The sequence below is a fragment of the Neoarius graeffei genome, chromosome 13, assembly GCF_027579695.1.
Source record: "Neoarius graeffei isolate fNeoGra1 chromosome 13, fNeoGra1.pri, whole genome shotgun sequence".
Taxonomy (NCBI): Eukaryota; Metazoa; Chordata; class Actinopteri; order Siluriformes; family Ariidae; genus Neoarius; species Neoarius graeffei.
Genome location: NC_083581.1, coordinates 74,561,167 through 74,633,255, shown reverse-complemented (window position 1 = coordinate 74,633,255; position 72,089 = coordinate 74,561,167). Strand labels below are relative to the sequence as shown.

The window sequence follows — 72,089 nt, the reverse complement described above, 5'->3', positions numbered from 1 at the left end:
TGCGTAGGTGGTGTGGGGGTGGAGGACCCTGCCCATAAGCCGCTGAAATGTAGTGGGCGCCCCAAACAGCCCAAAAGGGAGCGTGATGAATTGGTGTAAGCCAAACGGTGTGGAAAAGACCATTTTCTCTCGGAACAGAGGAGTCAAGGGGATCTGCCAATATCCCTTCATTAAATCCAGTATTGAATAAAAACAAGCAGCGCCTAATCGATTGAGCAACTTGTCAATGCGAGGCATTGGGTACGCGTCAAATTTAGACATCGCGTTGACTTTTCTATAGTCTACACAGAACCGGACCGACCCATCGGTCTTGGTGACCAGGACCACTGCACTGCTCCAGTCACTGTGGGACTCCTTGATTATGCTCATTTTGAGCATGGCTTCAAGTTTATCCCGGACCACCTTTTTTTTGTGTTCGGGCAGGCGGTAAGGGTGGCTGTGCAATACCACCCCCGGGGGCTTCTCAATGTGGTGTTCTATGAGGTGGGTGCGGCTGGGCAGGGGCAAAAACACGTCAGAAAATTCTACCTGCAACTCGGCTACATCTGTGAGCTGGGTCGGGGAAAGGTGGTCTCCACAGGGGACTGGAGCGGTGGGCGATGTCAATTTTCTTTTTTGAACCTCCGGCCCCAGCTCCGCCTTCTCCGGAATTACTGACACCAATGCCATGGGGTCCTCCTCATTCCAACATTTTAATAGATTGAGGTGGTAAATTTGTAGTCCCCCACCCCTGTCCGTTCACCTAACCTCATAGTCGACGTCCCCGACTCGCTGTGTGACCTCGAAGGACCCTTGCCACTTGGCGACCAATTTGGAGCTCAACGTGGGCAGTAATACAAGTACTTTGTCTCCCAGTGTGAACTCCCTAAGGCATGTGCCCCTGTCGTACAGTCGGACTTGACATTCTTGCACCTGCCGCAAATTCTCCTGGGTTAAGTGCGTGAATGTGTGGAGTTTGGCACGCAAGTCGAGAACGTATTGAATTTTGTTCTTACTAGGTGAAGGTCCCTCCTCCCAATTTTCATGTAGCACGTCCAAAATGTCACACAGCTTACGCCCATATAACAATTCAAATGGTGAAAACCCTGTGGAGGCTTGTGGGACCTCTTGTACTACAAATAACAGGGGCTCAAGCCACTTATCCCAATTACGTGCATCTTCGCTTATGAACTTCCGAATTATATTTTTGAGAGTTTGATTAAACCATTCCACTAAGCCATCCGTTTGTGGGTGATAGACACTGGTGCGGATAGGCTTAATCCCCAGTAACCCATACAGTTCACGCAGTGTGCATGACATGAATATAGTGCCTTGGTCTGTCAGGATTTCTTTCGGAATCCTGACCTGGGAGATAAAGCGGAAGAGCACTTCTGTAATACTGCATGCTGAGATATTGCGAAGTGGCACTGCCTCTGGGTATTGCATTGCATAGTCCACCAGAACTAAAATAAAGCGATATCCCCATGCTGACCGATCTAATGGCCCGACGAGATCCATCCAAATTCTTTCAAAAGGTGTCTCGATTAAAGGGAGAGGGCACAAAGGCACTTTTGGAGTGGCCGCGGGATTTACTAATTGGCATTCGTGGCACACTGCACACCACCGACAGACATCCTTGCGAATCCCTGGCCAATAGAACCGGGCCATTATTCGGGATAGTGTCTTATCCTGCCCTAAGTGTCCGGCCATGAGATTAACGTGAGCCACCTGGAATATGAATTCCCGGCGGCTCTTTGGAATTAACAGCTGCATTATCTTTTCGCCAGTTTGAGTGTCCTGCGTCACTCGGTATAATCTATCCTTAATAATAGCAAAGTAGGGGAAGGCCAGAGTCGCATTTGGCTGGAGAATTTGACCATTGATTACTCTCACTTGGTCAAATGCATGTCGCAGAGTCCCATCTTGTGACTGATCTAACGGGAAATCCCCAAGGGAATCCCCGAGAGAGGGAGGAGGGGCGGGGCACTCCTCACTCCACGTATCGCCCTGATGCGGTGCTGATGTAGATGGCTCTGTGACAGCTTCTCCTGCCAATGCTACTCCAGGGCTTTCCCCAGACGGATTACTGCAGGACTCACTCTTCACTATGTGCGTCATTAACTCTTTAAAACCCGGTCAATCAGTCCCCAAAATCAGCGAGTGGGTGAGACGAGGGTTAACCACCGCCTTTACACTATGCTTTTGCCCTCTAAATAGAATGTGGATGGACACCAAAGGGTAGTCGTGAACATCCCCGTGCACACACACCACCTTCACCACTCGTGCTCTCTTCAATGCTTCAAATTGCACCAGGCTTTGGTGGATTGAGGTCTAATTACAGCCAGAATCCGCCAAAGCCTGGTACATATCCCCTTGGACACTTACTGGTATTCGATATGCTCTGGCCCGATCGAGGGCAGTTTCTGGTGCGTCGGGGACCCGAACCACCGCACCCACCTCCATCGCGGAGCACTGATGTTGAAGATGTCCTGGCTCCCTGCAGCACCAGCACACTGGCCCAGGCTCTCCCTCTGCACCAGTGTTATGGGAATCACTCACCTGGGGGGGAGGAGACACAGACAAGGAAGGGGAAAACTGGAGGACACCACGGGTGCGCTGGGCTGGCTGGGGGGGAGCCGGCCCCTGCCTCCTCGGTGGGGGAATGGGTCAAGGATGGGAAGCAGAGGGATAGAGAGAGGAGAAGAGGAGACACGCCTTCCTGCCATCAAATCTGCTGCCATGTGGTCCTCTGTCAGCTCGATAGCTTGGTCCAGCAATGCCGGACGATGACACTGGACCCACTCCGCTGTTCCTTCTGGAAGTCGCGCGATGAACTGCTCCAGTGTCACCAGGTCAATCACTCCCTCAGCATCATGGTTGTCTGCCCTCAGCCACTGCCGGAAGGCGTCCTGGAGTTGTTGCCCAAACGTGAACGGTCGGCCGACCTCCTCCAAATGCAGCTAGTGAAAGCGCTGCCATTGTTGCTCCAGGGAGCAGCCGACACACTGGAGGATGGCTCGCCGGAGGTCCGCGTACACGAGCTGGCTGTCAGCATGGAGCTGCAGCACAGCCAGTTGCGCCTCGACCGTCAGCAGGGGGAGGAGGCGCGCTGCACGCTGGTCGACTGGCCAACCCCACGCCTCCGCTGCTTGCTCAAAGAGCTCAAGGAAGGCTTCTGGGTCGTCGTGTGCCCCCATCTTCGTTAGGGTGAGGTGGGGAGGGTTCCTCTCCGCTGGCAGTCGTGGGCCCCACCGATGCAAGCAGGTGCCGGAATACCTGATGGTCTTCCTGTTGGGCCAGCACCAAGGCTTCGAACCATTGTTCTTGCTCCTTCCGGAGGGCGACCAGCGCTTGGTGCTGGTTCTGCTGGGCTGTGGCAAGGGCATGGATCAGCTCCTTGAACTGCGAGGACTCCATGGGGCTGTTCCCTTCTGCACTCTCCCAGGTTTTGGCAACACTGTAGTAGACCCTGATGTGGGTGGAGCACAGAAGCATGGCAGGCGGTTGTTATTGTCTTGGTTATTTGCTTTATTGCTGCTTTTCAGCACAAAACTCAAAAAAATATCTCACACACACACACACACACACACACACACACACACACACACACACACACACACACACACACAGGCTACAAGCAAGCCCTCGGCTCCGACCTCCCCTTCTCACTCTCCTTTTATCAGGCGTGGTCACTGGAGGAGACACACAAACGCACGTTAATTGACAACAGGTGTAGTGACATGACCACTCACCTTCCCTGACTCTGCCCTCCATTCACAGACTGACGCTCGGCCACCTCCCTGCTGCCACAGACCTACACTTGAAAAATCTGAAAGGCAGTCTACCTTTAGTCACAAAACCTTCCACAATTTCGATTTACTTATCAAATTTCAAAAAGCTACATTTAATACTTCAAGCACATTGTCTGACTCCTATTATGTTGTGTGTGTGTGTGTGTGTGTGTGTGTGTGTGTAATCAGAGAAAGTTGATAACTTGTCTCTTTCCCTTGCGAGGCCCTGAGGTGTAAAGTTCTCATCCCGCAGGTTTTGGGGAAATGTGCCATCAACCTGCATGCATCTAGCATTACGGAATAATGCCAGCATTCCTGCTCCACCATGAAAATGTCTCTGATCCCAGTGACAGCTGCACGAGAAGTCACACAACATTACAAACACAACAGACACACTGTGAGTGTGTAAGTGCAGGGCTGTGATCTGAGGTTGTTTTTGTTTTGTGGTTCTGTGTCACCGACTCATTTAGGTTGCCTGAAGAGTTGCACATCAATGAGGCTGCGTGCGGAAAGCCACTTAATCATGGTTTTGTAGCTCACTTACACACATTTATCACTCTGTTTGCAGTTATGCTCAGCTGACAGGAAGCTGCCAATCATGCACACTTTTACCGGCAGACTGAACACAAACACACAGTCCAACACTCTCCTAACTCCGATTCAGTGTTTTTATCTGTTTCTGGAATTGAACTGGTACATACTAAGGGTTCATGGGCCAGCAAGGAGGGAATGTTTCAAGACATTATACACAGCTGCCTTGGTATTTTAAGCAGACTCATCGTCATTTAGATGCGTCATTGCTTTTAGGTCCATTTAAAGCACAACCAGACTACTGTTTATTGAAAAAGAGAATAAAACATGGCATGTTGTGCTGTCATAGGAAAATATTCAACAACTGGGTGGTGTGACGCGGTCTGACATGAAGCGCATTTAATGTTTAATGAACATCGTTGAAAAACAAGCGAGTTCCCGTCATCCTGTTATCATAGCAGATTGGCATGTTCCGGAAAACTTCCTGCGTTAAAAAAAAAATTGAATTACAGCTTTATCTCTGGCTGTTACAAACAGCCAACTCCTTCCACAAATCCTTTCGAAAAAATTCCCCATATCAATGATTACATATGCTTTAAAATGTGCTTATGTGGAACATCCATGCAAGTCATTACATAAGTTGTTACTATAGAGCTGATAATGGATTAGAACTAGCGCAGTCATGTAAACCTTGCAGCCAGAACTACTTTCAGAGCAGCTGCTGGAGAAAATCCACCAATATGGATAAGCTATTATCAAATTTGGCCAAATTTAAGGCTGGGCCCCACAATACCGATAACCATAACTATAAATAAATGGGTCCCCTGCAGTTTATGTGATCGGTGCTCGCACCAGACTGATAATGATCCCTATAGCCCAGGCCTGGGTTTATCCGTATCTCTGAGATTGCTTCTGGAGCCATTTTTCCAGACCTGGACCTGATCCAATAAAACATCTGGCCAATCAGGTCATTGTTCACATGTGACGTTCTCTAAGCATGTGCTATTTTTCCTGAACATCTTTGTACATCCTTGTTGCATCATAGATTTATGGAAAATAAAAAATATAATAGGCGGCATGGTGGTGTAGTGGTTAGCGCTGTTGCCTCACAGCAAGAAGGTCTGGGTTCGAGCCCCGTGGCCGGCAAGGGCCTTTCTGTGCGGAGTTTGCATGTTCTCCCCGTGCGTGGGTTTCCTCCGGGTGCTCCGGTTTCCCCCACAGTCCAAAGACATGCAGGTTAGGTTAACTGGTGACTCTAAATTGAGCGTAGGTGTGAGTGTGAATGGTTGTCTGTGTCTATGTGTCAGCCCTGTGATGACCTGGTGACTTGTCCAGGGTGTACCCCGCCTTTCGCCCGTAGTCAGCTGGGATAGGCTCCAGCTTGCCTGCAACCCTGTAGAACAGGATAAAGCAGCAAGAGATAATGAGATGAGAAAAAATATAATACAAAGCATGGATCTTTTATTCACGGATATGTGATTATTTTCTGTGAAGTATCAACAGTAAATTAACAAAGTAAACATATAAATTCAGGTAAGATATTTTAATTATGAACTTCGACAGTCCAAACATTGAAATGACTTAAATGAAGACTTCTTAATTTTTTATCCGTGATGCATCATCCGTATGAAATCAGTAACCAATCTTCTATATAATAAGTGGCAAAGTTTGTTTGTTTGTTTGTTTGTCTTGAGCTACCATCACCATTTCTAGATGGATTTTCACCAAATTTGGAAAGTAGGTCCAGGGATGACCCGGAATTTTGCAGATATAAACAAAATTCATCTACTGGCCCCAGGGAGGTCCCTGGGGGGCACAACACCCACCCACCTCCTCCCTCAATGCCTTCCATGTTACATTTATCAACACAAACTCTCGACAGATCTTCACTAAACTTGGCACATAGCCACAATTTGCCAGAACTCAGAAATTCCATATTTGGGCCCCAGGGGGTCCCCAGTGGGCCCCTCAGGTGGTGGATGTTTGGATTTTTATTTGTCTTGGGCTAACATCACCATTTCTTGACGGATCTTCACCAAATTTGACATGGAAGTCTGGGGGCAACCCAGAATTTTGCAAAACCTGGGCAACGCCGAGTAACCTGCTAGTCTGTAATATACTGAAATGTCCACAACCAATCCCTAAATTATTAGCATCCGTGATGCATACGTATTAAAATCTGTAACCACTCTGTATTTTTAATCCTTTTTAAAAAAAATTATATTTCTGTAATCCGTGACCTATTTGTATTTTATCAACCACCGGCGTGTATACATGGGTTGTTTTGAAGTCCAAGCTGTAGTGTGACCTGGAATAATGTGCTACTACTTGAACACAACTTTCATGACTATTCCTAAGTTGCATGCGTTTATTTCCCCGAGTGTCAGGACCAAGCGATATTATAGTGGGGATTATAGTTGTGGTGTTTCTACTCCAGACTGGAATTAAATTCAGGCAGAGGGAGAGTCAGAGTTATAGTTTTCGGTGTTGTGGGACTGGGCCCTTAGGTACCTCTTTAGGAAGATACTCTTCTATTGGGATTGTCTTTCTCTTGGTAGTGAACTAATGCTGCCCATAAATACCGTATTTTTCGGACTATAAGTCGCACTTTTTTTCATGGTTCGGCTGGCCAGGCGACTTATACTCCAGTGCGAAGTATATATGTTTTTTTTTTCACCGTGGAATAACTGGAGCTGATGCCGAGTCTGACGACAGCCACGCAGAAGAGGAAACGGCGCTTCGTCTGCCGCTGGAGTTGGCAGAGTTGTTCAGAAGCGACACTGAGGATGAGGAATTCAATGGATTTGCTGATTTGGAGTGAAATCGTCAGCTTGATAAACTGGATTGACCTGTGTTTTATTATTAATGATAGGCCTATAGTTATTTAAATAAGTTACGTAATGATTTTAGGCCTATAGGCTATTGAATAACTTGATGTTACGGTACATATTCAGCCAGTTTTTCTCTGGGCTATTATAAATTATTTTGTTTTGCATTTTTAAAAATAACTCTCCTTCCAAGATGAACTTTATTCTTCGTCTCTGATGTTATGGTGTTAATGGTCTGAATAATGTTTAATGTTTTTATCTGATATGATGTTAACTGGCAGGCGCACTTTCTGCCTGTTTTTTTCTCTGAGCGGTTGTTGTTGTTGTTGTGGTTGTTTTTACTACCGTACCTGTCTTTGGAGATGATATACCTATAGCCTACTTGGCCTCTGATTTGATGAAATAAAATTCGACAAAAATGAAGAATGACACTCCTCGATGATGACTACAGCTTTAATAACAAAGATGAAAGAGTATAGGCTATTAGTAATAACGATAGTGATAGTATTAAAGATAGTAGTAGATATTTAAAATAATCGGACTAGGCTACTTACAGGGCAAAGGGCGCGTTATCACTGCTCAGCTGTTCGTTTATTAAATAAACAATGCAGTCGCGCAGTAACCACGCGCCGCTTATCAGATACAATCACAGATTCTATGGATAGAATAACCCTTCAAAAAAGTGCGACTTGTAGTCCGGTGCGACGTATATATTTTTTTTTCGTCTTCATAATGCATTTTTTGGCTGATGCGACTTAAACTCCGGAGCGACGTATAGTCCGGAAAATACGGTACTTGTGATGCAATGGAGTGAATATATCCACATTCAGAGGTGGTAAACATACTCATATGCGAAGTATAAAAGTAAAAGTACATGCTTCTTTTGCATTTAGTTTACTTCTTTGTGTAAACAACAGACGAAGTGTGAAATTTTGACAAGTCTCTAGCTTTATGGCTCACAAATCACATTTCAGTTTATTTCAGGTATAATTTTGCTGGCGCTCCTAGAAGCGAAATGGTAATACATGTGTTAAAATTATAACAACGACCGAGTGAACCAAGACAAGAGAACGTTCATTTTATAGCAAAATTCTACCAACACGAAATAAAATTCTTCCATGATCGAGAAAGCTTTTGAATCTCACCTGAGATAAAATGATCACTGCAAACACGAGCTGTTTTGGTTTTAATCTCTGTTAGATCAGCCCTGCCGATGTTGTTCAGCCACGCTCATCTCCTCTCCGTACTAAGCCTCAGAATTTCCTTGCCCTCTTTCCGAATCATGGACGGAATTCTAAAAAATCGGAACATGCCACGGTCACGAGTCCTGTTGTGACCACGACCATATACAGCACAAAGATATGGCATCGCTAAAAGAACGCTTAAAGCAGTGGAAAAACAAAGAAAGTTGCACACGCGTGACTATGTTTTGTATAGAATGTCGTTTGACCCCGCATTTGTATCTCCACCAACATGGCCGACATCCGGGTTTCTATTTTGCTTTGATGTCACTTGCAAGTCAAGGATAGGTTGTATTCAGTCACATGACTTTTGCTTGCGTGTTTACTTCTGGTGAATGAAGTGGTGGTCTGGCAAACCAATTTGGCTGCCGTTATGCAGAGAGCTAGTGAAACTGTCTCTGACTATTTTTGCAGTTTTGAGGCCAATGCACAGTCAAGAGACCTTCAGAAAGCTGCGCTTTGTGATGGGATTAGATCCTTACATGCTAGCAAGGAAGGATTTTTCCTATGAGTTGGAAAATTATCCATCCATTGTGTTCCCCAACATTTCAAACTACCTGGTGCTGCAGACATCATTCTACACGGACACACAGAAGAAAACCTGGGGGAGCATGGAGGAGGAAAACTTTTTTATATGTGGATGGGTTAAATATTTGGGGATCAGAACACTACAAGATAAATCCTGTATCATTTATACCCAGGTAAGGAGGAATTTCTGGGCTTTTTGTTCGCGTCTTTGTGATGATTGCTAGGACCCTATAAGTTTTAGTATTGGGTGTAAACAAACCACAACCGCTTGATTCTCAATCCTCCCTGCTCTTCTTTTCCAGGTAAATTATTCACAAAGGTCCACAGAAACCCCTTTAAACACCTGGGCATTGGTGAAACAGGACGGAGAAGAAGTGATCATGGCTCACTGTAACTGCACGGCCAGGGAAGCAGTTTCGTACTGTTAACTCGTGAGCTTTGCTTTTGTGTTTATGTGGATCATCTCGATTATCTTAACTATCTGGATTGCTTGGACATCCTGATAAATAAAGTGAAAATGTATGCGTTAGTTTACAATATGGTGATCATGATCAAACAGTAAACATGCTTTATCGGTAACTGCTAAGACATTGGGTGGGCTCAAATGTGTACTCCGCGGCATACCGAATTCTGCTCGATTCATATGCGCGCTTGATCTGCGTGCGCATGCCTCCGGCATTCACTCCAATCCCCCCGTTACGCCGATCTGAGTACCGACTGGGGAATCGGCGTATACCGCGGGGTACACACTTGAGTCCACCCATACAATGTCAGACACACGAAAAGCAAAAAGTCAACTATTAATTTTTGTCAACATAAACGTATCAAGTTATATATTTTTTAACTAATCATGTGTAGTAAGGGCGGGCGTGAGATTTTTATGTTGTCAGCGGGAGGTCGGGAGGATTTTCTAAATGTTCCCTAAAATGGGAGATCTCCCTTCCATGGCGGGAGAGTTGGAGCCTCTGCATGAGCAATGTGTACCTATTAACCGCTTTATTCTTAATCTCTCAAATGTAGCTAGCATGAGAACAACTCCATACAAACTAGCCAGTCCCTAACTAGCATTAGCGAAGACTTACTAACAACTTAGCAAAGACAGGCCATTTTTTTAAAAAGTAGTTGTCATAGTGTTGTGTAATGTATCAAATTACAGTGTGAAGATCTGAATTGAAAACTTGCTTAAATTTTGTAAATATGTCTGAAAAAAGTTATGAACATTTGAAAATACAGTGTTTTATAAAATTTCCATTTCTCTCCACTGCACAAACCAGCAATAATTTTTCACTGGTTTAATTTTTCATCCATTTTGAGGATCAGGGTAAGAATTACAGATAAAGGCTTCTTCTTGTTCATCACAATTCTGCACCTTGAAGGCTTAAAAGCAACACATCACTGAAATTGGTCCATCCTTTGTGTTTAAACATAAAATCCAGAATTTAGTGGTATGTTCATGTGGCAGTTTGGAGCAGGTGGGTGGAGCACAGAGGACGGCAGGACAGAGATCAAGTTCCAATTTAGTATTTATTGTCACACTTTTCAGCATAACATTCACTCAGACAGACACACACACACACACACACACACACACACAATGGGTGTCTGTTCAGGGAAGAGCTCCTCTGCTCTCTGCTCTCCCTCCCTATATAGGGCGCGGTCACTGGGAAGACACACAAACAGGTTAATTGCTCTCAGGTGTAGTGATTCTGCCACTCACCTTCCCTGACTCCGCCCTCCTGTCACAGACCGGCGCTTGACCACGCCCCCGCTGCCACATACCCCCACCGCCCGACTCAGGCCGGGCGGCCATCCGGCCTGCAGCCGACTCCCCCCCCCCCCCCTTGGCGGGAGAGGAAGTCCGCCACGACCATCTGCGCCCCCGGCCTGTGGACCACCTTGAAATTAAAGGGTTGGAGTGCCAGATACCAACGGGTGATCCGCGCGTTGGCATCTTTCATGCGGTGGAGCCACTGGAGGGGCGCGTGGTCCGAACAGAGGGTGAAAAGGCGCCCCAGCAGGTAGTACCGGAGGGCGAGGACCGCCCACTTGATGGCCAGACACTCTCTATGGTGCTGTAGCGCCCCTCACACACTGACAGCTTCCTGCTGATATACAGGACGGGGCAGTCCTCCCCCTCCACCTCCTGGGACAAAACCGCCCCCAGCCCTCTGTCCGATGCATCGGTCTGCAACATAAAGGGGAGAGAAAAGTCAGGGGAGTGTAGAAGTGGCCCCCCACACAGTGCAGCCTTTACCTCTGAAAAAGCCCGCTGGCATTGCTCCGTCCACTGGACCGGATCTGGTGCCCCTTTTTTAGTGAGATCAGTCAGCGGGCTGGTGACGTCCGAATAATTAGGTATAAACCTACGATAATAGCCAGTCAGCCCCAGGAACTGTCTCACCCCCTTTTTGGTCTTGGGCCTCGGGCAGGCCGCAATCGCTGCGGTCTTGTTAATTTGGGGACGCACCTGCCCGTTGCCCAAGTGGAAGCCCAGATACCGTACTTCCACCCACCCAATCGCACACTTCTTTGGGTTGGCTGTGAGACCTGCTCGCCTCAGCGACCTAAGGACGGCCCTTAGGTGTTCCAAGTGCCTCGGCCAGTCATTACTATATATGATGATGTCATCAAGATAGGCGGCCACATAGGTGGTGTGGGGGCGGAGGACCCGGTCCATCAGCTGCTGAAACGTAGCGGGCGCCCCAAACAGCCCAAACGGAAGTGTGACGAATTGGTGTAACCCAAACGGTGTGGAAAAGGCTGTTTTTTCTTGGGATAGTGGAGTCAAGGGGATCTGCCAATATCCCTTCGTCAAATCCAGTGTCGAATAAAAGCGAGCCGTGCCTAGTCGATCGAGCAGCTCGTCAATACGAGGCATTGGGTACGCATCAAATTTAGACACCGCGTTGACTTTCCTATAGTCCACACAGAACCGGACCGACCCGTCGGCCTTGGGTACTCGGGCTGCTCCAGTCACTGTGGGACTCCTCGACGATGCCCATTTCGAGCATGGTCTGAAGTTCTTCCCGAACCACCTTTTTTTTGTGTTCGGGTAGCCTGTAAGGGCGGCTACGCACTACCACCCCCGGGGGCGTCTCGATGTGGTGCTCTATGAGGTTAGTGCGACCGGGCAGGGGCGAGAACACATCCGAAAACTTGGTCTGCAACTGGGCGACCTCCGTGAGTTGGGTCGGGGAGAGGTGGTCTCCACAGGGGACCGGAGAGGTATGTGATGCCAATGTCCCTTTTTGAACCTCTGGCCCCAGTTCCGCCTTCTCCGGAACCACTGACACCAACGCCACGGGGACCTCCTCGTTCCAGAGTTTAAGCAGATTGAGGTGGTAAATCTGTAGCACCCCACCCCTGTCCGTTCGCCTCACCTCATAGTCGACGTCCCCGACTCGCCGTGTGACCTCAAAGGGTCCTTGCCACTTGGCGATCAATTTGGAGCTCGATGTGGGCAGCAGTACAAATACTTTATCTCCCGGAGTGAACTCTCTAAGGCGCGTACCCTTGTTGTACAGGCGGGCTTGCCGTTCCTGGGCCTGCCGCAAATTCTCCTGAGTTAGGTGGGTGAGCGTGTGGAGTTTTGTGCGCAGGTCCATAACGTACTGAATTTCGTTTTTGCTTTGTGAAGGTCCCTCCTCCCAATTTTCCCGCAGCACATCTAGGATGCCGCGCGACTTACGCCCATATAATAATTCGAACGGGGAGAACCCCGTGGAGGCTTGGGGGACCTCTCATACTGAGAACAGCAAGGGTTCGAGCCACTTATCCCAATTACGTGCATCCTCACTTACGAATTTTTTAATAATATTTTTGAGGGTGCGGTTGAACCGTTCTACTAAACCGTCTGTTTGTGGGTGATACATGCTGGTGCGGATCGGCTTAATCCCCAATAACCCATACAGTTCACGCAGTGTCCGTGACATAAACGTAGTGCCTTGATCAATCAGAATCTCTTTCGGGATTCCAACTCGGGAGATGATGCGGAAGAGCGCCTCTGCAATACTGCGTGCTGAGATATTGCGCAGAGGCACTGCTTCCGGGTATCGCGTTGCATAGTCCACCAGAACTAATATAAAGTGGTACCCTCGTGCTGACCGATCTAATGGCCCGACGAGATCCATCCCAATTCTCTCAAACGGGGTCTCGATTAATGGGAGAGGGTGCAAAGGCGCTTTTGGAATGGCCGCTGGATTTACTAACTGGCATTCGCGGCATGCCGTACACCACCTACAAACATCGCCGCGAATCCCTGGCCAATAGAATCGGGCCATTATTTGGGCTAGTGTTTTATCCTGCCCTAAGTGTCCAGCCATGGGATTAAAGTGAGCCGCCTGGAATACCAATTCCCGGCGGCTCTTCAGAATTAAAAGCTGCATGACACGCTCTTTAGTTTGAGTGTCCTGCGTCACTCTGTATAACCTATCCTTCATAATTGCGAAGTAGGGGAAGGACGGGGTGGCGTTCGGCTGGAGCGTTTGACCATCGATTACTCTCACTTGGTCAAACGCATGTCGCAGATTCTTGTCTCGTGATTGTTCTAATGGGAAATCCACGAGGGATTCCCCAATAGAGAGAGGAGGAGCCGGCGGCTCCTCACTCTGATGCGGAGATGACGTAGACGGCTCTGCGACAGCTGCTCCCACCATAGTGGCACCGGGACCTCCCCCTGTTAAATGGCAGGACCCACTCTTTATTAGGCGTGTCATTAAACCCCGAAATCCCGGCCAATCAGTCCCCAAAATTAGAGAGTGGGTAAGGTGGGGATTAACCGCCGCCTTCACTATAAATTTTTCCCCTCTGAAAATAATGTGGGCTGACACCAAAGGGTAGCTGTGAACATCCCCATGCACACACAACACCTTCACCCCTTGTGCTCCCCCCAATGCCTCGTTTTGAACCAGGCTTTGGCGAATTGAGGTCTGATTATAACCAGAATCCACCAACGCCTGATATGTATCCACTTGGATACTCACCGGTATGCGATACGCTCTGGCCCGATCGAGGGCGGCCTCTGGCACATCGGGGATCCGTACCACCGCACCCACTTCCATTGCTGTGCACTGCTGTTGAAGGTGGCCCGGCTCCCCGCAGCGCCAGCAAACCGGCCCGGGCTTTCCCTCTGCACCGGTGATCTGGGGCTCACTCACCTGAGGTGGGGGAGAGACAGACACAGAAGGGAGAAATGGGAGGGCACCGCGGGTGCGGCGGGCCGGCTGGGGTGGTGCCGGCCCCCGCCTCCATGGAGGGGGAATGGGGCGAGGACGGGACACAGGAGGAGGGAGAGAGAGACAGAGAGAGAGAAGAGGAGAGAAGAGAAGATGCCATCTGCTGTCCTGCCGCCGGGACAGCCGCCAAATGGTCCTCCGCCAGCTCGACTGCTTGATCCAGCGACGCCGGGCGGTGGCACCGGACCCACTCCGCACTTCCTGCTGGCAAGCGAGCGACGAACTGTTCCAGTGCCACCTGGTCGAGGATTCCTTCGGCGTCGCGGTTGTTGGCCCTCAGCCACCGCCAGCAGGCGTCCCGGAGCTGCTGGCCAAATGCGAACGGCCGGCCGACTTCCTCCAAGCGCAGCGCGCGGAAGCACTGGCGCTGCTGTTCTGGAGTGCGCCCCATGCGCTGGAGGACGGCCCGGTGGAGGTCCGCGTAGGCCAGCTGGCGGTCGGCAGGGAGCTGTAGCATGGCCAGCTGTGCTTCTCCCGTGAGCAGGGGGAGGAGGCGCGCCGCGCGCTGCTCCATCGGCCACCCCGAGGCTTCGGCGACTTGCTCAAAGAGCGTGATGAACGCCTCGGGGTCGTCCTGCGGGCCCATCTTGGTGACGGTGAGGGGAGACGGGCCCGCGGTAGGAGCGCTGGTGGGCCCCGCCGACGCAAGGAGGTGCCGGAACGCCTGTTGATCTTCTTGTTGGGCCAACACCAGGGTCTCGAACCGCTCTTCTTGCTCCTTTTGGAGGGTGAGTAGCGCCTGGTGCTGGCTTTGCTGGGCCGTGGCGAGGGCTTGGACCAGTTCAGCGAACGGGGAGGACTCCATGGGGCTGTGAGGCTGCTGTGCTCCAGGTCCCGGATTTCAGCACCACTGTGGCAGTTCGGAGCAGGTGGGTGGAGCACAGAGGACGGCAGGACAGAGATCAAGTTCCAATTTAGTATTTATTGTCACACTTTTCAGCATAACATTCACTCAGACAGACAGACAGACACACACACACGACGGGTGTCTGTTCAGGGAAGAGCTCCTCTGCTCTCTGCTCTCCCTCCCTATATAGGGCGCGGTCACTGGGAAGACACACAAACACAGGTTAATTGCTCTCAGGTGTAGTGATTCTGCCACTCACCTTCCCTGACTCTGCCTTCCTGTCACAGACCGGCGCTTGACCACGCCCCCGCTGCCACAGTTCACTTTAAATTGTGGACACCAAGCATGACTAATGATGGTGGTGCTCGAATGTGCTGTGCACAAGAGACTCAATCTTTGGTTAATTCTCTTCAAAATAGTATCACTGATATTTATCCACCTTCTCATTTTTTCTCCAGGAAAAAAGAAATTCTTAGAAAACTCATTGATTTTTAGTGAGGATACAAAATTTTCCTCAGTGATCCAATCTTTCGTGAGCACTAGAGAGCAAAGTGTTTGGTTGATTTTATTGGAAAATCAAGTCAACATGGGAGATTTGACCACTAGGTGGGAATCATGAGTTTTTATCAAGCTGATTGAACCAACCGTGAGTGAGCAAGCTGGAAGCAACAACAAAACACACGCACCGGTGACCAAGATCACTAAAAAACCCAAGATGGCAGTGCCCATGAATTTGGTGTATTGCATTACACAAAATTTAAAAAATAAATGCTTAAAGTAAAAGCTCAATTTGAACGCCGCACAACATGAACAATATATTTTGTCAATATGTTATTTATTCTTGAATCGACATTAGTTTTATGTCGATTAAACACTTTTAAATGTCTTTAAAGGCCAAACAAAAACATGCTGATCTCCCAGACAAATGCCGTCAAGCCTAACAACAGTTTTATTCCTAATCTCTCAAATGTTAGTTAGCAGGAGAGCAACTCTGACTACAAACTAGCAAAGGAAACAACAACTGCCTATGTTCATCAGATATTTGTACCATTTTCAGACACCTTGATGTTTTTCCAGTTTTCTTTGATTCTATCTTTGTGGATGAGTTACAGTATGTTCTTAGGAAACACACACACACACCTTTTACCTCTACCACTTAACAGCACTTAATCCAAGCCCTCGAGCTAAGGTGTGTGATATGAGTATGTAAGTATGTGTTTATTTCACTTTGTGTGGATGGTGGTGAATGAGATAAGAGCTGATAAGGATCGGATATAGGCGCCTCTCTTTCTCATGCACGTTTGTCACTCACCCTGGATCCCTGTGCTTCAAAGCTGGCATGAGGGGCGCTGACAAGTACAAGAGGGTGTTCATGTGCAAGTGTGTGTGAGTGTCTGCTCTTCACTCTCCTCGCTGATCATCACATGGTTTTGTAGTGTCTGTTTAATAGAGTCTGACCATCTGTCTGAACCTCTTGGTGCCTGTAAGATCATGAAGCCTTCCTTGTTTTAAAAGCAGCGACCTGCTGAGCAGAACTCCGACATGCTCCCACAATTCCTGTAATGTTTACACACTTAATCTGCCAGTTACAATGTGGTGGAATCGATGTCGTCGTCGTCATCATCATCATCATTTCTTCCCACTTGGCGTACTATCAGCCTTGGGGCGCTCCTGCTGGAATCTGTGGTCCAACAGTTCACTAAACTCAGATGTCTCCAGCATCATACATCTTGCTTGCATGGTATCCACACCAAGCAGTCTCTCCACCCCGTTCCATAGCTTGGCTGAAGCCCGTTGATTGAAGAGCACTTGTTTCTGAACCACACTGTTATAAAAGCGGCATGTGTGTGCTATATACCTGAGATGTTGTTGCTAGCAGAAATCACGTATCGAAAGAGCGTCCGTGATATCATGCAGTTTTTCTTTGGAGATCTTATAACTCCAGTCAGTGTCTTCATTCTGTGTCCCATTCTTGCTGATATTCTTTTACTTGGGGGCGTTCTTATGTTCAAAGCCACCTCGCACCATTTTCCTGAGGAATCCATGCAGCACTACTTCAACTTTGTTGAGTTCATGTTCTGAAAATGGCAACACGATGGTGTAGTGGTGAGCATTGTGGCCTCACGGCCCTGGGTTTGAGCCCAGTGGCCGGTGAGGGCCTTTCTGTGTGGAGTTTGCATGTTCTCCCTGTGTCTGTGTGGGTTTCCTCCGGGTGCTCCGGTTTCCCCCACAGTCCAAAGACATGCAGGTTAGGCTAATTGGTGACTCTTAAATTGACCGTAGGTGTGAATGTGAGTGTGAATGGTTGTTTGTCTCTATGTGTCAGCTCTGTGATGATCTGGTGACTTGTCCAGGGTGTACCCCACCTCTCATCCATAGTCAGCTGGGATAGACTCCAGCTTGCCTGCGACCCTGTATAGGGTAAGTGGTTATGGATAATGGATGGATGAATGAATGTTCCAAAAGTTCGCATCGCCCCTGTGGAGGGTGGCCCCATGTGGACAGTTGGGGGTCGCACCTGGAGGATGCTCTGGACTCTTGCAGAAGTGTTTTTGTGGCTGGGGACTGCAGTTGACTTGCTGACTTTAGGACTGCAGTTGACTTGCTGACTTTGGGACTGCGGTTGTCGTGAACGGTTTTGCACTTCGGTTTCCGTTGGTGGGGGTTTTTATAGCATCAATGAAGCTGACTTTGTTAGGACTGTTAATGTTATAGTCATGTTGTCTGTTGTTGCCCGGATGGGGATGGGTTCCCTTTTGAGTCTGGTTCCTCTCGAGGTTTCTTCCTCGTGTCGTCTGAGGGAGTTTTTCCTTGCCACCGTCACCACAGGCATGCTCGTTGGGGATAGATTGGGGATAAAATTAGCTCATATTTTAAGTCGTTCAAATTCTGTAAAGCTGCTTTGCGACAATGTTTATTGTTAAAAGCGCTATACAAATAAACTTGACTTGACTTGACCACTGTAGAGGAGATGTGATCTCACACATGCAGTTAGGAACTTCAGTCTTGTTTTCAATCTAATCCATTTATCGGTCAAGACGTGTTTTTCTGGAATACAGTGCCAATTCTGGTGTGGAGGGATGATGGGATGTTTTCAGAGTTTGTGATGGTGTACCCAAGGTACTTGAAACTCCTAACGTTCGTTCCTTTATTTCCTCCAAGGTTTATCAGACTTTCCTGCTCCATTAGTCCTACATCTATATTGAATACCATTGTTTTGGTCTTATCATAAGATATCTGCATTTCAAACCATTTAAAGGTGTCATCATACTGTAGATTGTGAGAACATTCTGCATTTCCTCTACTGAGTTAGCAAATACAACTTGATCATCAGAGTAGAGAAGTTTGGTTGTACGACTGTGACCAGAGGCTGATGTTTTAGTGCGAAGCTCTCTAGGAGACATCTCATTGGGGATGCAGTACTTCAATTTGAAACTACACTCAGGGAAATTTTCCAGTATCTCATTTCAGGCCACCCTTACCACAAAGTCCATGTAGAGGTTGAATATGGGCAGGTACTCCAGGGCACCTTGATGACATCCCACTGGGGTCTCAAAGAAGCTGGTAGTTCCTCAAATACAGGCCTTTGTGCCTGTATACAGAGCACGCAGTATAGAAATCAAGTGTGGGCATCTGAGATGCATGTCAAGACATCGGAACAAACCATCTCAAGGAATCCAATCATATGCAGCCTTAAGGTCGATAAAGGTTATAAAGACTGGGGTTCTTGTCTTCTTTGAGAGATCAAGAATCTGGTTTAAGATAAATATGTCATCATAATGTTGATCTGTTGGCCCAAAATCCAAACTGTGTTGGTAGGAACACTCCTCCTTTATATGATTCTCTGATGTCTGTCTCACCTTTTAACCATGAAAAGATCAGATCGAACTGAATAAAGAAGCTGTCTTACCTTACATTTACACCAACAAGCGACAAGTTGCTTGTGTTTGTCACTTGCGATCGTGCACAGTAAAAGTTCACGTTTTCTATCATTCCAACGGGAAATGGTAGTAACACAAATCAATGTGGAAACTGATTGTTTGATGGTTGTTTGATTACCAGGAACTACGGTACCTGCAGGTAACGCCAACTTGGAGAGTTTATCACTAGATTTGGCGACTTTTTAAGGTGATGATAAATGGGGCAACGTTTTGGGCAGTGTTGCTGGCAATGAGCAACCAGGTGAGACACAGGGCAACTAATTAGGGCAATAGACAACTGGCAACCACCAATCACATAAGAGCAAATCTATTACCAGGGAGACAGAAGACGCAAAGATGGACACTGAAACATCTGTCACTTTTGTCTTGGCTTCATCCTTTATTTATTTTGCTCAAGTAAGAATCACTTCTGGAACAAAACTGAATTGATACTCTGATCAAAAGATAATTTGCTGTTATTTTAACATTTATAAGTAAAAAAAAATATTCTGTTAATAATAAACACTTTTTAAAAAAAACTCTTAAAATGCTACTCGCCTCAATCACATATGCTATAACTAATAACTGACACATACACTACCGTTCAAAAGTTTGGGGTCACCCAGACAATTTTGTGTTTTCCATGAAAAGTCACACTTTTATTTACCACCATACAGTAAGTTGTAAAATGAATAGAAAATATAGTCAAGACATTTTTCTGGCCATTTTGAGCATTTAATCGACCCCACAAATGTGATGCTCCAGAAACTCAATCTGCTCAAAGGAAGGTCAGTTTTATAGCTTCTCTAAAGAGCTCAACTGTTTTCAGCTGTGCTAACATGATTGTACAAGGGTTTTCTAATCATCCATTAGCCTTCTGAGGCAATGAGCAAACACATTGTACCATTAGAACACTGGAGTGATAGTTGCTGGAAATGGGCCTCTATACACCTATGGAGATATTGCACCAAAAACCAGACATTTGCAGCTAGAATAGTCATTTACCACATTAGCAATGTATAGAGTGGATTTCTGATTAGTTTAAAGTGATCTTCATTGAAAAGAACAGTGCTTTTCTTTCAAAAATAAGGACATTTCAAAGTGACCCCAAACTTTTGAACGGTAGTGTACATCACAAAAACATCATTTAATTCTCATCTCAGCAAAAAAGACAAAAGGACATGGACCAGGAAATGCTGCTGAGGAAGAAAAAGGCGTGATGGAGCCCCTGAAAGCCTTTCTTTCTTTTTTAGATCCTGAAGTTTATACAGTTTCGCTGTCGGGTTCCACAAATAGTCGTGCTCTGGATGTGAATTAGATCAGACGATAAGTTCGACAATCTCTATTACAACTAAAAAAACAAAACAAAAAAAACCTTGAGCTGCCCATCGTTTTTAACTTGACGCAAGAGAGCTAACGTTATCCCTATATAGCTAGCGATAACTTAAAGCTGACTATGTTAGCAAAAACCTCCACTAGTTAGCAAAATCCCATTCAATCTCTATGGAGCGGTGGTTAGCTAATGGCAGTTTACACTTAGCTAAAAAAAAAATAAATCAATGTCTTAATTCCAACCTGAGCATAAAAATAGATGTCTGTTGGTTTTCTAAGCATTTGATGAATGCAACATAACTTACCGGCATAAAAAGATACAAGTTGTTTCTGTTTTTCTTCGCTCCACTGCTGGTCGAGCGAGGCACAAACAGGCTACCGTAGACTTTGCAGAATCAAAGATAAGAAACAGGAAATCTGGGATCAGGAACCCAAACGAGGAAATAAGACTCAGTAACATGTCAGCAATGCAACTCAATACTTCGCAAAGTAAGTGTGTTTTCACAGTTTTTATATCAGCGTGCTGATTGCGCCTTAAAGTGCCATTCCACCATTGGATGTATTTTTTTGGCATAAAACACAATATATTTTATGACAACATGACTAGACAGAGAAATCTTTTAGCTTCAAAATGATATATCAAACATAATTTTTTGACAACGACAAGTATATTAATTTTGCGACCAAAGTCACCTACTCTTTTAATTTCCGCGCGGTAGTGAAACGTGATGTCATCAGCAGGTTCCCCTTCTTGTGTACCACGTCACGTGTGACGTGGCACAGATTATCAGCAATGGCGGATAGAATGCGATTGTCAGCTTCGGAAAAGAAGCGAAGGAAAATAGCAAGTGATGGCCAAAGGAGACGGTCGATGGTGAATATCGGCACAGCAATCGACAAGTGGAAATCGCGTTCTATCTGCCATTGCTGATAATCTGTGCCACGTCACACGTGACGTGGTACACAAGAAGGGGAACCTGCCGATTACATCATGTTTCACTACCGCGCGGAAATTAAAAGGGTAGGTGACTTTGGTCGCAAAATTAATATACTTCTTGTTGTCAAAGAATTATGTTTGATATATCATTTTGAAGCTAAAAGATTTCTCTGTCTAGTCATCTCATCTCATCTCTAGCCGCTTTATCCTTCTACAGGGTCGCAGGCAAGCTGGAGCCTATCCCAGCTGACTATGGGCAAAAGGCGGGGTACACCCTGGACAAGTCGCCAGGTCATCACAGGGCTGACACATAGACACAGACAACCATTCACACTCACATTCACACCTACGCTCAATTTAGAGTCACCAGTTAACCTAACCTGCATGTCTTTGGACTGTGGGGGAAACCGGAGCACCCGGAGGAAACCCACGCGGACAACATGCAAACTCCACACAGAAAGGCCCTCGCTGGCCCCGGGGCTCGAACCCAGGACCTTCTTGCTGTGAGGCGACAGCGCTAACCACTACACCACCGTGCCGCCCTGTCTAGTCATGTTGTCATAAAATATATTGTATTTTATGCCAAAGAATACATCCAATGGTGGAATGGCAGTTTAATCTTGTGCAGGCACGAGTCATTTACAGTGCGCATGTGAAAGTCCGCTTGGTGCGTGCGCTGTCCGGAGTGTGCCCGAGAATCTATCTGATGCACGCGCCAAGGTGTGACACTCTTGCACAAAATTAGTACAAAAATTAATGTAGATATAAATATCTTATGCCAAATTATTACGGCATGTTATAAAAAATAAAGAAAGATTCAGAGTCTGAGTCCGAGTAATCAGTGCTCAAGTCCAAGTCGAGTCACGAGCCCTTAAAATTAGGGCACGAGTCAGACTCGGGTCCTACAAGCCTGACCGTTTCCTTTATGACTGCTCAGCTTTCACAACTGCTCACTGTCACGGTTTGTTTTTGTCTGCGTTCCTGATAGAAAGAAGAGTATTTTTTTAAGTGTGCAAGACTTTAGTTTGTGGTGCCATGACCAAAATTGAATTCTTTCTCAAAGAAATAAATTATTTAAGAAATAAATTGCTATCTGTTATTTTCTCATCTGATTAAAAACTCTATTTTGGTGACAGTATGTACAAGTACAGTACTCGTGTAATCGCCGATGAATTTTAAAAGAAACAGTTTACCTCTGACTTCCAGAAAACTGATACACATAATCTACAGTATGCAAAACACCATGACAGACATTCAAAAAAAAAAAAGTTGAACCAATCTTTCAGGGAAAACCACAGAGAGAAGGAGGTTAGAAGATACAGATACACGAAGTTATCTGTGTTGAGATACACCCAGTGAGTCGTCTAACTGCACCGGATACTCCCTACTGCCCAAGAGATAAAACACACACACACACACACACACACAGTGCATTACTGTGTACTACTCAACTCAGTCGTTTTTGGTTAACCGACCAGTATAACAGCATTCACAAATCTGTGTGTGTGTGTGTGTGTGTGTGTGTGTGTGTGTGGGCGAGACACAAACCATTTCTCATGCAAAAATTTCAGCGAGTTCAGCTGAGGTGTGAACAGCCGTCACATTAACACGCAATTCATAAATGTAAAAATAGACACACGCATGCAGAGAGACTGAAAACGCTGACTCGTACCGCTCTTTACTACCTGTTATTAAAACAGCGTTGCTAAGCAACCGACAAAATAAAGCTGAGCTGCTCAAGGTATGTCATGGTGTCTATTTCTTTCATTTGTTGGGTACTGTAACTTAAGAACATCAGTCAGTGTGTTTGTGTGTGTGTGTGTGTTTAGAATGCTTTAAAAGTGTCTCTACAACCAAATCCCAATCTTTCAGCAGTCTGTTGGAGCCTGAAGATATGTGACTGACGGTGTGACTGTGTTTTAGATGGGTAACTAACGGGCAACTTATGTTTGACATTGATCCTGTCTAATTGGCTGAACGTTGATGCCACGGTGGTGTAGTGGCTAGTGCTGTCACCTCACAGCAAGAAGGTTCTGGGGTCAAGCCCAGTGGCTGATGGGGGCCTTTCTGTGTGGAGTTTGCATGTTCTCCCTGTGTCTGCGTGGGTTTCCTCCGGTTTCCCCCACAGTCCAAAGACATGTGGTGAGGTTAACATGGGGCAGTCTTGGACTGAGGTTGGGCTGAAGTGCTCTTGAGCAAGGCACCGAACCCCCAGTGGCTCCCTGAGTGCTGTAGCATAGCTGCCCACTGCTCTGGGTATGTGTGTGTGCTCATTGCTCACTTGTGTGTGTTGACTGCTTCAGATGGGTTAAATGCAGAGGAGGAATTTCACTGTGCTTGAGTGTATGTGTGATTAAATAAAGGCTTCTTGGCTTCTCTTGTCTTGATTCTTAAATTCCAGGCTCTGCCCAAACTCTACATACACTATCAGTCACACCTACCTAAGCTTGGACACGCCTACTCATTCATAAGTTTTTCTGCATTGTAGAACAACACTGAAGACATCCCAACTATGAACTAACATCTGGAACATATATGGAATTATGTGATAAATTAAAAAAAAAAACAAGAATGTTTGATATTTTAGATTATTCAAAGCAGCCACTGTTTACCTTGAGGATGCTTTGCACACTATCTATTGCTGGGTTTCAGTCACATGACTTTTCTTAGCGGTTTTATCGGAAGTGAAATAGCTGGAGGTCTAAACAGCTGCCGTAGTGCAAACAACTAGCGATAACTTATCAGAGTACGCTTGTAATCTAGAAGCCACTGCTTGCTTTAGATATATTCAGGAGATTGCTATGTGCAATGGAATCGACCCCTACAGTCTGGGAAAGAAGGATTTGTCATACGATCTCGAAATCTACCCTTCAGTCGAGTTCCCCGACATCTCGCACTATCTGGTGTTGCAGACGTCCTTCTACACCGCAAAACAGATGAAAGCGTGGAAGAGTATGGAGGCTTACGACTTTTTTGTATGTGGCTGGGTAAAGGACCTCACTATCAAGTCACTGCCCAATGAATCCTGTATTGTTTTTGTCTGTCTGTTTTTTTAAGCTTTTCGTTTGCGTCTTTACAACGAAGCTCTGTAAGTTGAAGTGTAAACAAACAACAGTTGGCTTGATTCTCACTTGTGTTGGCTCTTATCTCTCAGCTAAATCATTCACAAAGTTCATCAGAAACCCCTTTAAAGACCTGGATCTTAGTTAAACAAGATGGAGAATTGATCACGGCGCATTGTAACTGTACGGCTGGGTAAGAATTTTGTCGCGACCTTCATGCATGTGGACTTTGTGAGGAGTAAACAAAGAAACAGCTGGGGACTTTAGCGCTTCATGACTAAGAAAAAAATACCGTAAAATAACAACACATAGCAAGAAAAGTACTGGGAAAACACTAAGGCCAGAGCTGAGAGAGAAATACAAACCTTTCACCAAGTGATCACTGCAAACTCGAGCATGCTTCGACTCGGCTCCCTTCAATTTCAGTCAGCGGTTCAAAAGCCACCTTTCTCCACGTCTTTTTGTGAAATCCTGTGATGGTTCAACCTTTTTTATTACTTCATGGGGAACCCTGAAGACACTTTTATCACTTTCACGGTTTGATCGATTCGAACAACCTAAAACAACGCAAGCATAAGGTATTTTTCATGCGAGCAATGAACCTTCTCCATACAAATGCTTTGTCAACTGAGCTTTGGTAGACCACCAGCTAAAGTTTTGAATAACTAATAAGGCAGATGTGATGTCATGTGAAACCCAGCAGTACTACTAAAGGAAGGCTGTCTGTCTGTCTGTCTGTTCACCTGTGCAAATCGACACAGCTGGACACACTTTGCATACTCCATACTTTGCACATGTATTGATGACACCCCAGAGGGGCCCAAGACAACAGTTTCGATTTTCCAAAACATGGGATTAGTGCTAATCCAACACGCTGCACTAAAGTCCCATAGGCTACATGCTCACGCTAACACACTGCGCTCAGCCTCGACAGGGAATCCCCTCCCCCACTCATCTGGGATAGTCAATTGTACGGGACCTACAGCGCTCGGGTAGACTGCCCAATTCCAAGCAGAAGTATGACCAAACCCAAGGACCAACACAGCATCATTCAGAGGAAATCAGGTTCACGGGCAATAACTACTAGTTGGCATTATCTTAACCAGCTTCATGGGGTCATCACCTGGAATGCTTTTCAATTAACAGGTGTGTCTCATCTCATCTCATCTCATCTCATTATCTGTAGCCACTTATCCTGTCCTACAGGGTCGCAGGCGAGCTGGAGCCTATCCCAGCTGACTATGGGCGAAAGGCGGGGTACACCCTGGACAAGTCGCCAGGTCATCACAGGGCTGACACATAGACACAGACAACCATTCACACTCACATTCACACCTACGCTCAATTTAGAGTCACCAGTTAACCTAACCTGCATGTCTTTGGACTGTGGGGGAAACCGGAGCACCCGGAGGAAACCCACGTGGACACGGGGAGAACATGCAAACTCCGCACAGAAAGGCCCTCGCCGGCCACGGGGCTTGAACCCGGACCTTCTTGCTGTGAGGCAACAGCGCTAACCACTACACCACCGTGCCGCCCCAGGTGTGTCTCACCAAAAGTTAATTAGTGGACGAGTTTCTTGCCTTCTTAATGCGTTTGAGATTATACAGTAAATAATAAAAATACACATAATAAAATAGCCCTATTCCCCAACTGTAGTAATCCATATTATGCAAAGAATCGCTCAACTAAGTAAAGAGAAACGACATCCATCATTACTTTAAGACATGAAGTCTCTTTTCATTTATAAAAATAAAGAAAGAATGTTGAATTAGAAGGTGTGTCCAAGCTTTTAACTGGTACTATACTATTAGATCTAGTTATGCTGCAAAACAACAGCAACAACAACAACAACAACAACAAAAGATGCCTTAGCTCATGAAAATATCTTGAACATAGTAAAATTCGTCTAGTATTTCCAATTATAAGTTGACAATAAACCAAATTCGATATTATTTTTAAAAAATAACATGATATTTTCACTTCATGCAAGCTTTACATTTTCTTATTGCAGATAATTTGTTTCTTTCAAATATAAATGCTTAAAATTACTTCAATTATTTGCCAATAGAACAAATCTATTTCAAGCTTGCAGTTTGTAAAGATGTCGAGAAATAATTATAATAATCTTATATTTGGTTTATTGTTTGTAATGTCATTATGAGACTGTCAGTGACGGCGTGGCTCACTCCGGCCCCGTCTAGTCCAGAAGGAACGATCTAAAGTGGGCCACCTTGCGCAATAAATGTTGCAAGCTATATACACTATATATAAGCTATACTGGTATATAGAAGCTCTATCCACCCTAGGAATACCGACCTATTGACCAGAAAGAATCCAAAACGGCGAGGAATTGACCTAGAAGTGATTTTTGTTGAACTGCTCACTCATTAAGGCTTAATTAGTCCATAACTTCATTAATAATTTTAATGAAGTGAATCTGGGTAGAAGTTCTATGCACCCTAGGTTCCCCTACCTTCATACCAGAAAGAATCAAAATCTGTGAAGAATTGAAGGAGAAGAGGCAATTTGTGTAGAAACTGCTCATTAGGGATTGATTGATTGATTAATTACTCTATATCTTCATTATTAATTGCAGTTATGCAAATTTGTGCAGAAGCTATATGTACCTCAGGCAAACCTACCTGCCTGCCAAAAAGAATAAAAGTCAGTGAGGAATTGAGAGAGAAGTGGTTTTCGTGAAATGTAGATGACGCTGGACAGACGACGGGCAACACAACACACGATGGTATAAACTCATCACCTGTCAGCCGGATGAGCTAACAAGAACTACACGATAGATTTGAGTACACTCAAGATATTTTCACTAATATATCTTTTTCTCAGTGCGGTATTCTTAGTGGGTGTAAGTGTAATTAAAATCACCCCATATACCCGAACATAAAACCTGTTTTATCAAGACAGTAATAGATATTTCATATAAAGTACTACTGCAGAAAAAAAGGTTCCTAATGTATTGTTAATGGATGAATAATTGATTAATTTTCTTTCACTTCCTCATGATGTCCTGTTGTTCCTTTCTTTGAGAAGGAAACTCCGCTGTGGGATTTTACACAGAACCTCAGCAGGATGAGTTAAGGGAATCTTCAGGGTTCTTGATTTGAATTCTTTTTTAATGTGTATTTTAGTGTTGACAGGGTGTGTTTGAGTATAATCACTGATATGTGATGCTTTCTGTAAGGAGATTTTGACTGAAGAAGTCGTCAGTGTAAGTTTTCCACCACTGGAAAGTCTTCAAGATCGAGGTTTATTGGATTATTAATAACGTGAAAAGATGTTTATTTTGTCTTCTTAACATTGAAAAAGAGAGAAAAAACAACTTATAGCAGTTAGTGTTGTAGTGAAGACCACCTAAACCGAGACCAAGACAAGACCAAGACTTTGAGGGTTTGAGGTAGGCTTGTAGTACTCGAGTCCGTCTCGTGCCCTAATTTTAAGGACTCGTGACTTGACTTTGATTTGAGCACTGATGACTTGGACTCGGACTTGTGCATTAACTACATTCAGACTGGTAAATTGGAGATGAGGACTCAGATTTTTTCTTTATTTTTTGTAACATGCCATAATAATTTGGCATAAGATATTTAAATCTACATTAATTTTTGTACTAATTTCATGCAAGAGTGTCACACCTGTGCACCTTGGTAGACTCTCGGATAGACTCCATCATCAGACAGACTCTCGGGCGCGCTCTGGACAGCGTGCGCCAAGCGGATTCTCGCACGCGTGCCATAAACGACTTGTACCTGCACAGGATTAAGGTGCAATCAGTGCGCCGATATGAAAACTGTGAAAACACATTTACTTTGCGAAGTATTGAGTTGCATTGCTGACACATTACCGAGCCTTATTTCCTTGTTTGGTTTCCTGATTCCTGATTTTCTGTTTCTCATCTTTGATTCTGCCGAGTCTACGATAGCCTGTTTTGTGTCTCGCTCGACCTGTTTAACGATTTTCCCTGCCATTCTGGATTGTTTACCGTCTTCACTTGTATTAATAAACACACCTTCTGCACTTACATCCGTCTCCCAACCGTCTCTGACAGAATACTAAACACTCCCTGATAAACAGAAGCACATTCACCTGTTCATACGTACGTCACGTTCAGGAACAAACTAATGTTAATGGTGCTGAAACAAACAGCCACCATCACATGGTACGGTTGGAATCTTGTTCTCGGACTCGACTCGGATCAATAGTGGACTTGACTCGTAATTTTCTTTAATGATTCGGACTTGAACACTGGGGATTCGAGACTGGACTCGGATTCGAGGTATAGTGACTTGACTACAACACTGGTAGGCTGCTATTTATAATTTCACACAAAGCAAAATGACCAAAAGTGCTACTCTACTCTACACTCCACTACACGGTTAAAACGTATTCGTAAATGTCTTTCTGTCCACTGTTGGTTGAAAATCCGTACATATGTTGAGCAGAGCAGCGAGAGCAGTTTGCTTTATGTTTAAATCCATTCAGAGAAAACTAAACAAATCCGGATCTGGAAGAATTTCCCGTTTCCTCTCCTTGTGGTCAGTGCAGTCATAACACAACTATTAGTGTGTGATGAGGCCGACAATCCGGCTCTGAAACACACACTGAGGAATTAGAGTATAATCCCTGCATTTGTTTGACCTCTTAAGGTCACCGCCACATCCGGTTCCTCAGACTAATGATGCAGTGGCTGCCTCTCTCTCTCTCTCTCTCTCTCTCTCTCTCTCTCTCTCTCTCTCTCATAACACAGAAAAAAACCAATGTATTAATGATAAGGAGAGGCCTTTGTGGTGGATTCACCTTAAGAACATTTACCTGTTACTGAGCCTGATGGGACCAACATGGATTGATCGTCATTATTGATCATCCTGTACAGTGGAGTGAATCTGTACTGTACACACACACACACACACACGGACACACGCTGTACTGTCCTGAGTGGGTGTGTTGGAGGAGGATTGTCCTATGGGAGTCCTCTTATCCGCTCTCATGTCTTCTTTGGCTCCTTAGTGTGTGCTTTTAGAACAAACTCTTGGATTACAGCTGATTTATATGCAAACTGCTCTTTCTCTTCGCCCTCCTGTTTCACACACACACCAGCTGTTATGGTGCAAAAAACCAAACCAAACCAAACCAAACCCTGAAGTTAATCGTACGCTAAACTTGTAGGAAACTCGCAGCATCTTGTTGTTACCTTCGTTGACCTTCGTGATAGGATCAGGAACATTTCTGTGAAGGTTAAATAATACATTGAATTTCTTCATTTTCTTTCTTTTCCCTTCTTTCTATTTCCCCTGTGTGTGTGTGTGTGTGTGTGTGTGTGTGTGTGAGGGGTGTTTGTCATTCCAGGCACAGTGTGTGTTTCTCTGTAAATCTGTCTGTCTCAGCAGTCATCCAAGCAATAATAAACATGCGCGCACACACACACACACACACACACATACACACACAGTGACCGTAAGCCACTACGCTCTGCATTCGTTTTCTTCCCTCCACTAACACAAGTTGTGCAAAGTCATGAAACTTTTTTTTCACCATTGTGCACTATTTAGAAATATGACTCTGGTTTGGTACTTTTGTGGTATCTTCATGTCTCCGAGTTTAACACGCCGTCCCATACACAAGTTTTTATGCCTAAATTGGGTCACAAATGCTTTTTTTTTTAAACTTTCAAAAGATCTTTATAACACATACTGGATAGAAGAATTACATTCCATGTGATATATACTCAGTATATTCCTTTCATTCAACAGTTTAATAAATACAAAATTAACATCGCTTAGCTGAAATTTCGGACGCAATATGACCAAATAATTTGTTTATTTTTACTTTTTTGAAAAGAAAAGATCCTGACACTCACTGATAGCTCATCTGCTATCAGTCCATGAAGCAAGTTAGTCCCTGTTAGCACTTATGATACAGCAGCTATAAACCGTCTCAATCTGGATACTTAACAGTTATCCCACGAAATCGAGTCGTACATGAGCCAGGCTTGTAGTACTCGAGTCCAGAACTCGTGCCCTAATTTTAATGACTCATGACTTGAGCACTGATGACTCTGACTTGTGCATTCACTGCATTCAGACTCGTAAATTCAAGACGAGGACTCTGATTTTTTTCTTTATTTTTTGTAACATGCCATAATAATTTGGCATAAGATATTTATATTTATATCTACATTAATTTTTATGCTAATTTCATACAAGACAATGCACATTCACCTGTTCATACATCATTTTGAGGAACAAACTAACGTTAATGGCGCTAAAATGCCTGGAGAGAACGCCCCTAGGATTGTCCGCTTTGCTTATACAGACTTCTCGTGCAGTGGGAAAAAAAATGCACTGCTATGTGTTCCATATGTAGAAGAACTATCGAGGAGACGACGGGGACAACCTCGAACTTCAATCCTCATTTGGCAAGACTCCACCCAGAGAAAGAAGTGACACGCTGTGTTCATTGCTCTGTTGATAGTGGGGCTTGCTGAGCGATGAACTAGCTAGTGTTAACCTTCTCTCATGTGATTGGCCCTGCTGATAGTGGGCGGGGATTGTGTCAGACTCGACTCGGATCAACAGTGGACTTGACTCGGACTTGAAATTTTCTTTAATGACTTGGACTTGACCACTGGGGACTCGAGACTGGACTTGGACTCAAGGTTTAATGGCTCGACTACAACTCTGACATGAGCTGATAGCCAACGAGTCATGCAACACTGAGTTGTCTATAATCCATGTACGACGAGATTGAGTGGAATAACTGTTTTATTCTATCCACATTCACTGGATTTTGAGAAACAGAGCATTTTTATTTTTTGCAAATTTGATAAATAAAAACTTTATACAAAACGTCTGATAAAATCATTTCTGCTTAGAATGTAAACAAACCAGTGAAATGACAGGAGCAATTTGTGAAAAATGTGATGATGATGATAATAATAATAGTTATCTCATTATCTCTAGCCGCTTTATCCTGTTCTACAGGGTCGCAGGCAAGCTGGAGCCCACGCGGACACGGGGAGAACATGCAAACTCCACACAGAAAGGCCCTCGCCGGCCCCGGGGCTCGAACCCGGACCTTCTTGCTGTGAGGCGACAGCGCTAACCACTACACCACCGTGCTGCCCGAAATAATAATAATAATAATAATAATTATTATTATTGAAAATAAAAAAAGATGTTCTTACCATCAAATACTTTCATTCCATATTTTGTTGCTTTTTTTTTTGCATTTTTGGGGTTTTGTTTTCGAGTAGCATTTTTATTTCATCCTCGGTTGGTTCAGCAACACGCTCTGCCATTTTGTTTTTCTCTACTCACGGTATAAGAGCTGATATCCTAGTAGTAGAGTAGCCAATCAGAGTGCACGATTGCCCATATCCAGTGAATGTGGATAGAATAATTATAAATATATATATTTATAATAAATACTTTTTTAACCTGCCTCATTGTTGGTTTTGTGCAAGTTTTGCATGTTTTGTGATTTATGCAAATTTGCTCCTGCAATGCTGTGATTTCCCTTTGGAGATTAATAAAGTAATCTCTATCTATCTATCTATCTATCTATCTATCTATCTATCTATCTATCTATCTATCTATCTATCTATCTATCTATCTGTAGTTCTTCTTCTTCTTCTTCTTCTTCTTCTTCTTCTTCTTCTCATTACCTCTGCCAGCTTTGGAGGAGGTTATGTTTTCGTCTCCTGTTTTTTTTTTGTTTGCTTGTTTTCCTTTTATGAACATAACTCAAAATCTAGTGAATGGATTTTGATGAAATTTTGAGGAAAGGTGAGCCATGGGCCAAGGAACAATTGATTAGATTTTGATGCAAATCCAGATTTGTCTGCAGATCCAGGATTTTGTTTTTTGTCTGTTTCCAACGTAACTCAAAAAGTAGTGAACGGATTTGGATGAAATTTGGTGCACAGCTTTAGTATTATACTCAGGTCAAGTGATTTGATTTTGATGTTGATAATATGTGGCTTGGCGGAAGTATGCACTCTACCGAGTGTCATTATTATTATTATTATTATTATTATTATTATTATTATTATTATTATTATCTCATCAGGCCGACAGGCGATGAGTTTATGCCATTATGTACTGTCCATTGTCCGTCCATCATCCACATTTCAAGAAAATCGCTTTTTCTCCCTCAATTCATCACCAATTTTGATTCTTTCTGGCATGAAGGTAGGGCTACCTAGGGTGCATATACAGTAACTTCTACCCAGAGTTAATTACAATTATTAATGAAGTTATGGACTAATTAAACCTTAATGAGTGAGCAGTTCAATAAAAATCGCTTTTTCTTGGTCAATTCCTCGCCATTTTGGATTCTTTCTGGTAAATACGTTGGTATTCCTAGTGTGTATATCACTTCTATACAGTGGTGCTTGAAAGTTTGTGAACCCTTTAGAGTTTTCTATATTTCTGCATAAATATGACCTAAAACATCATCGGATTTTCACACAAGTCCTAAAAGTAGATAAAGAGAACCCAGTTAAACAAATGAGACAAAAATATTATACTTGGTCATTTATTTATTGAAGAAAATGATCCAATATTACATATCTGTGAGTGGCAAAAGTATGTGAACCTTTGCTTTCAGTATCTGGTGTGACCCCCTTGTGCAGCGATAACTGCAACTAAACGTTTCCGGTAACTCTTGATCAGTCCTGTACACTGGCTTGGAGGAATTTTAGCCCATTCCTCCATACAGAACAGCTTCAACTCTGGGATGTTGGTGGGTTTCCTCACATGAACTGCTCGCTTCAGGTCCTTCCACAACATTTCCATTGGATTAAGGTCAGGACTTTGACTTGGCCATTCCAAAACATTAACTTTATTCTTCTTTAACCATTCTTTGGCAGAATGACTTGTGTGCTTAGGGCCATTGTCTTGCTGCATGACCCACCTTCTCTTGAAATTCAGTTCATGGACAGATGTCCTGACATTTTCCTTTAGAATTCGCTGGTATAATTCAGAATTCATTGTTCCATCAATGATGGCAAGCCATCCTGGCCCAGATGCAGCAAAACAGGCCCAAACCATGATACTACCACCACCATGTTTCACAGATGGGATAAGGTTCTTATGCTGGAATGCAGTGTTTTCCTTTCTCCAAACATAACGCTTCTCATTTAAAACAAAAAGTTCGATTTTGGTCTCATCCCTCCACAAAACATTTGTCCAATAGCCTTCTGGCTTGTCCACATGATCTTTAGCAGACTGTAGACAAGCAGCAATGTTCTTTTTGGAGAGCAGTGGCTTTCTCCTTGCAGCCCTGCCATGCACACCATTTTTGTTCAGTGTTCTCCTGATGGTGGACTCATGAACATTAACATTAGCCAATGTGAGAGAGGCCTTCAGTTGCTTAGAAGTTACCCTGGGGTCCTTTGTGACCTCGCCGACTATTACACACCTTGCTCTTGGAGTGATCTTTGTTGGTCGACCACTCCTGGGGAGGGTAACAATGGTCTTGAGTTTCCTCCATTTGTACACAGTCTGTCTGTCTGTGGATTGGTGGAGTCCAAACTCTTTAGAGATGGTTTTGTAACCTTTTCCAGCCTGATGAGCATCAGTAACACTTTTTCTGAGGTCCTCAGAAATCTCCTTTGTTCATGCCATGATACACTTCCACAAACATGTGTTGTGAAGATCAGACTTTGATAGATCCTTGTTCTTTAAATAAAACAGGGTGCTCACTCACACCTGATTGTCATCCCATTGATTGAAAACACCTGACTCTAATTTCACCTTCAAATTAACTGCTCATCTTAGAGGTTCACATACTTTTGCCACTCACAGATATGTAATATTGGATCATTTTCATCAATAAATAAATGACCAAGTATAATATTTTTGTCTCATTTGTTTAACTGGGTTCTCTTTATCTACCTTTAGGACTTGTGTGAAAATCTGATGATGTTTTTGGTCATATTTATGCAGAAATATAGAAAATTCTAAAGGGTTCACAAACTTTCAAGCACCACTGTATATAGCTTGTATATAGTGTATATAGCTTGCAACATTTATTGCACAAGGTGGCCCACTTTAGATCGTTCCTTCTGGACTAGACGGGGCTGGAGTGAGCTACGCCGTCACTGACGGTCTCGTTATTATTACTATAGTGATGATCCTGTTTCAGCCTGTTTTCCAGGTCGCTTGAATTGAATGAATGGGTTTAATCCAAACCTCAATGACTCAAAAATGTGTTCATGTATAAATTCAATTCAGTACACTTTTATTTGTGTAGCACTTTTAACAATGGATATTATCACAAAGCAGCTTTACAGAAATATATAAATTCCAAACACAAATTTTACATTTATAAGTTGAAAATAATATCAAGTCAAAGTTTCCCACTGAGTTCACTGCCAAGTTTGAAAGACTGTTCGTTTTATGGACTCAAATCTTGATATCAAGCAAAATATCTCATAGCCTTACACGCCACCAAATCACACCCTGCAAATCAGTCCTGTGTGTGAAAGCATCCTGTGTCCTGATTGGCTGAGCTGTGATGATGTGAGATCTCGTCTCATTCGTGTCGGCAGCCCTGTGATTGATTGACAGCTCTGCGGGCTGCAGGGGCGATGTGGGTGGCCATGTTGATTCTGTGCTGTCAGATGTAAACACTGCTTGTTAACCAAGCAGATCACACACACACACACACACACACACACACACAGCTTCTGAGATATTTGTGTGTCACACACTATCAGTGTATATAAAAATATCAATATAACATACACACAAACTGACACCTCTAATGGAATTTTGATGGTTTGTATTAATGTGAGTGCTGTGGCATTAGTGAAAAACTTTGGCTTCTATGAGGAATGCGTGCGTGTGTGTGTGTGTGCGTGTGTGTGTGTGTGTGTGTGTGAGAGAGAGAGGCTGTGGCTCGTTGATGTAGCTGTCATGGGAGAGTGGTCTTTAGTCCTGTAACCTTCCGGATGGAACCAGGGGGTGTTGAGCTCTTCTCAAAAAGCTAAATAAACTGAGATTTCCTCACCTACCAGACAGAGAGTAAAGAATTCGGCCAGCTTTGGCACAAAACAGTCATTTGTTAAAACTATTTCTGCACTGAAATGTTATTTTACAATACAGAACATATCCTGCAAAGCATGCACACTTTTATACTGCGATGACAAATGCAAATATTAATGAAGTGGAAGAATTGGACTTTTTGTTAAGTTGAGGATAAAAGACAGTGAATAAAACAGATCCATTAGAGCTGCAGAGTTCTATTAGTTCAGCTGCTGCACTCAGTGTGTGTTAGTTTGTGTATGTATGATTGCGTGGGAGCGTGTGTGTGTGAGCATCTAAGGGGTATGAGTGACCTTGTGCAAGCTTTAATCTTACTTCCTGTGTGTGTGTCTGTGATTATATATATATGACATAGACATGAGTGTTTTACTGGTTTACTGGAAAAACACCACTCGTATTTTTCATAGGCGCTACATCCGGGACATTGAGTAACATATTTTCCAATATCTTCACTCGTGAGGAAATCGATGAATTGTTTTGATACATTTGGGGACTTTTTGTTTGTGAATGTGTCAATATAATAAAAAGAAAATCACACATTGGCTTGAAGATATGAAGTTTATCTTCTCGTGTTGAAAAAACAAAATACATCACGGATCTGAGTGACACATTTTAAATAATATTGGCTGGCATTGAGTGGTGTATCACAGTGTTTCTCAACCACTGGGCTGCGAATTTTTTTCAAGTTTGAAGCCAAATACTAAATAGTTCAGGATGTTGTAGTGTCCCAAATCTGGTAGCTGGTTTGCTGAACACTTTTCAAGTGGAATAAATATCTCATCTCATCTCATTATCTCTAGCCGCTTTATCCTTCTACAGGGTCGCAGGCAAGCTGGAGCCTATCCCAGCTGACTACGGGCGAAAGGCGGGGTACACCCTGGACAAGTCGCCAGGTCATCACAGGGCTGACACATAGACACAGACAACCATTCACACTCACATTCACACCTATGGTCAATTTAGAGTCACCAGTTAACCTAACCTGCATGTCTTTGGACTGTGGGGGAAACCGGAGCACCCGGAGAAAACCCACGCGGACATGGGGAGAACATGCAAACTCCACACAGAAAGGCCCTCGCCGGCCCCGGGGCTCGAACCCAGGACCTTCTTGCTGTGAGGCGACAGCGCTAACCACTACACCACCATGCCGCCCGGAATAAATATGTTTGTGGATAAATTAAGATGAACAAGCCTCTGTTTTGTCACATTCCTCCTCTGCATTTAACCCACGCATGCACACACACACACACGCACACACACGTGCACAGAGAGAGAGAGAGAGAGAGAGAGAGAGAACTACGTTCGTGGGTAAATTCTATGAATTTGTGATGCCTGCTGGAAGAGAAGAGCAGGGTGGATTGGGAATCAAACGGCTGTGGTTTGTTTACACCCGATACTAAAACTTGTAGCGTCCTATCAACCATTACAAAGGCACAGACAAAAAGACCAGAAACTTCTCCTTACCTGGGCAAAAATGATACAGGATTTATCTTGTAGTGTCCTGATCCCCAGATCTTTAACCAGCCACATATAAAAAGTTGTTCTCCTCCAGGCTCTTCCAGGTTTTCATCTATGTGTCCATGTAGAACGATATCTGCAGCACCAGGTAGTTTGAGATGTCGGGGAACTCAATAGATGGATAATTTTCCAACTCATAATGAATGAATGAATAACTTTATTTAAACATGATAAGTTGATCAGCAGAGCTGGTGGGGTCGTGCATGTACAAATACAAATAATTAAATACAAAAGACTAAAAATATACACAATCTAAAAAAACCCCTTAAATCTGTTGATAATCTGTTAATTGTCTTCACATTAAGTTTATTAATAGTACGCATAACTATTGTCTTTGTATTTAGTTCCAGCTATAATAGGATCAAAATTTATTCTACTAATGTCAAATTTAGTGAGTAAATTTTTCTTTCATAGGAAAAATCCTTCTTTGTTAGCGTGTAAGGATCTAATCCCACTGAGTGAGTTCTGTATCCACTTCTTTTGAGTGTACTACTTGGTTTTAATAACTTGCTTGTTTGCTGAACACAAACATGGCAGTGAGTTCTTGTGTTAATAAACCAGACTCTACTTTTGGATCATTAATCCCTTTTGACTGAGAATGACCTGCATGCATGGGTTTGGCTTCTGGCACATCCGTACAGTTTTAAATACAATACCTACAATTAAATATTTTTTAAATTGCATTTATTTAATTCCTGGGCTCCCAACTGTAACAGGGAGTGATGTCGCATCCCATTAATACACTTTACAGTCGATTATTAGATTCTAATAGAATAGATGAGCCAAAATAATTGGGATCTTTTTAAATGGGCCCCGACTCATTACAAGTATGAATAGGTGGGCCTTAAAGTAGAAAAGGTTGAGAACCCCTGACATAAGAGACACTTTTCAGACAAAAAAACTAATGAAGGCTACTGGGTTTTGGTGTAAAATGAAGAAGCGAGTGTGACAGTTAAAGTGTCCAGAAGAACTGTGGCTGGTTCTGTAAGATGCTCAGTAAAACCTACAGATCATTTCCGCATAAAACTGCACTCACTGTACCTGAGACTACTATTTTATTTTTTTTTAAAGCAGAGAGTCGTTTCACACCAAATATTGACTTTGTTTCATTTATTACTGTTTACGGTCCTTTATGGTATTTTTTAAAATAAAGTTTTATTAAAATTATAAAGTTTTATTAAAGTTTTATTTAAATAAGTTTTTTTAAAAACTTAAGAGGAATTTAATTTCATTATTTTTGAAGGCATCTTTGCTCTACAGCTTTGCATGGGCCTAAAACTTTTGCACAGCTATATATATGCATGCATAGTTTTGTTCAAAAGTACATACACACCCTTACAAAAAAAGAAGTTTATCTCATCTCATTATCTGTAGCCGCTTTATCCTGTTCTACAGGGTCGCAGGCAAGCTGGAGCCTATCCCAGCTGACTACGGGTGAAAGGCGGGGTACACCCTGGACAAGTCGCCAGGTCATCACAGGGCTGACACATAGACACAGACAACCATTCACACTCACATTCACACCTACGCTCAATTTAGAGTCACCAGTTAACCTAACCTGCATGTCTTTGGACTGTGGGGGAAACCGGAGCACCCGGAGGAAACCCACGCGGACACGGGGAGAACATGCAAACTCCGCACAGAAAGGCCCTCGCTGGCCACGGGGCTCGAACCCGGACCTTCTTGCTGTGAGGCGACAGTGCTAACCACTACACCACCGTGCCGCCCTCTTTTTATTTACTTATCAGAGATATACTTAATAAAGTTATACATAAGTATACTTGGCTTATACTGAAAAGTATACAGAAAAGTCTAACTATATTAAGCTTATACTTAAACTTTTGATCAAGATTTACTTAACAAAAGTGTAATAAAGTATTTAAAATATTTGTGCCTTATGTTTAAGTGTACTTGCCCTGTAGTTGTGCTTATCCTTTTGATAGTAAAATACTTCTTTTATTGCCATATTTTTATACTTTGGCATTTAATACAATGTTGCTTTAAATTTTGATTTTTAACGAAAATGAATATGTTCTTAATCCTGAGTATCTGTTGATATTTTGTGAATTCTTACCTTTATAACTTCATTGTAACTTAAGGTACAAAACACTTAAGTTGTCTGCTGGTAGTGTGCATGAGGTAAGGGTTAGGGCTAGAAAACTAATAGCATACGTAGAAGGGTAATTGCAGTATACTTCAAAACTAAAAAGTAGACTAGATGTATATAACCAGTAACTAATAGTATATTTCCAATATGCTGTAAAGTATACTTTTATAAACTAAAAAGTGGACTAGAAGTGTGTAACGAGTAAACCAATAGTATATTTCCAGTATACTATAAAGTATACTTTAGGAAACTAAAAAGTGGACTAGAAGTATAAAACAAGTAAACTCATAGTATATTTCCAGTATACTATGAATTTTACTTTTGTAAACTAAAAAGTGGACTACAAGTATAGAACTAGTAAACTATTAGTATATAAGTTTACTTGTGGTATAGGCTATTTGTAGTACAAAATAAAAAAAATACTAGTTTTATACTCAGAGTTTACTTCTCTTAGACTTAAAGTATACTTTTTATAAACTAAAAGTGGGCCAATTTAGTCCCAAGAAGTATTAGATTAGTTTACTTACCAGTTTACTTACTGTAAGTACATTGATATCAGTATACTTGGTACACAAAAGCATACTTAAGGAAATATACTTTAACTTCAGAACTATGTAATCTTTAGATTACTTTAGAACTATGTAAGAACTTTGTGGTTCCCAGTGCATGTTGGACTCCGGCAGGGCTGCCCTTTGTCACCGGTTCTGTTCATGATTTTTATGGACAGAATTTCTAGGCGCAGCTAGGGGCCGGAAGGAATCCTGTTTGAGAACCACAGGATTTCATCTCTGCTTTTTGCGGATGATGTTGTCCTGTTGGCTTCTTCAAACCAGGACCTTCAGCATGCACTGGGGCAGTTTGCAGTCGAGTGTGAAGCAGCTGGGATGAGAATCAGCACCTCCAAGTCCGAGGCCATGGTTCTCGACCGGAAAAGGGTGGCTTGCCCTCTCCAGGTTGGTGGAGAAGTCCTGCCTCAAGTGGAGGAGTTTAAGTATCTCGGGATCTTGTTCACGAGTGAGGGAAGGATAGAGCATGAGATCGACAGGCGGATCGGTGCAGCCTCCGCAGTGATGCAGTCGCTTTACCGGTCCGTCATGGTGAAGAAGGAGCTGAGCCAAAAGGCGAAGCTCTCGATTTACCGGTCGATCTACGTTCCGACTCTCACCTATGGTCATGAGTTTTGGGTAATGACCGAAAGAACAAGATCGCAGATACAAGCGGCTGAAATGGGTTTCCTTCGCAGGGTGGCTGGGAGCTCCCTTAGAGATAGGGTGAGAAGCACAGTCACTCGGGAGGAGCTCGGAGTAGAGCCACTGCTCCTCCACATTGAGAGGAATCAGCTGAGGTGGCTTGGGCATCTCTTTTGGATGCCTCCTGGACGCCTCCCTGGGGAGGTGTTCCAGGCATGTCCCCCCGGGAGGAGGCCCCGGGGAAGACCTAGGACACGCTGGAGGGACTGTGTTTCTTGGCTGGCCTGGGAACGCCTCGGTGTTCTTCCCGAGGAGCTGGCCGAGGTGTCTGGGGAAAGGGAAGTTTGGGCTTCCATGCTCAGACTGCTGCCTCTGCGACCCGGCCCCGGATAAGCGGATGAAGACAAGACGAGATGAGACTTTAACTTTACTTAAGTATACTTAATACAATGAACTTGAAGTATACTTCTTTTTGATAGGGGCAGACATGAATGTCATGGCAATATTGGGTTTTCACTGATTTCTTTGAACTGCAATTTTTCTGTAGCAGAATAATTGTACAATAAATATATGTTATTTACCAGCTGGGAGGTCCGTATCGTGAAATACCGTGACCGAGGTCTTGAAAGTCCTGAGCGAGGCCCTCTGGGCCGAGGTCAGTATTTAAGGCCGAGGTCACGGTATTTCACCATACGGACCGACCTTAAGCTGGTAAATATATTTATTTTTTTCTTTACCAAATTCTAACAGAAAACGAGAGCGCCCGAAAGGGAAAACCGAGCGGAGGCGAACCGCCATTTTGAATCCTCATTCACGGCTGTAATGCAAATGGCTTCCTCCTCGGTATACAAGTGCACTTCCATGGCAGGAAAAAAACTACATTTTGCCTCCTATGTCGTCCCCTATTTATACAAAATTGAGTCATTCAGGATTCAGCCATGTTTTTGCTCGGCGTTAGCAACAGTTAGAGGTTTTTAGCTTTCTCCTGAAATGTTTTCTTTTATTTCTTCTTCCTCAGGGTAGTAAAACTCGCTTTCGCTGTGAACACTGTCGTTATCGCTATCCATGCTGTAAAAGTAATGCTATTCTCCTGAGAAATGCTGGCAAAAATTTATAAGGTTTTTGAAAATCTTATAAATAAATCTTATAAAAAAAAAAGATAAATGTTGACAAAAAATGCTACGATGTTTGTTGTTGTTGTGAACGAGTGAGTCGCCAGAGGTCCATAACCAGGGTCCGTAACTGGGGTCCGTGTCGTAGGATACAGACCCGCTCGCCAGCCAATCAGAGCGCAGGATTTGATGGAAACCGGACCGCGAAAAAAATAAATACCTTTAATAGAAAAAAAAAACCCAAGAACTTTGTGCATGAGTTTTAATTTATTTAGTTTAGCTAATGTCCCTTTAAATTGAGTAAATGTCCCTTAACAAGTTTTACCGTGACACTTTTGGTAGCCATCAACAAGCTTGAGAATAATGATACTAAAATATGTGTGTGTGTGTATGTGTGTGTGTGTGTGTGTGTGTGTGTGTGCTTCTGCCAGGAAATTAAAACTGGGTTGTCACTGGATCTTCCAGAAGGACAATGATCTCCATTTGAGAGTTCGCTGTGTGCATTTTGGCTTCCGCTTCTCACCAGAGCTTTTTATTTTTCTTTTTTCCCCCTTTATTTTTCTTTTTGTGTATGTGTAGTTTGATTTTTTTTTAGTGTTTTGTCTGTCGGTTGTGGTGTAGCTCCAGACCCAGTTTGGGGTGTCAGTTTCCTTCAGGCCTTGGTCCACCGTGGGTGATGCCTGTGCTCCTCGCTGTGGACTGCAGTGAGCTCGTTGCTCTTTTTAACATTGGGGTTGTCCTCTGCTCTGTGCAGCAGTGCTTGTGCACTCACTTTGTGGATCCATGATGCGATGTTGCCCGGTGGTGTCATGGCGGCTGTGTAGGTGGTGTGAGGCATACCTTCGTGCACCTTTTGATGGGACTGTGGGAAGCTACGCCACTGGAATTACATCCTGACCCTCTTTTGGTGGCCTTTTTTTTTTTTGTAATTGTGAAACAACCTTGGGTGTGAGAAAGGTGCTATACAAGTTGAAATTATTATTATTATTATTATTATTATTATTATTTATCCCAAGCATATGTCCAAATCAACACAAAAATGGCTGTCTGACCACTGAATCAAGTTTCTGCCCTGGCCATCTCAGTCCGCTGACCTGAACTCCAGTGAAAACCTGTGGGCTGAGCTGAAGAGGAGAGAGCACAAGAGAGGGTCGAGGACGCTGGATGATTGTGTAAACAGGAATGGGCTCAGATGCCCTGCTCTGGTTCTCCAACCTTATAAAATGTTACAGGAGAGACTCAGTGCAGTTTTACTGGCAAAGAGACATAAATGCAGGGGTGCCAATAATAATGGGACATGTATTTTTGTTGAAAATAATTATTTATTCATGATGGATTTGTTTCTCTTGGAATAAATTTCTCAATTAAAGGTTGGATTTTTCTCATTTTTTCAGTGTGAGATGACGCGACTTCACCAAAAGGTGGATTTGTTCTAAACCTTTTTACTAATCTTTACAAGGGGGGACGGGGCAATAATTGTGGAGGGTACTATATATTGTTCTATATACTGTATTTTGGACCTCTCTGATAATGAGGCACTAATCTCAGAAGTGTGCTGGTTTAAAAAAAAATTGTTAAATCACTCATAGGTACTTTTGGGAGCTGGTGAGTGAAATCTGTGTTCTGAAGGCATTTCGGTTTTATTTGTGGATTGAAGAGTTATCCAGGTAAGCTGCTTGATTCTTTGACTTTGGCTGTTTGTGCTATGGTGGCTTGCAGAGAGATTTCACACGGCGCATGTGACAGCTCAATTGCGCATTACGATCTCGTGGATAATTTTAGTCGTGTTAAATCCCAGCTGGTCAAATACTCACACACCGACACATGCTCATGCTGAAATACAAACTTGTGAACTGCTGCTCTGGTAATTTGAGTCATATAGCAAATGTGAACACTTAATGGACAAACAGGTGCGTGTATACACACACACACACACACACACACACACACACACACACACACACACAATCATTTCACCTTACAACACTCCATGGCCTGAAGTTTTCTCAACTACTGACATCTGATCCAACTGCTGTTAAGCTTCATTAAAATCTCTCTCTCTCTCTCTCATCCACGAACCTCTCTCATCCACAAACTGTAAGCTCAGGCTCGAACCAGAGATCCTGGAACTGCAAAAGAGCATTGTGACCTGCTGCTGCTGCCGTGACTGTGATCTTGTGGTCCAGTTTTGAATAACTCAATATGATTTGGTTGGAATTCATGTGATTTTATCAGAAAAGAAAAGTTTCCACCAACAGGGCTCGACATTAATGGTAGTCCGACTGTCCGGGACAACCAAATGTTTGGTCGGGAGAAGTCAAATCTACATCTGCCTATCTGATGGGACAGGTTGAAGATTTGCTGAAACTCACAATTTTTATAGTAATTATGCAAGAGTTACATCAATAAAGTTCGAACAAAACTAGTTCGATCCCCTCGGCGATCCAGCCGTGTTATTGTTTACGAAATTCCAGGGAAGCCGAGTACAGCAGGTGTGTGTGTAAAAATAAACACGTTATAATATCTAATTACAGATTATTAGACTTTCATCGAAATCGGAGAAATGGCTAATCAAATACCTCAATAAAATAAATATCTGTGCTGAAGCTTAATTTCTTTCGGACATTTGTTGTATTTTTCTTTTGTATGGTCCACATTAACCACCACAAATATTGTAAAATATTTTGCAGGAATTTTACGACAGTGCTGAACTCACATTTTCATTCACAGTGTGATTCTTGTTTTCTTTTTTCAGTTTCATTTCTTTAACCTAATTTATACTTCAAGTTTTAACTTTATTTCCTCCTGAAGCTTTGAATTTGGGTGAGTCTAACTCTTAAAACTGCAGATAGGGTAATGGGTTATAACAGCACACACACCATAGTGGGGCTTTGGATAGTTTCTGTTTATTGTTACAGCTAAAGTCTGAGTTTTATTGAAAAATTATAAATCATTAAAGTGTAATGATTATCATTAACTATACCTGCTTTTTGATAAACTTTGTTAATCACTTTCATTTAAAGCGAGACGGCCTTTCGATTTCATAAAATCGGTGAAATTTAGTTCCCTCTGAAATGTGGTCATTGTGATGTTTATTTCTGTAATATCTCAAAATATCAGGCCATTCTGTGGCTGGGAAGTTATTTAATTTGAAGGGATTAAAGCAAATAATGTGCAGAGGAAGTCCGTGTATGCATGCACAGGCTTACCTTCTTCTTCTTCTTTTGGGTTGCTGGCATCCACAGTGTTGCATTACTGCCATCTACAGGTTTCCCTTTGAGCGTGCACTGACAGTTCCATCATTCTGTCGCTAAATGAACAGCTGATCACACCGAGGTGCTCGCTGACCACCGATATTTATTAGTTTGGTCCTGCGTTTCCTTTCCTTCATATATAACATAATGTATTTTCTTCTCGCTTTCCATTACTGTAGTTGGTCTTTCACGTTTCATTCACACACTCACATCCTCCATTTTTCATTCCTGTTTCAAATTTGTATCCCACAATGCCTTGCGTGAATGGGGAAAGCCCACCTCTATTGCGGCTGTGACAAACCAGATGCTTGCAGATTAAGAATAAACTTAAGGTTTTAATAGACACAGTGAGAGAAGACAATGTACAATAAGCAAGCCAGGTCAATACCGGGAAATCCAACAAAGTAATGAGGTCTAGACAAATCGAGGTCATGAAATGGGCAATAGTCCAAGAATCGGAAATCAGGAAAACACAAGCAAGATAAACATAAGAGCTAGGCAAATCGGAGTCGAGAAACAGGCGAAGATTGAGAAACCGGGAAGCGAGAGAAACGACCAGATAAACAAAAGGGCTAGGCAAAATGGGAAGAAACCGGAAGGCAAAAAGGGTCATACATGGAAACGCAATCAGAAATATAAACGCTCAGTAGGCTCACGGAAATGTGGAGGCAATACTGTGCAATGAACAAAACAAACAGAGGGCTATAAATAAAAAGGTACAGGTGATGATCATTAGAACTCAGGGGAGCCACTCCTAGGAAGTGGCTTCGCGTTGGCTGATGGAGTGCATGTGGTAGTGTCAGGTGTGTGAGTGGGATTGTAGGAAGTGGAGTCCAGAGTGTTAGGTGAGCCTGGGAGTGTGACAGTACCCCCCCCCAAGGAGTCCAAGGAGGCTGAGGAACGAGGGCGACCATGACGACCACCCCCCACGCTGCCGGGAACACTCCTGAGCAAGCCATCAGAACTGCCACAGTGCTAGACAGAGGGTCGTCACCACAGATGATGTCTGGGACCACTGCTGCACAGACTGCTGGGAGGGCTGGACCCATGGTGCCTGGGACAGCCCCTAGGCCGAGATGCGGGCTTCTCTGGATGACGCTGATGGAACTCCTCCACCAATCCCGGATCCAGGATATCTCATGTGGGAACCCAGCTATGCTCCTCGGGCCCATAGCCCTCCTAGTCCACAAGGTACTGCAGAGTACCTCCTGTCCTTCTCCAGCAACCGGTGGATAGTATACACTGGGGTACCTTCTATGTCCCCGGAGATGAGGATGTGATATCAGGTGTGGCCTCGTCCAATGGACCTGGGACAACAGGTTTCAAGAGAGATGAATGAAAAGAGTTAGAAACACGGTAATGCACAAGCAGATCCAATTTGTATGTAACTTAATTGATTCGCTGGAGAACTTTGAATGGTCCTATATATTTGGGTAATAACTTTCTACCTCCCTCAGGAAACCTGAAGTCCCAGGTCAACAGCCACACTCAGTCCCCAGGGAGGTAGGTAGGGGTGTCCTCTCTATGGCAATCCGCCATCCTCTTGTGTCGGCGAAGGGCATTCTTGATCTGCTGATGGGTCTGTTCCCAGACCTGCTCGCTCCATTGCATCCAACTGTCCACAGCCAGGTTGTCAGAGGGTGTGGCTGACCATGGCATTTAGGGGGGTTGGTAACCCAGCATGCATTGAAAGGGTGTGAGACCTGTAGCAGAGCTGATTAATGAGTTTTGGGCTATTTTGGCCCAGGGGAAATAGTCCGACCAATCGGCTGGGTTTTCCTGACAGTATAGTCTCAAAAACTTTCCCAGTTCCTGGTTAACCCTCTCACATTGACCATTAGACTGGGGATGGTAACTGGAAGTGAGGCAGACATTAACCCCCAGTCTCTCAAAGAGAGCAGACCAGACATGTGAGGTGAATTGGGGCCCTTGATCAGACACGATATCTTCTGGGATACCAAATAGACGAAACACATGATTAAAAAGGGTTTCAGCTGTCTGAAAGGCAGTGGGTAGGCTAACGAAGGGAACAAATCTAACTCCACGTGAGAACCTATCTATAATGGTCAGAATGACCATGTAATTGTGTGAGGGGGGGCAGGTCAGTGACAAAGTCTACCACTACATGTGATCATGGATGAGAAGGGACAGGCAAGGGCATGAGTTTACCGGCAGGGAGGGTTTTGGGTGTTTTACATTTAGAACAGGTGGTGCACAAGGAGACAAACCTATGGATATCGGATAACATATTTTCCCACCAATATCTACCAGATAATAACTGGTGCATACATATCTCACCAGGATGGCCAGATGACAGAGAGGAATGGGCTCAGGTAATTAACTTATCCTTGCATTGAGTGGGTACATATTTACTTCCTACAGGACAGGACTCCGGGACAGGAGTGACAGATAGTTCTCAGTTGATCTCTTCATCTATTTCCCATCTAATGAGAGTGACTAAAATGGATGGGGGAAGTACATTGACTGCCTCCAAGGAGGCTTTGGGACTGGGATATATGTGAGACAGAGTGTCTGCTTTAGTATTACGGGAACCGGGGTGATAAGAGGTGGAAAAATTGAACCGAGAAAAGAAAAAGGGACCACCGGGCCTGATGAGGGTTGAGCCGTTTAGCTGACCATAAATATTATAGGTTTTTATGATCTGTTAACATGAGGAAGGGATGCGTCGCTCCCTCTAGCCAATGGCGCCACTCTTCAAAAGCTAATTTCATAGCCAGCAATTCTCTATCCCTGATACCGTAATTACGTTCGGCAGGGCTCAGTTTGAAGGAGTAGAAGGCAATGGGATGTAGTTTACAGGGGTCACCTATGCGGTGGGACAGCACTGCCCCAGTGCCTACCTCAGAGGCATCCACCTCCACCACGAAAGGCTGAGTGGGATCAGGATGCTTCAGGATGGGGGCAGAGGTGAAGGCTATCTTGAGGGCTTCAAACGCCTCCTGTGCCCGGGGGTTCCACAAGAGTCTCTTGATCTTTCCCTTCAATAAGGTGGTAAGGGGAGCTGCGAGACTGTTGAAGTTATGAATTAATCAATGGTAGAAAAATAGCAAACCCAAGAAATCGTTGGAGCTCTTTTATGGCTGTAGGGATGGGCCAAGTTGTTATGACTCTCACTTTCTCATCATCCATAATGACATCTTCCGGACTGATGACATAACCTAAGAAGGAGGTAGAAGGGAGATGAAACTCACACCTCTCTCCTTTAATGAACAACTGATTCTCAGACGCGTGAGGACAGAACGGACATGACGAATATGGGTTTCAAGATTCGGAGAGTAGATCAAAATATCGTTGATGTATGCAATGACATATTTGCCAAGTATGCTCCGGAGTACGTCATTAACGAAAGCCTGAAATACGGACGGGGCATTGCACAACCCAAAGGGCATTACCAAATACTTGTAGTGCCCCCTAGTGGTGAGAAATGCTGTTTTCTATTCGTCACCTTCCTTTATATGGACTAGGTTATAAGTGCTTCTTAAATCAAGTTTCGTAAAGATATGTGCTCTATGAAGTTTTTCTAGCGCTAAGGGAACTAAGGGCAATTAGTAGGAATACAGGTTTATGACTTGGTTTAACCCACGATAGTCAACACAGGGCCTAAGTCCCCCATCTTTCTTGCCGACAAAAAAGAACCCTGCAGTGGTGGGGGAAGTAGAAGGATGGATGAAACCCTGTTGTAAGGCCTCCTGAATATATTCCTCCATAGCTCTCTCCTCTGCCTTAGTAAGTGGGTAAAGCCTAGATTTAGGTGGGACCACACCATCTAGTAACTCAACTGAACCTCATATTCTCTATGAGGGGGAAGTTTGGTAGCATTCTTTTCACTAAACGCTTCTAGCAAATCACTGTATTAGGGGGGCACGGAAACTATGATATTGTCATTGGGGCTGTCTATATTGGTAGATGACACCAGAGCTGTGGGAAGCATGAAACAATGATCATAACAGTAACTGGACCACAAGAGTATTTCCTTGTCAGACCAGGATATGATGGGGTTATGTTTTCTGAGCCAAGACAAAACCTAAAATAATTGCATACTCACAAGCGTTTAGTACAAAAAACCCCCAAATCTTTTCAGAATGCAAAGCACTGACAGTCATATTAATGGGTTTCGTGACCTGGGTAACAAGTCCCTCTCCAACTGGATCCCCATCGACAGCCGTCAGTCTCAGTGGTGACTCCAGTGGCTTCACGGGAATCTGGAGTTACTTCACCAGCTCGGCGTGGATAAAATCCCCCTCAGCTCCAGAATCAATTAGTGCTGAAAACACACAGACAGACGGGAGGTAGTTAACTGTCACAGACAGGAGGAAGGATGTGGAGACCAACCCCTTAGTGGATGCACTCACCACATTAGCGCGTGGAGCAGGCTCCACGTGCTTTCCCGGGGTCGGTGCCAAAGTGCTGCGTCGGCGGATTTGACAGTCACTTAGGAGGTGACCCGCAGCTCCACAATAAAGACACAGTCCTTCGTGGAGATGTCATTGCCTCTCCTCTGCAGACAAATAGAAGGAGTCATACTGCAGGGGCTCAGGGGTTTCTGGCTCCTTAGGAGTCTGGGTCAGTGGTGGACATGGGCACCGAGGAGCCAGTGCAGCAGCTGGAGTCATAGGGCATCTACGCAGACCTCTCCCGTGCTTCAACTGGTCCAGGTGAATGGCAAGGGAAATCAGCCTCTCTAGGGAAAGACCACTGTCCTTGCATGCCATCTCCGCTAGTATGTCAGGGTTTAAACCATTGTGAAATGTTACCAGTAACGCCGGCTCATTACAACCATTCCCAGCTGCAAGAGTGCGAAATTCCAAGGCGTAGTCTGACACTGAGTGATTACCTTGACGTAAACAGGTGAGTAATTCTCCTTGAGAGTGACCCTCACTGGCGTGATTGAAAGCAGCATTGAATTCTTTAATGAAATTGTCGTAAGTGTCAAACTGGATAATGGGCCAAACTGTGGTAGCCCAATCTAAGGCCTTGCCCGTAAGGTGAGAAATCCCCCAAAAATGCGAGCCTTGTCTGAGCTCTGGGGGGAATTCGAAAAAAATATAGACCATTGCAACAGAAACCCCTTACACTGATTAGGTGAGCCATCAAATTTATCCGGCTTGCTGACAACAAATGAACAGGTACCTGCCATGGGGGGAGCAGCCTGGTTAGTGACCATAAGCATGCTGGGGGGCTGAGTTGTTGGAGTTGGGTTGTGATTTCTTTCATGCTTTTGGCAATCTTTACTAACTCTTTTTGCTTCTCACCCTGCTGCTGAGTAAGATTCTGGATGGACTGGGTCACGGAGTCGAAATGCTAGTGATGTTGTCCAAGCGTCTGTCCTTGACTGCTAAGTGCCACCTGTAGCTCCATGTAATCCACCATCTGCATGTCGGTACAGTATTCTGTAACGTGGCTGTGACAAACCAGACGCTCGCGGATTAAGAATAAACTTAAGGTTTTAATAGACACAGTGAGAGAAGACAATGTACAATAACCAGGCCAGGTCAATACCAGGAAATCCAACAAAGTAATGAGGGCTAGACAAATCGAGGTCATGAAACGGGCAATAGTCCAAGAACTGGAAATCAGGAAAACACAGGCAAGATAAACACAAGGGCTAGGCAAATCAGAGTTGAGAAACAGGCGAAGATTAAGAAACCGGGAAGCGAGAGAAACAAGCAGATAAACACAAGGGCTAGGCAAAACAGGAAGAAAACAGAAGGCAAAAAGGGTCATACCTGGAAACGCAATCAGAAATATAAATGCTCAGTAGGCTCACGGAAATGTGGAGGCAATACTGTGCAATGAACAAAACAAACAGGGGTATAAATACAGACATAAACAAAAGGGTACAGGTGATGACAATTAGAACTCAGGGGAGCCACTCCTAGGAAGTGGCTCCGGGTTGGCTGATGGAGTGCACGTGGTAATGTCAGGTGTGTGAGTGGGATTGTGGGAAGTGGAGTCCAGAGTGTTAGGTGAGCCCAGGAGCGTGACACCACCACATGATGCATGATATAGTATCTTGAATTGGGTCATGGTGAAGCAGGAAAAAATAGTGGAGAATTTAAGGCCACGTGGAGATAAATTCATTAATTGTTCTATTAAAGAAAATAATAATAATAAAATTGGAAGTATGAGATTCTAATTCAGTAGCTTTCAGTCCACTAAACAAAAATACTTGGGTGTCGGGAAAATTCTTTTTATGACCTACACTTGAAAAATCTGAAAGACAGTTTACCTTTAACAAGTAAACACATAGTAGTTATAAAAGGTTACGGTCAGGACAAGTAAAAAATCTTACTGCTTGTCCGACTGGATGAGTGGATTAAAAAGTGAATGTCGAGTCCTGACCAAGTCTATTTTTAACTTTTAATATTTTATACAATCTGATTCTCGCGCGTTGCAGGAGTCCATGTTGGTTTTGTTGATTACTGAGTGAAAACAGTACTATGAGTTGAGCAAATCATTCAAACATGACCAAAAGTTGAGAAATGGCCCTCGTTTGCTTGCACTAGATTCGACTCTGTACTGTATCTTCTCCTACACTAATTTGCTCAGCTGAACATTCAGTCCAAGGTTGACTGGCACTAACACGCAGGACACTTGACAAAAATTATGGCCACGTCAAGTATGGCCTTCGACAACGTTCTCTCTTGTGTTATGTTTCCATGAGGTTTTTTTTTTTTGGTTCGTGTCTTGCTCTCACCATCATCTTGCTGTCCCTCTCTCAGCTGACATAGTGATCATGGCTGGTGTTTCATCGGCTCTTTGCGCTTCTCACTTCTGCTGAGATTGATGTTGTGCTGGGTTATAAATGACAGCACTAAGTCTGGCCATAGCATGGAAGATTGGGGGGGGGGGGTCACCTGTCCTTTACATTCTGCTGCTAATGGGGCTAGCAGAGTGTCTGTGTGAGTGTCTGTGTGAGAGAGAGTGTGAGAGAGATGGGAGTGAAGGCATGGGGTGTGTGTGAAAAAGGGTGTCACTATTTATGCTGCGTGCGAAAGACAAATTGCCCTGAATGTCACCTCCCTTCTCCTCCCCTCCCTCCCACCGGCTGTGTGGAAGTTCTGCTGAGTTTTTCCTCAAAGCTAAACAAATGACCACGCCAATTAAAACCAGCTCCGTTCTGAAGTACACACCACGCTGGACAGAACAGAATGAAATAAATACAAAATTGTGTGTGTGTGTGTGTGTGTGTGTGTGTGTGTGTGTGTGTGTAAATAAGAGTCTGGACAGTTGGAATGGGCTGACCTGACTTTTACTTTGATTTATAATCCAGTTTTAATCTAAGATCGTCAGGACATTTATAGAAGATATCACTTTCAGAGACACACACTCATGGGCTTTGAGATTGCGGGACCTTTTTTCAGGTTTCTTTTATGTTTCCATTTATCGTAAACTCATTGGTGGTTTTTTTTTTGGTTTCTTGCAAACTTATTAGTTGCAGCCAGGTTGGGAAAAAAAAACCCTAAAAACATTTATTTATTAATCAGTTCAATTTATATAGCACCTTTCTCACACCCAAGATCACTTTACAATTAGGGGATGGGTAATAAATAAATAAAATAAATAAATAAATAAATAAATAGCTAGCTAGAAGAAGGTCCTGGGTTCGAGCCCCGGGGCCGGCGAGGGCCTTTCTGTGTGGAGTTTGCATGTTCTCCCCGTGTCCGCGTGGGTTTCCTCCGGGTGCTCCGGTTTCCCCCACAGTCCAAAGACATGCAGGTTAGGTTAACTGGTGACTCTAAATTGACCGTAGGTGTGAATGTGAGTGTGAATGGTTGTCTGTGTCTATGTGTCAGCCCTGTGATGACCTGGCGACTTGTCCAGGGTGTACCCCGCCTTTCGCCCGTAGTCAGCTGGGATAGGCTCCAGCTTGCCTGCGACCCTGTAGAAGGATAAAGCGGCTAGAGATAATGAGATGAGATAGCTAGCTAGCATCCACCAAAAGATGGTCAGGATGTAATTCCAATGGCGTAGCTACCACAGTCCCACCAGGTGCATCGCCTGCACAGCCACCATGACGTCACCGGGCAACATTGCTCAGAACACCACGCCAAGCACAGAAGCACCGCCACACAGAGCGCTGGTCAACCCTGATGTTAAAAAGAGCAATGAGCTCACTGCAGTCCACAGTGAGGAGCACAGACATCACCCATGGTGCACCAAGGCCCGAAGGAAACTGATGCCCAAAACTGGGTCTGGAGCTACACCACAACTGGCAGACAAAAAACACTCAAACAAAAAACAAACATCAAACCAAGATTTTGATGCAAATTTGGATATGTATGTGGATCCAGGATTTTTTTTTTGTCTTTTCCCAATGTAACTCAAAAAGTAGTGAACGGATTTGGATGAAATTTGGTGGACAGCTTTAGTATTATCCTTACTTCAAGTGATGTGATTTGATTTTGATGTTGATAATATGTGACTTGGTGGAGGTATGTGCTCTACTGATCACCATTCTAGTTCTAATATGTTATAGTAGCAACTCATTCTCAGGAGCTTATATGACAGATTTGCCACATAAACCGATTCAAATATGCGTATTTGTTGATATTGTTAAGGTGTTTTTTTTTTGGAATGGATGTTTATTTAGTATTTTGGAAGGAGTCTCCAGTTTTAGGGTAAAGCTGTAACTTTGTTTTCCAACAGGGAAAATTTCCAGGATGGAGGAGTTTTTTTTTTCAGGTTTCTTGATTACATGACAAACTGTAATTTTTTTTCCAGTTAACTCCATGAGAGCAAGAAAAAAGCGAATGGTGAGGGAATGACTGTTTCGAACTATTACAACAATGATAACAAGAACTAACTGGTCTCATGGAAGTTACATTTAATTCTGCAGATAAAATAAGTAAAATAAATAAAGATGAAGTCAGTAAAACTATACAGATACAACTGCAATATTTAATACATTAAAGGTTATAATGTTAACATTAAGGTATGTAGCTGAGAACACGTCAAGAATCAGATTTTTGATCAATGGGATAACAGACAAACTGAGTGTAGTTCATGTTCATGCAGATTGTTGTCTGATCCGAATCGGAATACGCATACTGCCTCAGTGTAAAGTGACCGGTGGCAAATTCAAAACCACAAAGAAAGAAAACATCGGCAGATATGGCTGGAAATTGGAATGAACTACATGTCATATCTGGTCTTGCATGTTTTACACGTCTCACAGAGGTTTGCACTGCGTAGCATCCTGTTAAACACAGTCAGCTGGGAATAAACGACACCTGTTACTTTACCATTATGGAACAATGAGTGGGAAGGAAAATTTGAAGCGTTTGGTTCCAAAATCCAGTAAATCCACCATGATAAACTAAAGAAAAAAAAATGTCTTTCTCAAAAAAAAATTGGTAACATGAAAACCACTATTTTCTGTTTGAAACTTTAATATAGGCGGCACGGTGGTGTAGTGGTTAGCGCTGTTGCCTCACAGCAAGAAGGTCTGGGTTCGAGCCCCGTGGCCAGCAAGGGCCTTTCTGTGCGGAGTTTGCATGTTCTCCCCGTGTCCGCGTGGGTTTCCTCCGGGTGCTCCGGTTTCCTCCACAGTCCAAAGACATGCAGGTTAGGTTAACTGGTGACTCTAAATTGACCGTAGGTGTGAATGTGAGTGTGAATGGTTGTCTGTGTCTATGTGTCAGCCCTGTGATGACCTGGCGACTTGTCCAGGGTGTACTCCGCCTTTCGCCCGTAGTCAGCTGGGATAGGCTCCAGCTTGCCTGCGACCCTGTAGAACAGGATAAAGCGACTAGAGATAATGAGATGAGAAGAGATGAACTTTAGTATAGAGAGCAGTATGGTGGTGTCATAGTTAACACTGTCACCTCACAGCAAGAAGGTTCTGGGTTCAAGCCCAGCAGCCGACGAGGGCCTTTCTGTGTGGAGTTTGCATGTTCTCCCCGTGTCCGCGTGGGTTTCCTCCGGGTGCTCCGGTTTCCCCCACAGTCCAAAGACATGCAGGTTAGGTTAATTGGTGGCTCTAAATTGACCGTAGGTGTGAATGGTTGTGTGTCTCTGTGTGTCAGCCCTGCGATGATTTAGTGACTTGTCCAGGGTGGACCCCACCTCTCACTCATAGTCAACTGGGGTAGGCTCCAGCTTGTTCAAGACCCTGCACAGGATAAGTGGTTATGGATAATGGATGGATGGATGTAAACAAATTAGCAAAATGACAGGAGCAATTTGTGAAAAATGCTATAATAATAATTCTTGAAAAATAAAAAGGATACGTTCTTACAACCAAATACTTTTATTCCATATTTTGTTGCTTTTTTTGTATTTTGGGGGGTTTTGTTTTCAAGTATTGCTTTTATTTCATCCTCGGTTGGGTCAGCAACACGCTCTGCCATTTTGTTTTTCTCTACTCATGGTATAGAGATCTTGCATGTGACGTCACAGCCGATCCAGATTGTGACAGACGCCATCGTGTCGGTCAAACGCCATATTCCGCCTTCTACTTCTACTTCTGGTTCTACTTCTGCTTTTACTTCTACCTTTTCTTCTGGAAAACCCTACTATATACAATTCTACTACAACGGCTGCGGCTACAAGCTCTCCCTACCTGTGCACGTTTTTTATGTTTTTTGTGTGTATTTTTGCGTGTTGTTCGTCTGTACCGGACTTCAATATCCACTACAACCGTATGGACTTACTGGACATTGGTTTCCAGCAGAAAATGACGGTTTGTAGCGATTTCCATCGCATGCACAACATTCCGGACGAGAAAAAAAACAAAAAACATTCCGGACGAGACCAGATTGCGAGACCAGCGGGGTCTCCGTGGATTGTTATCGGAAGCAAAGCGAAGGAGGCAGCGCCGGGAGCCGAAGCAAAAGCGAGGCTACAGGCAGAGCCGGCCTGTTGACTAAGCTCAGAAAACAGCTACTCAAACCTCCACTGCCAAGCCTCTACCTCTCCAACGCCAGATCCATATAAACAACACGGACGATTTGGAATTACCTTATTCTATAATCGGCTGGTCAGTGCTATACTCAATACTTAAGGTGACTTACCCATCCAGTGAGGATCATTTTCTTGTTTACAAGATGCCACATCTGAGTCGCTGACAAATCCTGAATTTCTGTAAAGATAACTGTCCAGAGATTTATAAGCATGCAGTGCTTCACCACTGAACAGCGAGAGAAAGTTGATGAGGTAATTATACATGTCAGGGTATTCTGCTGGCAGTTCAAAATCCGGTCGTGAAAACTCCGTCCGGAAAGCCATAAGGGTCACAAATCTGTAGATCGTTTATTTTAGACATATATCTAGTTATCTGTTCATTAGAAAAATGAGCCGTGTAGTCCGTCGGTTGAAATTGATCCATTCTGTACACGAGTGCAGCAGTATTCAGCGGTGTTTTTGACCGACACGATGGCGGTTGTGTACTTTCCGGTCACGTGACTGCAAGATCTCTATATGAGCTGATATCCTAGTAGTAGAGTAGCCAATCAGAGCGCGCGATTGCTCATATCCAGTGAATGTGGATAGAATATTGTATTTTATACTCGTGCCTCTGTGTGATCAGCTTTCTTCTTTATAACAGTAATCCTTTTTTTTTGCTGCCTAGCTATATTAGCTTCCTAGTTATTTCTAGGCAGCATTATATCCTTCATATGTATTAGTTTTTTTTATGTTTGTAACTCAATTCCTGTGTGTGACATAAATAAGCTATTATTGATTGACTGATTGATTGACTGATTGATTTTTTGTTATTTAGAGCTCACGTGGTGGTTTGAGCAGAATGAGAGTTTGTAAAGGCAGGCTGCTCAGGCCATTCAGGATGACCATATTGGCAAACAGCTCCATTAATCACCACAGTAGAAGGGTTTGATGACAAAGATTAAAAGAGTGTAAGAGACACCAGTGAGCCTCAGATTACTGCAACTGTCATCAAATACCCACCAGGACACACACCCCGAGTCCCTTCGTCTCACTAATACACCAATACAGCCGACATCAGCCTCGCTCTGTTTGGCACAGGTGCTTAACACACACACACACACACACACACACTGTCCACTTGAATTATTTTCTTGTCAGTTTTTTTCCTATGCTTCACATGACCTCACTACACTCTCTAAACTGCATAAGAAAGCCTTAGTAAATTTAAATGAAATGTAATATTCATTAACCTTCTTGTTGGACATTTAGCTTCTCATAAACCTCTTCCCAAATCACAAGTTATATCAATTCCATCATTCCAATATGCTATCCGTGGGGCGGAGTCGGATCTGATCCAGCTCCACCTACCTGGGTGGAGTCAAGGGGGTGGAGACAATTCGGTGTGTTTCAGGCTGGATAAATGTGTTCAATGTGTTGTTTCAGGTTCTACAGTGTTGTATGGCTTAGCTGTTAGGCTCCACCCCTTGGACGTTTGCTTCTGCAGCGAGGACGATCTCTAACTTTGGCCTCATTAGACTCTCCTACTAAACTTATGCAGGATGTTAGGTCAGTGTCAGCACTGTAACACTAACATTTGTTTATTGGAGAAACAGAAACTCAAAGCAAAGTTGACTTTGCCGTCTCCTGGAACATATCCAGTCATTTCTAAGCATTTAAAATTGATGTTTCAGTAAAGGTGTGCTTTATAGTGATGTTTTAAAGTATTTCCAGAATTTTCTTCATTTCTGGCTTCAGCTCCATCTGTCAGGGGTGCAGTTACAGATGCAGTTGCAGGGGAGAGTGGGTGCGTCGCAAACTGGCAGCCAAATCCAAATCATGAGACTAATAACAATGTTGATGTCAAGCAAGGGGTCTGTTGATGGACCAACAGCATGTCAGAGGATAAGCCAAGTCATCCATTCATTATCACTAAGCACTTATCCTCTGCAGGATCGCAGGCAAGCTGGAGCCTATCCTAGCTGACTATGGGCGAGAGGCGGGGTACACCCTGGACAAGTCATCAGATCATCGCAGGGCTGATACATAGAGACAAACAACCATTCACACTCACATTCACACCTACGGTCAATTTAGAGCCACCAATCAACCTAACCTGCATGTCTTTGGACTGTGGGGGAAACCGGAGCACCCGGAGGAAACCCACGCGGACACGGGGAGAACAAGCAAACTCCGCACAGAAAGGCCCTCCTTGGCCACTGGGCTCAAACCCAGAACCTTCTTGCTGTGAGGCGACAGTGCTAACCACTACACCAAGTCAAGTTTATTTGTATAGTGCTTTTAACAATAGACATTGTCACAAAGCAGCTTTATGGAAAATTATAGACTTTCAACATGATCTAATTTTATCCCTAATTTATCCCTAATGAGCAAGCCTGTGGCAATGATGGCAAGGAAAATCTCCCTCAGATGACATGAGGAAGAAGTCTTGAGAGGAACCAGACTCAAAAGGGAACCCATCCTCAGCTGGGCGACAACAGATAGCATGATTATAAATAACTCGGTTCTATAACAGTGTCCTATAGAGTCACAAAGTATAACTGTGTAACCAGGAAATTCATTATAGTTTTAACATGAAGTCTGTTTTGTTGAAGTTATAAACTGTTCATTGATGGAAACTTGAGTGCAAAACCGTTCATGACAACTGTAGTCCTCAGGCATAGATGCATTACTGTAAGTGTCCAGAGCAACTTCCAAGTGCGACTTTTGACTGTCCATCTGGGGCCGTCCTCCACAGGAGTAATGAGATGAAACTCCAGCCAGAAATAGGGCATCAGAATGGATCAGGCAGGTCTGGAGAGCAGAAGAGGTCAGCATCTTACTGGTGTCTCAGGTAACATGTAACTCAACAGAGAGGGACAGACAGGGGGAAGAGAAAACACACAAGTGAAAGTTCAGGGTTTGAAACAAACAGAAAGCTGGGTATGATCAGGTAAGTGTACACAGAATGATACTGTACTTCAGTCTGATGGCTTGTAACTGAAGTCTTTAAGTCCTGATAGTTGATGAGGTGTAATGATTAACAGGTGCGGCGCTGATTAGAATTCGGGAGAAGGATGGCGTTGAGGTGTTTGGGAGGGGTAGCCTGTGGCGGCCATGTTTGGAGGCTGCCACGAATTCAGATTGCTGGTGCTATCAATGACACCATCCAGAAGAGAATAGCTCAGTTATGACTTTTTTCCTGAATGGTGTAGGTGTCAGTTGGGGGTCATCTGTGTTTTCATTTCTATTGAAATTCACCTCACAGAGAGAGGAAAAAACAATCTCCTTTAAAATATAGGTGTGATCTATTTGTCACCACGACCATGATGTGTCTCTCTCTCAGAACTTCCATCCATCCATTATCCATAACCACTTATCCTGTGCAGGGTCACAGGCAAGCTGGAGCCTATCCCAGCTAACTATGGGTGAGAGGTGGGGTACACTCTGGACAAGTCACCAGATCATCTCTCAGAACTTCAAACATAAAATTGATATAAAAATGTTTTGCTAATCTGCCTAAACAAAGTTGACCTAGTTTTCTAGCTTCCTTGCTTTAATGGCCAGTGTCCTGTGAAGTGTAGGGTAAAAGTCAGCACTAAATACTGCACCAAATGTGTTTGAGCTGTAGGACTTTCAGCACCTCAGTGAGTTTAGTGGAGAATGCTAAGCATTCAGCTCTGCTAAACACCAACCAATTGGCTGTTATGTTCCATAGGGTGTCATACAGAAGAAGCAAAAACTGCAGCAATTTGTTATCTACTGCTTTACTTCCTGGATATGGCTTTTAAAAAATGCATCTAAAGGATGTCCATCTAAAACATCTGGATTCAGTAATCATATGAGTTTTTACTCCATCAGCATCTACACTCTTGAGGTGGTGTAGAACTTTACCTACTTTAGCTCAACTATCTTCAGAAACTTCTCCTTGGATGCTGAACTGAACATGCATATCGGCAAAGCAGCAACAGCAATGGCTCGCTTTGCAAAGAGAGTTTGGGAAAACTCGATGCTGACCATCAGCACCAAGATGAAGGTGTACCAAGCCTGCATGCTCAGCACTCTGCTCTATGACAATGAAGCATGGACCTTGTACTTCTGTCAAGAGTGCAGACTCAATGCTTTCCATATTGTGCTGCCTTAGAAGGATCCTGGGCATCACCTGGCAAGACTGCATTCCAAACAAGTGCATCCTGGCACAGGCGGGGATACCAAGCATGTTCGCCTTGCTCACCCAGAGACACTTGCGCTGGCTTGGCCATGTCAATCGCATGCAGGATGGCCGAATCCCCAAGGACATGCTGTATGGCGAGCTTGCCATTGGCTCTGGACCTGCAGGAAGGCCTGTTCTTCACTACAAAGACATTTGTAAACATGATTTGAAGGCAGACAATCTCAACTCAGCAGGCTTGCCATGGAGGCAGACATTTAGATGAGCGAACACAGGAGAGAGGGGCAGTGGGAAGAGAGGAGAGAGCGCAGATGGCAGAGAGCAGCATCAGCACCCACAGAGCCATATGCAGACTATATCTGCAGCAACTGCAGCAGAGTCTGCCATTCCAGGATAGGGCTGTACAACCACAGCAGGAGCTGCAACCCAACTGCAGACTAATCCTTGGTGCACACTCTATTGTCTTCTGAGACAGATGGATGCCAACAACAACAACGAGTTATTACAGAAGTAGGTGATTGGTCTATTGTCCAACCCCCAACCTGGAGGACCAGGGATGCAGTTTAATGTCGATCTAAAACATCTAGCTGCTATAAAAACATTGTGTACTACAATTTACAAAGATGAATGGAATTAAGAAAAAAAAGGAACACTGTTATACTAGTAGTATTGGTTAAATATTGTGGCCTGTATATACTGAATGCAATAAAAAATGTTATTTCTGAAGTAAAGCACCTTAATGATATTAGGAGTGGAATAATGTCATATGAATATCTTCCTGTGTATGGGGTTACATAGTCGCATACTGGTCTGGTCAAAGTGCCCATGCTGACCCCTTCCACTACCGAAAGTACCGACAACAGGCATGTGAGCATCAGAACTGGACCATGGAGCAATGGAGGAAGGTGGCCTGGTCTGAAGAATCACATCATCTTTTACATCATGTAGACGGCTGAATGAAACAGTCCCAAGATGCACTATGGGAAGAAGACAAGCTGCCAGTGGCAGTGAGATCCACCTGGGCAATGTTCTGCTGGGAAACTTTGGATCCTGGCATTCATGTGGATGCTACTTTGACATGTACCACCTACCTAAACATTGCTGCAGACCACATACACCCCTTCACAGCAACAGTTTTCCCTCATGGCAGTGTCCTCTTTCAGCAGGATAATGCACAAAACTTGTTCAGGATTGGTTTGAGGAACATGTCATGGTGTTGACTTGACCTCCAAAGTCTCCAGATCTCAATCTGACTGAGCTTCTGTGGGATGTGTTGGACAAACAAGTCTGATCCATGGAGGCCATCTCGCAACTTAAAGGATCTGCTGCTGATGTCTTGGTGTCAGATACAGTACCACAGCACACCTTCAGAGGTCTTGTGGAGTCCATGCCTCAATGAGTCACTGTTCTGGTGGCACAAGGAGGACCTACACAATATTATTAGCCAGGTGGTTTTAAGGTTATGGCCGATCGGTGTAGATATTCATTACCTCATCTGACCATAAGGCTGATGAGCTGTTACCATGGCGTGGTGTGGTGTCCGTCATCCACAATTCAGTTGAATCGTATCTTCTCTGTCAGTTCTCCACAGATTTCCATTGATTGTTTTGTTTGAAAGAACTCATCACGCCACACAAAACTTCATCTCATCTCATCTCATCTCATTATCTGTAGCCGCTTTATCCTGTTCTACAGGGTCGCAGGCAAGCTGGAGCCTATTCCAGCTGACTACGGGCGAAAGGCGGGGTACACCCTGGACAAGTCGCCAGGTCATCACAGGGCTGACACATAGACACAGACAACCATTCACACTCACATTCACACCTACGCTCAATTTAGAGTCACCAGTTAACCTAACCTGCATGTCTTTGGACTGTGGGGGAAACCGGAGCACCCGGAGGAAACCCATGCGGACACAGGGAGAACATGCAAACTCCACACAGAAAGGCCCTCGCCGGCCACGGGGCTCAAACCCGGACCTTCTTGCTGTGAGGCAACAGCGCTAACCACTACATCACCGTGCCGCCCACACAAAACTTGTTCATTGTTTTATCAATTTATTTGCTAACGAGTTACTAATTAGGCCAAATTAACGAATGTTCCAGGCCACTAGAATTGTATCTCCTCTCTCATTTCTTATCCGATTCCAGTTCTGATCGATGTTTTGGGTAGATCTTTTCTCAAAGAACAAAGCTTGTTTGTTTGTTTGTTGATTTTCCTGTTGTAAACAATTTGTTTACAACTTTGTTTATTTTCAGTTAAATCGTATCTCCTCCCTCAGTTCTCAATGGATTTCAGTTCTGATTGTTTTGTTTGAAAGAACTAGACCTTCTACACAGTCATTGGTCATGGTATTGTCAATTTTTTTTGCTTATGAACTGCTAATTAGGTCACAACGAGTTTATTGGACTTTTCACTAGAATTGTATCTCCTCTTGCAGTTCTCAACCAATTCCAATTCTGATCTATGTTTTGGGTAGATCTTCCTTCAGCGAACAAAACTTGGTCATTTGTTTGTTGATTTTCCTGTTGTAAATAATTTGTTTACAACTTTGTTTATTTTCAGTTAAATCGTGTCTCCTCCCTCAGTTCTCAATGGATTTCAGTTCTTGTTTTATTTGAAAGAACTTGACCTTCTGCGCGACACTTGGTCATTGTATTGTCAATTTTTTCCCCTAACAAATTAGTATTAGGTCAACTTAACAACTTTTCTTCTGACTAGAATTGTATCTCCTCTCTCATTTATCACGCGAATTCAGTCCTGATCGACGTTTTGGGTCGATCTTCCCTCGGGGAACAAACTGTAGTCCTTTGTTGATTTTCTTGTTGTAAACAGTTTGTTGTGGAGGTTGGTCCTCTCTCAGATTGTCACATTTCAGTAACAACTCTTTGATGTTTTGGTCCTCATGGTTGTTTTGATGGCAGGCCAGATAAGCTACTACATCCTTGATGTTCTGGTTCAATTATTCATTTATTCATTCCTTCAAACTGTACATCCATCCACATATCTAAAGAAAAAATAAATAAAACATCAACTCAAATCATCCATTTCTCTAAATAGCTTTCCATAAAATGGATGAAATTACTCCATCGTCTCTGCACAGCCAGCGTGCAGGACTTTATGCTCAGTCATGAGTGACTACGCCACAACATGAAACTACAGGAAGCGTGAAACAGAAAACACAGGCTCTACTGTAATACGTTTGTATTAGTCATATGTTAAAGAAGTAGGAAGCAGACAAGCTGCCGGTGTGGACTCGAACCGTGCTCTTTGAGGGTATTTGTGGCTGAATTGTAGATCATTTGCATTATGTAACATACCCAAGGACACACAGATGAATATATCTGAGGAAGCATGTGTATATGATGTGGATTTTAGTTTATGCTGATGTTAATGTGGTATAATTAGATGAGGCACTTTTACAGGATATTAATATGAATGAATTGTTATGAACTGATGTGAACTTTTGTGCATGAAGGCTGTTTTTTTTTGGCAAAACAGCACAAACACATTCAGGATGATCGACAGATGAATGAAAGGCCAAGTGCAGAAGATCTCATAATATACATGGAACAGTGTTAAGGATCATCTAAACACAATGATGTGTGCAGTTCTAGGAAAATAATCAATGAAGAGGTGACCTGAAGTGTAGCAGAGATACTGTTTTTTTTAATGTTTTTTTTTTAACCCACAGAGTTGCAGTTCATGTTGTTCTTGTTATATTACTTTATAATAACTTATGTTATAACAGCTCTAAGCAGTCATTCCTTGACCAGCGTCTATTTTTTTTCTTTGTTCTTAAATAAGACAAATATTGCAGCTTGCAAATTGCATGTAACAGAAAAACCGGAAAACATTCTCATGTCAGAAAATCTACTGATGATGTCAAAGTGCTGACACTGGAGACTCCTTCCAGAAATGTTCAATAAACATTTGCTAATGATTACACGTTTTGAAAATCTCTTTAAACCTTACACGTTCTTTTGTCAGCTGTTAATTAACAATTATTCGCTGAAGACGAAGTGAATATCAGTGATTTTTCTATCCACATTCACTGGATATGAGCAATCATGTGCTCTGATTGGCTACTCTACTACCAGGATATCAGCTCATATATTGTGAGTAGAGAAAAACAAAATGGTGGAGTGTGTTGCTGAACCAACCGAGGACGAAATAAAGACTCAAAAGGAAAATTCCAAAAAATAAAAAAAGCAACAAAATATGGAATAAAAGTATTTGATGGTAAGAATGTATCTTTTTTTATTTTTCAAGAATTATTATTATTATTATTATTATTATTATTATTATTATTATTACATTTTCCCCAAATTGCTCCTGTCATTTCGCCAGTTTGTTTACATTCTAAGCCAAAATGATTTTGTCGGATGTTTTGTATAAAGACTTTATTTATTGAATTTGCAAAAATAAAAATAAAAATGCTCCATTTCTCAAAATCCAGTGAATGTGGATAGAATAAAACAGTTATTCCACTCAATCTCACTGTACATGGATTAGAGCCAACTCAGCTATCAGCTCATGTACAACTCGATTTCGGGGAATAACTCTTAAATAATAATCAAGACGAAGAAGTCAAGGTTATTATTCACCGATATTCACTGAGCCTGAAGCGGATAATTGTTTTAGTATAAATACACAGGTGATTTATTTTTTAAAAAAATCGAATTTAAAAAAAAATAATTTATTTCAAACTTCAAAAGAAGCACGTAAATGTAATAAATTTGTGGTGCAGACTTGTGTCACTTATTGACACCGAGTCACATAAAATACTTTGTTTTGAAATGGATAAAATAAATCCCAATCCCACCTTACCTTTGAATAGTTTTAGACCAAACTTTGTAGCATCTTTAGTGCTTTTAGGAGGAACAGCATTTTCTTTCATCATTTCTAATTCTTCCTCACTTACGAAGAATGACGAAGCCATCGGCCGCCATTTTGCCGAGTCACTCGATGTGATTATTGAGAAATAGTCTGAATTTCTCGACCAATCAGCACACGATTTTCTATAATCACGTGCATTTATATGCAGATAGACATATAATAATCAAGAGAATGAATATAGCACTATAAACCTAAAATAAACCAGAACTCTTGGAGAAATTTACTTAACACCTTCTGACCAATCAGAATTCAGCATTTAGTGCTGTTGTGTTATTATTTATATGCTTTTTATGATCATGTTTCTCTCTCTGTCACTCACTCACAGACACACTCACTCACACACACACACACACACACACACACACACACACACACACACACACACACACACACACACAGTCAGCTCTCAGTGCACCTGCTGGCCTTAAAGTGTTAATGTACTTGAATATACTGATAATAAGCCAGACATTGAGCTGTTATGTGTGTGTGTGTGTGTGTGTGTGTGTGTGTGTGTGTGTGTGTGTGTGTGTGTGTGTCAGACTGTCACCTGTTATTCCGATTCAGCAAGCCAGTCATTCTCTGTTCTAAAATAAAATACCCCCTGTGCTGTAACCCCACTCACCTTCAATAAGCACCAAATAGAAATCAGACTCTTTCTCACACAGCACACTGACGAACAGGACTCGTGTGTGTTTAGATATTACCGTGTCATTTTAACCGAACAACTAAATCACCTGATAGTTCAATTATTTATTAATGTGTCATTTCTTTTGATGCTCACAGTAATGTCTCTCACACACAGCACAAAGGAACCACTTTTATCATTTGTGTGTTTTCACACTGGTTTAAAGGACACATATTATTAAAAAAACAAACACTTTTCAGTTCTTGTGCACATACATTTGGGTATCTAAAGTGAGTACCAACCTACAAACTCTGAAATAACACAACCAAGTCAGTTTCTTTGTTGCCTATTTCAGAAAACACGAGCTTCAACAGATTCGGCTCCATTTTCTCGGTCACACGTGGAGCTCATTAGAATAATCCCTCCCCCTCATATGAGTATCTCCAGTCATATCTTGAGAACTGCCTTTGTGAATGAATATTCATGATAAAAGGGCTACAGCCGAAGAGGGGGCGGGGTCAGCAGTGGCTCATTAGCATTTAAAGGAACAGGCCATTCCTCAAATCGACCGTTTTGAACAGGGCTGTTTAGACAGCGTGAGAAGGAAGCTGTGGTGTTTTATCCTTGTGGTATTTTTAACAAAGCATGTCATAGATATTTCATTAAGACCTCAGGGAGCTGTGTCAACTTGTGGGAAAGAGGTATAATATGTCACCTTTAACGTTTTCACCCAATCAGTGGCACGCTGATGACAGACAAATGTGATGACAGGTTTATTAGGCTGGGAATTTTGATGGGTTGGTTGTGAAGTGCGACATAAAAACCAACTTGAACCAAGGTTAGAAAAAAACAAACAAAAAAACCCACAACACCAACATATAACAGAAAATATAAATTGATTATATATATGTTATTTCCCAGCTGGGAGGTCTGTATCGTGAAATACCGTGGCTGAGGTCTTGAAAGTAGGTCAGTATTCAAGGCCGAGGTCACGGTATTTCACGATATGGACTGACCTTAAGCTGGTAAATAACATATTTATTTTTTTCTTTAGTGGGCAGCACGGTGGTGTAGTGGTTAGCGCTGTTGCCTCACAGCAAGAAGGTCCGGGTTCGAGCCCCGTGGCCGGCGAGGCCCTTTCTGTGTGGAGTTTGCATGTTCTCCCCGTGTCCACGTGGGTTTCCTCCGGGTGCTCCGGTTTCCCCCACAGTCCAAAGACATGCAGGTTAGGTTAACTGGTGACTCTAAATTGACCGTAGGTGTGAATGTGAGTGTGAATGGTTGTCTGTGTCTATGTGTCAGCCCTGTGATGACCTGGCGACTTGTCCAGGGTGTACCCCGCCTTTCGCCCGTAGTCAGCTGGGATAGGCTCCAGCTTGCCTGCGACCCTGTAGAAGGATAAAGCGGCTAGAGATAATGAGATGAGATGAAATGAGATTTTTTTCTTTACCAAATTCTAACAGAAAACGAGAGCGCCCGAAAGGGAAAACCGAGCCGACGTGAGCCGCCATTTTGAATCCTCATTCACGGCTGTAATGCAAATGGCTTCCTCCTCAGTATACAAGTGCACTTCCATGGCAGGAAAAAAAACTACATTTTGCCGCCTATGTAGTGCCCTATTTATACAAAATTGAGTCATTCAGGATTCAGCCATATTTTTGCTTGGCGTTAGCAACAGTTAGAGGTTTTTAGCTTTATCCCGAAATGTTTTCTTTTATTTCTTTTTCCTCAGGGCAGTAAAACTCACTTTTACTGTGAAGACTGTCATTATCGCTATCCATGATGTAAAATTAATTCTATTCTCCTGGGAAATGCGAAAATAAATGTTGACAAAAATTGCGACTATGTTTGTTGTTGTTGTGAATGAGCGAGTCGCCAGAGATCTGTAACTGGGGTCCATAACTGGGGTCCGTATCGTAGGATACGGCCCCACCCGCCAGCCAATCAGAGCACAGGATTTGATGGAAACCGGACCGCGAAAAAAAAATATTACTTCCCCCCCAATCCTTTCTGAGCTGAGTCAAATGGAGAATGGATTTGCAACATTCCAGTGCAGATGTTCAAAGCAGGTCTGTTGTTCCCTCATTTTTTTTAATGAAACCATGCATGATGCACACCATATGCTGAGCTCAGTTCTAATTATCAGCGGATTATGTTGGTCTCATACCACAGTGCTAATGACTTGTTTAGTTCTGATTGGTCAGAAGATGTTGATGAATTTTCTAAAACAGCACTTTGGGTCATTAATGGGTCATTAACGCTCTGTTTCTAGTACATCATCAAATTCATTTTAAACAAAAATTAGATAAGGATTTATATGATAAATAAACAGATTTTTAAAAAGTTTTTAGGATTTTTTTTTAGGTGAAGCCATAGCCAAATGATCAGAGAAACAGTTTTGAGACTAAAAGGTTGCTGGTTTGATTCCCTGAACCAGCAGGATTGGCTCAAGAGCCCTTGAGCAAGACACCTCACCCCCAACTGCTCCAACAAGTGTGGTGGTGTACCTTGTGTCTGATTCGCCAAAGAAAAACTGATTCTCAGTTCAGGTAAGAACCTGGTAAATAAATTATTTTTTAAAAAGTGTCTAATTGAATATTTGATATAGTGAAATTTTCTGTGGAAAGATGTTTATTTAGTATTTATGGAAGGGAAGGAGTCTCCGGTGTCAGAGCTTTGTAACAGTCAGAAGTAAAAGTTTTCCAGACATGAGGAAAGTCTTTACCATTACTCTGTTACATGAAAAGCTGATATTTTCTTGTCTAATTAACTTTACAAGAGTTAAAATAAGAGAATCTAGTGAAGGAACAGCTGTGTATAACTGCTCTGACATACTGTAAGCAATAACAGAAACCTGAACTAATGGGTCTCATGGATGTTCCACAGCATTAAAGTAATTACAAATGGATAAAAAGTATGTTCTTCTGTATCTTTTGTTTATGAATAAAAATTGCAATCATGAGTAAAAATGCCACGGTGTAAGAAGAATTAATCACTTCGGAATGTGCTGTGATAGGAAAATAATCAACTTGGCTAAATAATAATCAGCTATGATGAGGAGTCAGCTGGTGGTCTAGCAAATCAAAACGGCTGTCGTAGTTCAAACAACTAGCTTTAACTTATCAGAGTACGCTCATAATCTAGAAGCCACTGCTGGCTTTAGATATATTCAGGAGATTGCTATGTGCAATGGAATCGACCCCTACAGTCTGGGAAAGAAGGATTTGTCATACGATCTCGAAAACTACCCTTCAGTCGAGTTCCCCGACATCTCCAACTATCTGGTGTTGCAGACGTCCTTCTACACCGCAAAACAGATGAAAGCGTGGAAGAGTATGGAGGCTTACGACTTTTTTGTATGTGGCTGGGTAAAGGACCTCGCTATCAAGTCACTGCCCAATGAATCCTGGATTGTTTTTGCTCATGTGAGTATGTTTTTTTAAAGCTTTTCATTTGCGTCTTTACAACGAGGCGTTGCAAATTGAAGTGTAAACAAACAACAGTTGGCTTGATTCTCACTTGTGTTGGCTCTTATCTCTCAGCTAAATCATTCACAAAGATCATCAGAAACCCCTTTAAAGACCTGGATCTTAGTTAAACAAGACGGAGAAGAAGTGATCACGGCGCATTGTAACTGTACGGCTGGGTAAAAATTTTGTCACGACCTTCATGCATATGGACTTTGTGAGGAGTAAACAAAGAAACAGCTGGGGACTTTAGCGCTTTGTGACTAAAAAAAAGTACCATAAAATAACGACACATAGCAAGAAAAGTACTTGGAAAACACTAAGGCCAGAGCTGAGAGGGAAATACAAACCTTTCACCAAGTGATCACTGCAAACTCGAGCATGCTTCGACTCGGCTCCCTTCGATTTCAGCGAGAGGTTCAAAAGCCACCTTTCTCCACATCTTTTTGTGAAATCCTGTGTTCATTCACCCTTTTTTATTAGTTCAAGGGGAACCCCGAAGAAACTTTTATCAGTTTCAAGGTTTGATCGATTCGAACAACCTAAAACAACGCAAGCGTAAGGTATTTTTCATGCGAGGAATGAACCTTCTCCGTACAAACGCTTTGTCAACTGAGCTTTGGTAGACCACCAGCTAAAGTTTTGAAGTAAAGTTTATTTGTACAGCACTTTTAACAATAAACATTGTCGCAAAGCAGCTTTACAGAATTTGAACGACTTAAAACATGAGCTAATTTTATCCCTAATCTATCCCCAATCAGCAAGCCTGTGGCGACGGTGGCAAGGAAAAACTCCCTCAGACGACATGAGGAAGAAACCTCGAGAGGAACCAGACTCAAAAGGGAACCCATCCTCATTTGGGCAACAACAGACAGCCTGACTATAACATTAACAGTTTTAACAAGAAGTCAGTTTTGTTGATGTTATAAACTCTTCATTGATGGAAACTTGGGGCGGCACGGTGGTGTAGTGGTTAGCGCTGTCGCCTCACAGCAAGAAGGTCCTGGGTTCGAACCCCGGGTCTGGCGAGGGCCTTTCTGTGTGGAGTTTGCATGTTCTTGCGTGGGTTTCCTCCGGGTGCTCCGGTTTCCCCCACAGTCCAAAGACATGCAGGTTAGGTTAACTGGTGACTCTAAATTGACTGTAGGTGTGAATGTGAGTGTGAATGGTTGTCTGTGTCTATGTGTCAGCCCTGTGATGACCTGGCGACTTGTCCAGGGTGTACCCTGCCTTTCGCCCGTAGTCAGCTGGGATAGGCTCCAGCTTGCCTGCGACCCTGTAGAAGGATAAAGCGGCTAGAGATAATGAGATGAGATGAGATGAGATGATGGAAACTTGAGTGCAAAACTGTTCATGACAACTGCAGTCCTAAAGTTAGCAAGTCAACTGTAGTCCTCAGCCATAAAAGCATCACTGTAATGGCCCTTTTCCACTACCCTTTTTCAGCTCACTTCAGCTCACTTCAGCCCGACACGGCTCGCGTTTCAACTACCAAAAAACAGCACGACTCAGCTCGCTTCGGCCCTGCTTAGCCCCTAAAACTCGCACCTTTTTGGAGTAGGGCTGAAGTGAGCCAAACCGTGCCGAGTGAGGCTGGGGGCATGAGCAGACACTCCCCTGTGCACTGATTGGTGAGGAGGAGTGTCCTCACATGCCCACACACGCCCCACGAGCACGCTGGGATCTGTAAACACCGTAAACCCGAAGAAGAATAATTACAAATTACGAGAATTTCTGAAGCCTTATGCGCCTCGCCTCATCTATACGCTCTTGCCAGTATCTGTTGGCGTTGTCGGTGACTACAAGCCACAGAACCAAGACCAGCAACACTAACGACTCCATGTCCATGTTTATTGTTTACTATTCGGGTCGTGAGACTACCGCTTACTGTTTGCGCTGCTTAACGACATCACGTGACATCCACCCACTTTCGCTAACTCCACCCAATGTGTCCACCCACTTCCAGCCAGCACGGTTCAGCGCGGTTGTAGTCGAAATGCAACTCCAACAGCCCTGCTCAGCTCGACTCAGCACGGCACGGCTCAGCCCGACTCAGCCGCGTTTGTAGTGGAAAAGCGGCATAAGAGTCCAGAGCGTCCTCCAGGTGTGACTTTCAACTGTCCACATGGGGCCGTCCTCCACAGGAGCGATGCGATGAGACTCCAACCAGACACAGGGCACCAGGATGGATCAGGAAGGTCCGAGGAGCAGAAGAGGTTCAGCATCTCAATCTCAGGATTGACATGTAATTTAGAGGGACAGATTTGGGGGGAGGGGGAGGGGAGAGAGAGAGAGAGAGAGAGAGAGAGGAATAACTAATAACTAATGAATAACTAATTAGTTATTCATTAGTTATTCAACTAATTGAATTCATTATTCAACTAATTGAAGAGCTAATGAGGTGGATCTGATGTCACGTGAAACCCAAGAATATACATCATAAAGGTGGAGATAACTCTCCCACTGTGCTGTGCAGGAGACCACATTGAAAACCATGAAAATCTGGCATTGTAGGTGTTAAAGAAGGCCTTTTAGATGAGAGGTGAAACGTCTTCAAGGATTTCAAGCAAGTCGGGTTGCCTTCTTTAGCACCTATGGTTTACGATGACCTGGATGACTGAGAACCTTCACAGACAGATTTCCACGCACTTTGGGATGAGAACCCTTCGACTGGTGTGGGAGTATGAGAGGACTTCCACAAAATCTGGCATCACATGTGTAACCTGGACACTAATATTTGAGCCAAAAGATTTACAAAAATGGTCATAGTCGGGTGGCACAGTGGTGCAGTGGTTAGCACTGTCGCCTCACAGCAAGAAGGTTCTGGGTTCGAGCCCCGTGGCTGGCGAGGGCCTTTCTGTGTGGAGTTTGCATGTTCTCCCCGTGTCCGCGTGGGTTTCCTCCAGGTGCTCCGGTTTCCCCCACAGTCCAAAGACATGCAGGTTAGGTTAACTGGTGACTCTAAATTGACCGTAGGTGTGAATGTGAGTGTGAATGGTTGTCTGTGTCTATGTGTCAGCCCTGTGATGACCTGGCGACTTGTCCAGGGTGTACCCCGCCTTTCGCCCGTAGTCAGCTGGGATAGGCTCCAGCTTGCCTGCGACCCTGTAGAACAGGATAAGTGGCTGCAGATAATGGATGGATGGATGGATGGATGAATGGTCATAGTCATGATTTCTTAAAGAGAAATAATAATATAGGAACTTTTCTTCATAGCGAAAGAAAATAATTTCAAATATCATGCAGAAAAATAAAAAATTAGCTCCAACCGTTTTAACAAAATTTCATGTCGATTTTACAAACCCTGATAACACACTAAAGTGTACCTTGTAAGGTTGTTATTTAACCTGAGAAATAAAATAAGAACTTTACTCTGTTCATAAAATATTTATGTATTGAAACTACAGGAGTCACTGGTGTGTAACGTGTGCGACACGGTTGTCATTTTGTTGGACAGACTACAACTTTCACTTACCTTGCCACCATTACATGCGTTCCGGATGTCTTGTGCAGTGACATCACATCACAGGAGTGTGTTTGGAGAT

At 43.5% G+C, this 72,089-nt stretch overlaps 1 long non-coding RNA gene across 1 annotated transcript; it reads left to right on the top strand.

Moving 5' to 3' along the window:
• Nucleotides 1–22,810: 22,810 nt before the first annotated feature.
• On the top strand, nucleotides 22,811–56,897 carry LOC132896286 (uncharacterized). The gene is made up of 3 exons (XR_009655987.1): nucleotides 22,811–22,909; nucleotides 56,221–56,483; nucleotides 56,829–56,897. It is a non-coding gene; the product is annotated as an uncharacterized LOC132896286 (long non-coding RNA).
• The last annotated feature ends 15,192 nt before the right edge of the window (nucleotides 56,898–72,089 follow it).